Here is a 56015-nt window from a genome sequence, read left to right on the forward strand (position 1 = left end):
GAAGCAGGGTACAAAGGCTCAGGGATTGGCAACCTGGCTAGGCCAGTTGCAGCCAGTCAAAACAAACGCTCCATCTGCTCACGAGGGTTTTCGTATCCCGGGCGTATTCACTTTCCGAAGAGTCGGACAGCGTGTTGCGCCTTCGGGGTGAACTCGGACTGTGAACTCTGGCATAGCATAGGGCAACACGGATAAAGATTCATATGATTTTTTTCCAGTTCCGTCACACTAGAGGCTCGCTCTCCATGAATCCCCTTGCAGTCCCGTCCAGTACGAGACGAGCTGCCGTTCTGCGTCCGCGCAGGCTGGGAAATGGGTAAACAACAGCGGCGCTATTAGCTCATTCGGATGCCCACGGGCGAGGCTGCACTCAGCCTATGTCATATTTCCGCATTCTACTTCCCTTCCAACGTAGCGACGGGAGCGCGCAGGGTTCGAGAAAAAGTGAATGTGGAATACAAATCAAGTGCCTCTGCCCACGATCCGAGTGGCGTGACACGAGGGCGTGCTTTACGTGGGTGACGTACGGTACAACATGCAACAGATTAAACCCTACTCATGTCGCGGAAATATCTGCCGCCGATAGCATTCTGCAGACGTCCTTAGAGCCACCCACTTGACGAACATGCAATCGAAGCGCGGCCCAAAGCGAAATGGATTCACCCCTGCACTGTGACTAAATCCTGATCCCCCTGTGGTATATCATCTGATACGTTTCCCTGTGTTTTCTCGGTGGACGCAGTCCGGTGCCACGCGTCCCTATGATGTTCCCTCTGCAGATCAGGGGGACTCGGAAGTGGCAGACGGCCGAGAGACATAAGCGTTTCAACGGAGAGACGCAGAACTCTCCTTCAGGCTAGCTCTGGCTACCGCACTAGTGTGGAGATCGGCAATTAAACGCGTGCGCACGTGCGCTGTCTACAGCAGATGGCGGGACTTAGTAACACGGAGTGCGTATTTATACAATACGGTACAAATGTCACTGCGCACCGCATGTATAGATAGAGGACCTATTCCCGAAGGCGGATCCAATAACGAGTGTGTCTCTGTGCATGGACACCAGTCACCTACGATCAAGAGTGAATCAGTATATACGTCTCCAGAGGTTGGCGATACGCTCTCAGTATACCTCAGCACATGCGCCTCTCCCCTTGTGGTGTGTATTTGATTCATTTACAGTGCAGGAACGAAACAGCAGGACATCGGACTGGCGGGAAATGCCAACCGCGAAGTCGAATCAATGCCATGACCCTTTCGTGGTCGGAGCGCCCGTCGAGCGGTGAGCGCAGCTATCGAGATGCTGCCAGGCCTCAGGGCTGAATATCCAGCATTCTGTACATGAAAATATATTGAGTGTAGTCGCTTTGGCTGCTCATCCATTGGTGATCAAGCTCGCTCTTCTTTGCAGGCGTGTTGTCTTCTCTTGGTGGGAAATCGATTTGTGCCCTTCCGCGCGGTCGTATGTAGATCGCCGTCGCGATTTTCTCGCTCTGCAGCTGCGCTTTTAAGGAATCCGTGCCCACGTGGCCGCCCTGATCTGCATGCGCTAACTAACAATCGCCAAGATAGTATCCAGAGTTAGCGGCTTCTTTCGGTTTTTCTCTTCCCGCGGTCTGATATCTTCTTTCGCCGTATCCTGCGTGTTTATATTGCGACGACTTCTCTGTTTTCTCCCAAAAGCGCGCGACTCGCTGTCGGGCTTGACCCCCAGCTGCAGGTGTCGATGTGCGTTCGCTACAGTCTCACAGACCAGCTTTTTCGTTCTGCCCACGACTGCATTGTTTTCTTCCGTCTGCACGGCATTCACGGTCTTTGCGTTTTTTCCCACTTGGAGCGGCCGGTGGATTGTTAAAGGCATTGCAAGTCGTGTCAGACTCTTCTGCCACGCTGCATGCAGAGGCGGCGGGCACTCTTCAGTTCCTGGGAGTGTAGCCGCACGACAGTCCTTCTTCAGCCTCGAATTCGTTTCACGCGTGTCTGTCGGTCCTCTGCCCTTGCGTCTGCTGTACCGTCATCGCAGTTGTGTGCGACGCTGCCTTCAAAGCGCGGCTGATCGCGGTATTCGTCCTTGAGGCTCAGGGCTGCCCTACCAGCTGCAAGTTGCCTCCCACGCGACACGCAGCTTCGTCGCTTCTCGCGATTGATCCGTAGTCTACTTTCATGAGTCTGTCTCTACTATGGCCTTCGTGTCTCGTGCTTCGCGGCACCTTTTTTCTGGCGACAGAGGACTCGCAGGGGCTTCCGACTACTCTCCGCAGACCTAACTTTGTCCGCTCTTTCTCTCAGTTCAGCCCTCTGTGGCATGCTCGTTTGTATCGCAGGCTCCTCCGCTTCGTCTTGCTCTGTTTGGCCAGGCAAATTCTCCGCTCGCGGCGATGTTGCCGTCTTCCTTCACTTCCTCGTTTCTCTGCTGCGCGTGGGTCGCAGCAGCGTGGCGGCTCACCGTCTGAGGTAGTTTTCTCCTTCGATGTTCTCCCGCTACTGCCCTCTCAACCATGTTTCATCGTCTACTGACTTTCCTTCTTACTCGCCTTTTACATTCTCTCAACGTCGACTGCGAGCAGCTCACGGTTCGCTGGAGGTACAATGGGGTGTTGCTTCTTCGTTCTCTGGCTCTGCGGAATCGAGTTCTGTGTCAGCTTTTTGAGCTCAAGTCAGTCTATATACACTCGGTGCGTCTGCACATCCCCTGGACGTTTCTGTGGAGCAAGCAAAAGTCGATTTCAGTCCATCTCGACACCGTCCTCGGCCTGGTCGCCGCGAGACCCGGCTCGAGTCGCGGCGGCAGCGACAAAACGCAGACGGAGGCGAGCAGCGGGAGGGACTTGTGCCCAGCTGCGCAGCTGAGTAGCCAGAGCGCCGGAGACAGCGGCTGGGAAAAGCGGAGGAGGAAAAGGGCGGAGGAGCGAAAGGAACGAAAGCGCTCATTGCCTCCTTGCGCGGGGCTTGCTCACGATGACCACGGCGGCGACGTAGTCTCCCCTGATTCTCCATCTGGATCTTCTCATCACTTGCCTTACTCCTCGAGCTCGGCTGCTTCTACGAATGATGAGCACTTCGCTGTCTGGCGAGATACCGCTGGACACGACGAACCTACTCGAGGCTTGCGTGCCGCGGAAAGGTGGCTCGGGCCTGGCGGCTTGGTCTCCTCCCCACTTCCGGCCGCAGGCGATAGAGGGCCTTCTCTACAGTCTTCTCTTCCAGGGCCGCCTCTGTCGTCGTCTTCGTCTCCTTTTTCCTTATTCAAGTCTTCTCTGAGGCCACTGGGGGCTTTGTTTCAACGCGCACTTAACACGGTCCTACCTGCTTCTCTGTATCCGTTCTCGCCCGCTCTGCCTTCCTCGCTGCTGCTCCAAGTCCTCAAGCGCGTCTCGATTCACGTGACCAACGTGCACATTTGTTTCGAAGACGAATTCACTGCTCCTGCCTCGCCCTTCCAGTGCGGGCTCTCCCTCGCGGGGCTTCACTTCTCCTCTTCTCACCTCGCGCTTCCCGCCGCGTCTCCGCTGTCCCTCGCCTCCGCCCTTCCGCGCCGCGCTGCGGAGCACGCGCCAAAGGGCGGCCGAGGCTGCGACGTAGACCTGAAAGATGCGGGTGCGTCTCCTTCTGCGACCCAAGGGCAAAGCGGCGGAGGCTGCGACGTAGACCTGAAAGATGCAGGTGCGTCTCCTTCTGCGACCCCGGAGCAAAGCGGCGGAGGCTGCGACGGAGAGAGCGAGAGCAACTTTGAGTTGCACTCGTGTCTCTCTTCTGGGGAAGGGACCGGCGAGGAGGAGCCGTGGGATGGCCTGAAGGGCGCCTTTGCGGACTTCCTCTTTCCGCGTGACGTGACCGGCGCGTCCGCCTTGGGAGGGGAGGTGGAGGACCCGTTCGAGCGCTTCTCGTCAGCGAGTGAAGCTGGATCTTCTCGCTCGCCTCTGCTTTCCCCCTCGTCTCACCCGGCGCGCCTTTTGCCTCCGCCTGCAACTTCCGCGGCGCGGGCGTGCGGATGCCGGCAGCCTGCAGCACTGCATGGCGGCCCTGAGCTGGTCGCCACAGGCGGGCGGGGCCTGCGCGGCGGAGAGGAAGCCAGAGCGGAGGAGCGAGAAGAGGCTGCTTCTTCTGCATCGCCTTCTCCGTGCCCTCTTCCCACTTCCTCCCTGCCGGCGTCTTTCGGGACGGCGCGAGTAGGGGCGGAGAGGCCCGCGGGCCTGCCGCCCCCACTCGCGCCTCCTCTCCCGTCGCCCGCGCGCTTTGCGGCTGCAGCGACGCTGGAAGCTCCTCCTACAGAGGGCCAGGTGTCTCCGCCGTTGAGCGACGGGGCGGCAGCCGAGGCGCTCGATGACGCTGACGCGGGAGATCCCTTTGCGTCGCTCTACGGCGCAGGTCCAGGAGCACTTCTAGAGGAGTCGCTGCAGAGAGCTGCCTCCGACCCCGAGCTGAGCGTTGCACGCGTCTCGGGGGACGCCAGCGACCAGCGTGCAGAGCCTGAGACGCAAGAAGTCGAGACTTCCGCAACACAAGGTGAACGAGAGAGGGAGACAGTCAAACCCTGCGCTGACGAGGAACGAGGCGAAAAAAAAGAGGATGCTCAGGCGCAGAGCTACCGTGTATGCGTATCCGAGGCTGGGCGGGCGGCCGAGGGGGAAGGGGAGCTGTCCAGCGGAGAGACCCGCGCGGCGTGGCTATCGCTCGGCAGGGAGTCGAATTCTGCTCCACCCGTCTCTGGACCCGCGGGCCGCGGACCGCACTCGGTGCCCTCTCCCAGTTTGTCGTCTCGGTGCGTCCTCTTTTCGGCGGTGAAGCCCTCTGCGCCGTCCTCGGTGTCGTCTGCGCCGTCGTCTGCCTGTTCGCAGCCGGTGATGGGGAGCCGAGCGGAGAGTCCGACACGCTCGCGGGAAGCGGGCGCCGCCGTTTCCAGGGGGACTCGTTCCTTCTTCTCCGCATTTGCATCGCGAGAGAAAGAGTCAGACCTCATTCGGCTGAAACAGGTCGTGGAGGTCAACAGCCTGCGGGTCTACTGGAGAAGCAACGCGCGCGTTCTTCTATCTCGCACGGAAGACCTTCCGCTGCGTAGACTCCTCGAGCGAGCCTCGCCCTCCTCGCTCTCCTCATTCTCGTCGCGTGCCTCGCCTTCCTGTGCCTCGCCGCGGGGGGTGGCAGGCCCTCGCACGCCGGCGTCCGGTGGGGGGGTCGGAGACAGTGCAGAGCAAGTAACTGCGAGCGCCGAAGAACGAGAAGAAAGCAGCGACGCAGAAAGCGATGGAGGACAGCCAAGGCCGCCCCGAGACGACGCGATGGGAGCAGACGCCGAAGCAGCGTGGGACGTTTTGAAGCCTGCAACTCTGTCCGTTGTCACACTCACGACGATCCAGCGAAACGGTTCGTCTAAACTGTTCACCCAACACCCACGCGCCGTGTCTTCAGACTGCCATGTGCCCCGCGCTGGAACGTCGTCCGCTGCCTCATCTGCGTCCTTCACCGCCTCGCAAGGCTCTTCCGCTCCGCGCCCTCCCCCGTTTCTTCATCGGGCGATGGAGACAGAGATCAGGGCGCGTAGCGACCCTCGCCACGCCTTCGCATCTCCGCCGCGTGCCTCGTCGTCGCGCACTCACACGACGGGCGGCCTCGAGGGCCCCTGGGAGTTCCGCTCGCCTCCTCTCGGTCCGCTGGAAAGGCCGGGCAGTTCTGCGCTGTTTTCCTCCTCTCCGCCCTCGTCTTGGCCGTTCGCCGGCGCTGCGGTGCATGCGCCCCTGAGAGCTGCTTTTCCGTCGAATACAGAGGAGCCGCGCCCTGCGTCTGTGGGCAGAGAACGCGGGGAGGCAGTCCACGCCCCTCCCACGGCCTCGCATTTGGCGCCTGCCTCGATTTCATCGGCGCGCCTCTGCGCGCCTTCGTCTGCCGCTGCTTCGCAGTGTCTGTACAGCGTGTCGGCGGAAACGCGGGTCTTTTTGCCTGGGATTGATGTGGAGATCTCGCGTGAGCAGATTCTCGATTTGCTACATCTCCACGCTCGCGTTGCTTCCCAGTTGCGTGTGACGCATCCCCACGCGTCGCCTTCATCTCCTCCCTCTAGGTCGTCATCGTTTTCTTCCCTGTCGTTTTCGTCCCTCGCCTCTCCGCGGCTCACAGTCCAGCGCCCATCATTTCTGCCTGCTTCGCAGCTCGCAGAGCGTGGGAAGGAAGCTGTGCCCGCGACGGGTTTGCGCAGAAGCGACGTCCAGTCTCGCCAGCCGTCCCACTCTTCCTCGCGCTCCTCCTCTTCGTCTTCTCGTACCTCTGTGTCGGCGCACAGCGCCCATGCCCCCCTGCCGCCGCGGCCCCTGTACCTGCCTCCGCCCCTGCCTGCGCATGACAGAGCAAACTCGCGTTGGTCTTCTTTGCCTCCTTCGCCCTCCGCGAGCGCGTCACAAACTGCGCCTTCCGGCTCGGTCGCCGGCGTTGCCGCGTCTTCCTCCGCGACTTCGTTGTCGGTTCACTGCCATAGGCCCGCGGCGACCATGACCTCGGGCGCGCACCGGCGCCCGCACGAACACGCAGGGGGGGGAGAGCGTTTCGCGGCCGGCGCTTGCGAATCAAATCAGCCAGCGGTCGCAGAAGCCAAACAGAGCCTAGTCGCGCTGTCGTCTCTGCAAGTCAGTCTGCGAAACGAGGTCACCCGCGTGACGTTGCACTGGCGAGAGAGCGCCACAAGGCCCGAGGGAGTCGTGAGAGAGGGCGGCGCGTTGCAGCCAGAAGAAGGTGATTCCTGCGGCGACGAAGGTGGCCTCAGCTCACAGGGGAGCACGCCCTCGCGGACGGTTGGGTCCGGAACTCTTGATTGCGTGTCGGCCTCCAAGAAGCGGAGCCCAGGCCCCGCGAGTCTTCTTTTGCAGCACCTCTGCGTGGAGGCGCAGATCACGTCGTCTTCGTCTTTCTTCGCGTGTCCCTCGGCCGGCGAGGGAGTGCTGAGAGCAGGGACGCACAGACTAAGAAGGCGAGAAGAAGAGGATAGATCCTGGCGCTACCAGACAACGCCTAAATCCACCTACGAACATGCAATGCCCGCACACGTCAAGGAGACTGCAGCGCGTGTCAGGCATGCGCGTGAGCCAGCTGAGATGAGAAACGAACGTGCCGCCTCGCCTGTAGCCTCTCGGTCGTCGTCCCGTCACAGAGGCGACCGTGGTAGCCCTTGTTGGGCGTCTGGCGGGCAGCACGGAGCCAGCGAAAGGGCGGAAGTCGAGGAGCCATGCAGGCCAACAGGCAGCCACGCGACGCACACTGCCGGGTTACGTCTCCACACGTTCTCGCTTTCGTTTGCCTCGGTCGAAGTGCGCGACGAGGCATGCGGGATTCGATTCGTATGCACAGCGGCGGGGCCGAGACTGCGAAACCGCCTCGCCGCCGCGTCGCGGGCTCGCCTTCTAACGGAGGGAGAGGCCTGGCTTGGCTTCAGCGGAGAGAGGGACGGTGAGCCCTCGCAAGAGGCCCACAGGAGACATGTCTTTGCTCGCTACTTCGACGTTCTTCCATCTTGCATCACGGCACGGCACAGCAGCGGGACAGGCTTCATTCAACGCCAGGCGAGAGTCGAGGGCGCGGGACGAGACGAGACGCTTGCGTCACCTGATGCGGACTCAGAAGGGAGTGCAGACGACTGTAGCGATGAGGATGCCTCACGCAGCCGAGGTCGTTCGTCTCCTGCGAGCTCGGTCGTGGAATCCAGCTGTCCAGAATATCGGTCCCAGTGGGCTCTGCTTGAGGCGGAGAGACACCGCATGCTGACGGAGGCGAGCGAGGCCTGCGGAGTGCTTGTGCACTTTCACTCCCCTCTCAGCGGTGCAGGAGCGCCTGCGTTCTCCACTGGGGTTCCTTCAACTCTGCCGTCGATGTGCGATGAGGGCGGAGAGGCCCGCGGCACCGAGGAAGCCTCGGCGCTTGACTTGTCGCCGTCGCTGCGAGCGTCTGATTTTCTCAAAGGCGGCTTGTCTTTCTTGCATGCGGCTCACAGCCATCACGTCGACGGCGGCTCTCCGAGGGACTGCAGCCGTGCGGCTCTGCGATTCCCGCCTTTCTCTTCATCCTCCTCCCCCTCGGCTACGCCTCTCGCGAGAACCCGAGTGTGGGCGGGCATGGAAGGGCCACGTAGGGACACATTTTCGCAAGTCCTGCAGACGGAGGAGGATCGCCCGCAAGAGGAAGGACGCGGCCGGGACACCAGAAGCCGGCAGGAGTCTTCTGATAGGGGGCGAGCTCGAAGGGAGTTCCCACACGAGCGAGCTGCTTCTGCGCGCTCAGCAGCTGACCGGTCGGAGTGTCTCTCGCGCTCGAGTTCGTCCCTGTTTTCTGCGCCAGTCGCGCCTCCGTGCGGCTGCTGTCCACGGGTCTCCGCGAGCGCCTCGCGGTCGTCGTCCTCCTTCCTTTTCTCTGCTTCCCTGTCTGCGCCTTCGTCTCTCGTCTCTCCGCCGTCTCTCGCGTCTCCGCTGTTCGCCGCGTGCTCGCCTCCGCAGCCCGCTGAAGCTGTTACACACGAACTGTTTGCGCGGTGCGGCAGCCTCTCGGGCGTGGCGGACTGCCGGCGCATTGAGCAGCAACTCCCGTCTCTCTTGTCCTTCGTCTCTCGCCTTCGCGCTACCTCAGTGTCGCCGCTTGCGGACGACACCGCAAGCGAGGAAGGGTGTCAAGAGGACGAACCCACTCCGAGAGGACAGCGACACGATGAAGGCACAGGGGGCGTGGACGCAGACAAACCCAGAGGGCAGAACGCCTTTTCTTCTCTGTTATCTTTCGGTTCGGTGCAGGGGCCTCCGCACGCCGTGGCGCTCGACGCTGCAGTTGCTGGCAGCTCATTTTCGCTCCTTTCTCATCCTCTCGCCACCTCTCCGTACGCGGCCTGTTCGTCGTCTGCTTCCTTCCGATCTTGCCGCCTTCTCTCTTCGCGTACTCGACGTGGGCGAGCAGCGGGCCTGAGACGGAGCCGCAGCGACGCGCCCACAGCAGCCGAAACTGAAAGCAGAAGAAGCGGGGAGGCTGAGGGAGAACCCGCCCGAGGTGCGGCTGAAGGGGATGAAGGAGATTGCAGCGACACAGAGCTCTCGCACGCTTCAGGCATTCGCCTCTCTCTTGGGGGCTTGCGGCTTTCAGCCCTACTGCCGCTTCCCTTCTCTTGTGGATGTGGCGGCGCGAGCCGAGCCGACGTAGAGGCAAACGAGGCGCTTCGCGGTCTCCACAGGCAGGCGACGTGTCTTTCTGCCGAGGCGCCTTTGCGTTTCGCTTCGCCTCTTTTGTCTTCATTTCCGTCGTCTTCTGCCCTCGGCACGACCCACGAGGCCCGCGCAATCACACGCCCCTCGAGCAGCGGCGATGTGCATCCTCCAAGCCCAGGAACAGGGGAAGCAGGAAGGAGCGAGGCCGCCGCAGGCCTTCGGCACGCCCGAGCGGCCTCTTCGGCGCGACATGCGTCATGCTTCGAGAGCGAAGCTGAGTCGCATTTCACGAGGAAGGGACGGCAAGGCCCCACGCGCAGTTGCAGCAGAAGACGGAGCCTCAGCTGCCGCAGCGAGGGAACAGACAGCGAGCACCCAGAGGCGCGCTCTGTCCTGCTGCGCGAGCCGGGGGAGTCTCGGAGGGGCGGCGGGCTTGCGAGGCCTTTATCCAGCGGCCAGGCTGGCGAAGCGTGGCTCAGCGGCTCGTCTTTGACTTTGCACCTTGCTCGCGCTCGTGTGCATCTCGACCTAGACGACATCTCCCTCGCGGTCGCCGCGTCCCTGCCGCTTTTTGCGCGCGCCGTGGCGGAGGCTCAGGAACAGTTTCCGAGGAGACAAATGGCTCGAGCGGGCAGACACACGGCGCTGCCTTTCCGGCGTTTCGTTACCGCTCAGAGTGAAGCCACAGACGACGTGGAGCAAGACGTAGAGGAAGAACAAAGTGGCGATATCAGCGTGGCGCTGCGGCTCGCGAGCACCTGCAATACGCTCGGATGCGCCGCCGCCGCGTCGGCTCCCATCTGGAAACCCGTCGTCATGCCCATCTCCATCCGCGTTGCGTCGGCGTGTCTGCCCCCCAGAGGCTTCGCCTCCCTCTCAGCGGGAGCTGCGCGGAAGCCCAACGCATGCAGCGCTGCCGCGTCCCCTGCAGCGCCCTCCACCGCCCCGCCGCATGCCGCGGGCCGTTCCGCGGCGTCGCCGGAGGCCTCTCGGCTCGCCTCCCAGCCCTCTCGGGTGTTCACGTCTCCCTCACTGCCGTCTGGCGCTTCTGCATCGCGTGCAGGCTCACGGTGGGCGGTGGAGAGTCGCCGGAGGTCAGACATTTTCGCTGGCAACAGCTCGAGCGCCATTGCTGAAGCCGGCGACCGCCACGCAGAGAAGGGCGAGCTACGGCAGAAAGGTCACGGGGAGGAGGAAGCTTCAGAGGACGACGGAGGCCGAGCGACGCCTTTCAGAGCAGACGGAGGCGAGACAGCCGCGGCGCCCTGCCTCATCCAAGTGGAGACTTGGATCAGCCCAGTCGCACTGGTCTTGACGAAGGAAATGCTCGGAGTCACATCCGCCTTCGTCGCGGCTTCGTCGGCCTTTTCTGCGGCCGCCGTACCACGGCAGCCGCCCTTGGCGAGCCGAGCCGAGAGTGAACCGGGCGGAGGAGAGGCTGACGAAGACAGCCAGGAGACCCGCGAGGGAACACGGGAGCGCCGAGGACTGGCAAGAGCCCCTTGGCCTACTGGTGCCCGTGGAAGCGAGGGTGCATGCGGTTTCAACGAGAGAGAAAAGCGACAGATGAGCGGCAGACTGGAGCAAGAGGTTGGGCGGTCAGCCGCAGCAGAGAACGAGAACGAGGCAGGCCGCCGCGCTGGCCTATGTGCGTCTGCAGAAAACCGTCACGAGGGTCGGTCGGCGGCGCGCGGGAGACACGTAGGCGCGAGGGAGATTCCGAGGCCGCGAGTTGCGCAGCGCCCGCCGTCTGCGTCTGCCTCAGCAGTCGGAAGTCCCGGCGAAGAAGATCTTTCTTTCTTCTCGGACACTGAGATCTGGGCGCGTCCGAGCTCGCGGACTCGGTCTCAGGTAGCCGCGTCGACGCCGGTGTCGTCTTGGCTGTCCCCGCGAGCATCTGCGCGAGCCTTGTCGGCTTCCAGTTCGTCTGTGTGCGCGTCGGCGCAGTCGCCAGGTGGCCTCTTGATGGACCTCAACGTGACCTGTCTGCTTGCTGTCCGTCTAGAACAACTTTACATCCGCTACGAGCACGGATGCTCGGCAGAGAGTCGTTCGCACCGTTTCCCGGCGCCGTCTGTTTCCTGGTCGTCATCCTCTCTTCTCAAGTGTCATGCCTCGACTTCCAGTACCGCAGAGACTGAAAGCGAGAAGCTAAAGGGCGACGCCCCGCGCTGGGAATGCCGCAGCCAGCACGCGTCCGCAGAGGGTCTAAGCGACCAAGAACGCATTCGGCTCATGCACGGAGAGGCGTCCATGCTCCAACCTTTTCGACTGCTGCACTACGCTCTAGACATGCGAGGACTTGTCGCCCTTGTCCTCGTTTCTCCTCATCCTTTGTCCTCAGCCGGGTCTCCGCCTCGCCTTGCGCGCGGGCTCCATGGCCTGGGGACAGCAAGAAGTATCGAGATAGATCAATCGCTCTCGTTTTCGAGCTGCGCGGGTTCGCCGGAAGTCTCGCGCCTTCCGTCGCCTCACCAGCTGCGGTTCTGTGCAGCGAGCCACGCGGCAACGCAGAACGGCCAAGAGGCGCAGGGGGCGGAGGCTGAGTCAGATTGCGGAGAGGCGGCGAGCGGAGCTGGTGGGCTGCCGCGCGGGCCGGAGGAAGGCTGCCTGCTTCTCCGGGCCTGCCACGTCCATCTAGAAGGCCTCGATTTCCTTGAGCACGCGTGCGCTGGAGGCGCGGAGACCCCTGATGACGACGAGCCTGACGGAAGTGCGTCAGAGGACTGGGAGGCCGAGAGTGAGAAGGAGAGAGAACGAGACTGTCTTCTGCCGTCGCAGCACGGAAACGTGCTTGCGTTCGCGTGCCCGTCGGCGCTCAACCTGGCTGTCGCCGCTGCGCCGTTCCTCTCACGCGAAACCCAGGGCACGACAGACGAAACACGACGCGCCACGAGGAGCCACAGCCGTACAGAAGACGCTGAAGCGATTGCGGCGGTGAGCAGCGAGAGAGAAAAGAGCGTTGGTCGAGGGAACGGCTTCATCACATCCTCTCGCTCTTCGTCCCTGTCACGTCGCTCAGCACGTGGGGCTTCGTCCTCCTCTTCGTCCTCGCCGCCTTCTGCGTCCTCTGTGTCGTCGCCAGAGACACGAAGCGGCGGAGGCCAGGCGCCCGCCCCGCTTCTGCAGAGCCGCTTCTTTTCCTTCCCCACCCTCTCGCCGCAGCGCTCAGCCCCACCGTCTCCTCTCGCGCTGCCGCCTTCGCCGCCTCCTTCGCCGCCTCCTTCGCCGCCACCTTCGCCGCCTCCTTCGCCGCCACCTTCGCCGCCTCCTTCGCCGCCTCCTTCGCCGCCACCTTCGCCGCCTCCTTCGCCGCCACCTTCGCCGCCTCCTTCGCCGCCTCCTTCGCCGCCTCCTTCGCGGCCGCCGCTGTGGACGACCACCAGCCCTGTGCAGGCGGTCCTGCTCTCTTCTTCTTCAGCAGGACCGTCTCCACTGGCTGCCTCGGTGTGTGCGCCGCCCCGCGTGCGGCCCCGTGTTCCTTCGCTCTTTGGGCGGAGACAGGGCACTGCAGAGGCGACAGCGCAGGGCCTCACTGGCGGCGAGGGGCCTGAGCCGGCGCCCGAATCCGCGGCCGCAGCCGTCTGGTCTGTCTCATTCCTCAGCGCGCTGCCGCGGCTCCTTCCCGTCCCTCCTGCCGTCGTCTCCGGTCAAATGTCACGGGAGGCTCCCGCGGGCGAAGCGCTGCGTGAGAGCAGCGGAGGAACGGGCGCCGCGTCGGCTGCGGGTTCCGCGAATGTCCTCTCGTATCTCTGCCCGGCGCTGCAATCCGCGGAGTGGCTGGAGCATGACGAACAAAGCGAGGATCCCGAATCGAAGAGCGAGCCTGCGGCGTGCTCTCTGTCGTCTGCCTTCTTGTCGCGTTCTTCGTGGACGCGGGCAGCTGCGGCTTCCTCCGTCGCGCCTGCGACCACTTTCGTCGTGTTCCAGTATTGCCTCTCTCTGCGCGCAGCAGAGGAGGCGGAGACGGAGTTCCATTGCCGCGGGAGCTGCGAGTCGGCAGCTGCGCCGCGCTCTCGGCGCTGCGCCTCCTCCTCGTCCTCGCTCTCTTCACTTCCGCAGGAAGCCGCCGACGCAGGCCGCGGCAGAACCGAGGACAAGCCCCTAAACGCATCGGGTGTTGCAGGTCGATACGCCAGCGCCAGGCGCGCGGACGGGTCCGCGCGAGACAGTTTTGCGTGGTGGGCTCGGGTGCAGGTTCGCGCGGCGAATCTCGACGCCGCGGTCTCCGACTCCGGCCTCAAGCGCCTTCTCTCTGTCGCCGCCGCACTCAAGGACGCGCTCGACAGACAAGCCGAGAGGCTGCGTCAGATGCAGTCGGGAACCAACGCGGACCGGCTCAGCTTGGCGCCTCCGCTGCGGACTGCCGGCGCCGCTCCAGGGTCTTCGCTTTCCTCGCCTGCGCTGCTCCGCCTGTTTCCTTCGCCCAACCCAGGCCCGCGCCGCATCCGTGTGCAGACTGAGGAAGTCAGAGGGAGAAGGAGTGACGAGGACGAGACATGCCAATCAGGCCCCTGCATGCGGCTCTCACCCGCAGACGCAAGCGGAGGAGACGGCTGCGTCTCTGTGGAGGTCTCTTTGGCTTCCCTCCGCTGCCACTGCATTCGCGACGAACCCTCTGACAACAGCCGCAAGAGCCAGGGGCTGGCGCTTTCCCTCGCGCCGAAAAGGGCGCTCGGGAGGCCAGCCGCCGCTTCTTCGTCGCATTTTTCAGGACTCCGCGCTCTCTCCCCCCTGTCCGCCTCCGGTGCCTCTGACGAAGCCGCCTTGCCCAACGGGGGACAGACCAGCGAGCCAGAAACCGAGCGAGGTAGGCGCCGCAGTCGGCAGCCGGCGGCGGTTGCCGGGAGAGGCTCAGACCAGCCTGGCGCGTGGTGCGAGCGACAAGACGAAGATGCCTTCGAACGGCGGAGAACCCGGAAGGGAACAGGGAGAGAGCGACGCGCTAGACAGCTGAGAGAGGAAAGCGTTCACCTCCAGCGCACGCCCAGCCGCACGACGGGCTCGAGAGAGGAGGGATGCGGCGACACGTCGCACCGGAGACGCGCTACAGCCGCGAGCCCCCCTGGATGCAGCATCGGTCGCGACTATTTTCGCACGCTTCCTTCTCCTTTCTTCTCCATGGCTGCGTCGAATCTGACGCTCCTTTGCGGCACACGCCTCTGCTGCGCTCCGCTGCGGACTTGGCGCGTTGCGCGGCGGGAGACGCGGCATTCGTCAAACAGAGCGCGAGTCAACAAGGTGTCAGCGGCTGGCGACGAATGGGGAGAGGATCACGAGACGCGTCTGAGCGAGGAGAGAAGGCAGGGAGAGAAAAACGCCAATAGGGAATCCGCGGCGTGGCACATAGCGGACTGGTTTCTCCTCGGCGCAGGGGTCGAATCGATACATGCGGTCGAGAGTCCCAAACTCGTGTCGCGGCCGCCACGCCCCTCTCGTGCTCACTCCAGCGCGCGCCGGAGGGCCTGGGGGCGTCCGGTGGCCTCGCCAGCCTCTGCTCTCGCGCCAGCCCGCAGCCGAAGGGCGCAGCCAGAAGGAGTGGGCGCGCGGGACGTGTCTTGCGAAAGGACAGAAGTACTCGTATCGAGGGCGTTTGAGGAAGGAGAAGACGAGCTCAGCTGCGACCACAGGCCCCGCCCCGGATACGGCGTGTGGCTCGCACTCGTCGGCGCGCATCAGACGGCAGACGGCGATGAGGCTGACGCACAGGCGCCTGCCGGACGCGCAGTCGGTGGCGGCGAGCACGCAGTAGACTTGGAGCATGCAGGAACTGAGCGAGACGGAGGAGAGAGCCGCAGCCATCCCCATCTGCTGCACCGCAGCCACTCTGCTCGCGCACAGTCTGAGGGGCTCTCTGCAGCCCCGTCCTCTCGGAACTCGTCGCCTCGAGCCAGCAGCGGCTCCGGCGGGCGGGGGGATTATTCGCCGTCCCTTCCTGGGTCGTCGGCGTCTCGTCTGCAGCCCCACGGAGGCAGTCGGGCGAAGCGCGGCGGGGCGATTCGGCGCGCACGGTGCGAGGTCCGCCTGGGACAAGTCAGCGCGAGACTCGGCGTCTCCTTCATTTTGCGGACGAGTAAGTCGACCGAAACAGCTGAAAGAAGGAGGCAGTGGGCGTTACGCGCGACGCGCTCAAGGAGCTTGATCGGCACGCGAATCCCGTTTGGGCAACACGAAGCAGGTGGCATAGGCATGGTCGCCACACAAGGCCAAGCGGTGCACAGAGGGTGTAGCTGAGTTTGAATCACAGGCAGTGTAGTAGAAAGACCTATCTGTATATATATATATATATATATATATATATATATATATATATATATATATATATATATATATATATATATATATAGGCAGTATTTCTGAAGGACTTAAGTCCGGATGACTGAGCCTCCGAGCCAGTCGCTGTTCTCTCTTACGTCTTCCACACCGTTTTCGTGGATTAGATTCGACGCCTCTATCCTGCACACTTTAGGTTTGTCTCGCGCTCTGCTATGTCGGCGTTTGAGTTTCCAAGGAGCTCTTCTAGAGATACGGAGTCGCTTCGCTGTGAGTGTCGTCGCTGTGGCTCACACGGTGAGCGAGTGTCTGGCGTGCCTCCGGTTGTTTCACGTTTTTGGAGGGTCATTCCTTCGTTGTTTTCGCGAGCCGCCTGAGTCCACCGGCACCTTTCACAGCGTTTCGTTTTCTTTTGGTTTCCTCTTGTTGCAGTGTGGTGGTTGTACAAACTCAGCATGGGCGTGCGCCGAGTCGCCGCGCTGTTTCCCTCGGCGACCGCAGCCGAGCGCCGCAGGGCCGCAGACGCCGACGCAGAGCCCAAGAGACTCAGAGCCGCGGGCGCGTCGAGGGAGACAGGGAACGGCTCACTGGTGGAGCGGATGGAACGGAGACACGCCCCAGGCTATCCCGCGGCCGAGAGGGGGAGACACGGTGACTGGGCATGGGAGAGAGAGTCAACAGGACATCAAAGGAGCGCAAGCATTCAAGACGTACTTGAGGCGCGAGACAAAGTGGTGCGCCCCTCGTGGAGAAGGGGACCCGCGTGCGCGTCGCCGTCGCTTTCTTCGTCGGGGGAAAGCAGCAGACACGTCGCAACAACGTCTCGACGCGTCCGTTGCCCTGCCTCCTTAGACTCCTCCTCTTCGCTCTCGCGTTCTCTCTCTCTGTCGTCGTCTCCCTCCTCGCCAGAACCTGTCTCGCCGCAGAGAGCGGCGGCCGCGGTCCGGTGCAGTGCCGCAGAAGAGAATGCGTGGAGGGATTCACGGCGGTCGTTCTCCTCGACTCCCTCCTCGCCGTCGCCGCCCTCCGCTTCGTGGTCTTGGTCGTCGCCTCCGTCGTCACCCGCTCTATTCTCGCGAGCCTCATCGCTTTCCTCCGCGGGCCGCAGGAGCGCGGAGTCGTCTCCGTTTGGCGCGCGATCTCCGAAGCTGTTGCAGGACGCCCTTCGTCTGTCCTCAGGAGTATTGGCGTCCTCTGTGGCGTCGCCTGCGTGTGCCGGTGCGCCCGTCGCCGCTCCCGTCTCTGAAGGGAACGCCGTCCGCCTTTCATCTCCCCTGTTTTCCTCCTTCCCTGTCGTCGAAGGCGTGTGCATGCACACGGGTCGGCTGTTCCTTTCTTTCGGCGCCGACCTGGTCGCTGCGCCGTCTGTCGAGCTGCGATCCTCACACGCTTTCCTGGCAGTCCCGCTACCCTCGCCCGGCGGAGCCCACGACGTGGCGGGACTCTACGCAGCGCGACGCCGTGAGCCAAACGCAGCGGCGAGGCAGACCGATCCGCGCTCGGCGTCCTCCATGTCGCACTCGCGGCTTCACGAAGGAGAGCGACGCTGGGGCGGAAGGGCAAGTTGGCACCGCGCAGGCGCCGGGCGCCCCAGCACGGAGAGCACGCAGCTGCCTCCCACTTTCTCCTCGCTTCTCCCGCCCTCGGAAATCGTGAAACTCTCCGCCAGCGGCCCACTTTTTCACGACAAGCCGATGCGCCAGCACACAGCGAAGGCTACTTGTCCCGCGTTCGCCTCTGCTTTTCGTAAGTCGAGTGAGGCTTCCTCGTTCTTCCGCTCGCCGGCGCCTCGGCGCGCCCCTGCGGACGGGGACGCGGGCGCGTGCTCACGGGCGAGCGCGCCTCAGAGAGAGACGCAAGGCTTCCAACGCGGGCGGCAGACGTGCGGCGGCCGCGAGGCGGAGGGGGAGCGTCCCACAGGGGCCGGGGAGGAGGGCGCAGCGCCGCAGGGCAAGACGCGGCCGCCTGCTCCCCCGCTTAGCCTCTGGGCATCCGGTGGAGACTTAAAGACCGGGACGTGCATCTCCGTTTTTTCGAGGTCGCGGGCGGTGGGTAGCGACAGGGAGGGTCAGGCGCGCGGCGAAGGAGGATCGTCGGCGTCTCCGAATGGCGGCCTGAAGCGAGGCGAGACAAGTAGGGCCTGCGCCCTGCCCACGTCCGTTCTCCCGACTCTCCTGGTGCTCCAGCCGGTCTCCGTGTCTCTCCACTATCCACTGGCAGCTTCGACGTCGTCCGGCACCTCGCCGGCTGGGTCGCGACCGTCCCCTTCGTGCAGTCGCTTCGCTTGTCGCGTGGCGGAATACTGCGCCAGCGACTCTGGGATGGAGAGCGAGCCGCTGGTGTTTTCAGATTGCGTGCAAATTGTCATCCCGCCTGTTCCGCCTTCGGGGGAGGCCGCTGGAGGAGACAAAGCAGAGAGACGCCTGCTCCAGAGAGCAGAGAGAGGCCTGCTTTCGTATTCGGACGCCTTCGCCGGTGCGGCAGCGCCGCCGCCGCGCGATGAGAGCTCCTCGGAACCTTCTCTGGGTGGTGACAAGCAAGGGGACGCTACACGTCTTGCCCAGGGGAAACGAAGGCCGTGCTTGCACTTTCGCTTTCTCGCTATGTCGCCGCCCTCACGTCCGCCACCTTCTGAGCGTCGCTGCGTCTCGTCTCACGGCAGCCCTGGCGATGCGCGGAAAGGCCGCAGCCTCGAAGGCTCGTCGTGCGAAGGGGTCGCTGCACAGGAATGCCGAGGTCGGCGGCGGGCGTTTGAGGGCAGTCGACCGAGTCGCCTGACCAGGCGCGCGCCGCGTGACGTCTCTTCGCTTTCGTCTGTCCACGGGTTTTCTGCTCGCGCTTCATCACGGTCTTGCTCTCCTTGCGTCACGCGATCTGCCCCGGCTCTGTCCTCTGGACCTCTTTCGTCTGCGGCGCCGACCCGATTCCCCTTCTCATGTGTCGGCACGCATCCCTTGGTTTCTCCCGGCGTGGCCTTGCTTTTTTCTTCTCCGCCGTCCTCGTCTCTATCCTGGCGAGCGAGCATCGCCCCGCGGCCGTGCCGAGGCAGCGGTCTGTCTGCGTCCGTCTCTGGGAAGGGCCTCGACTGGCTGGCGACGTGGGTCGCTGCATGCCTCCAAACCGCTCTCCAGACCGCAAAGATAATCGCTGGTATGCCTAAATACACGCTTCTAAAAGGGCAGCAATCACGTATCGTGTAGCGTCAGTCTTCCACTAAGCGCTGCACAGGCGTCACGTTGTTGGCAGGGACGTTCACGGAGCGCTGCCGGTGCAAGCGCCGGCATGCTAAGATGTATACATATATATGCATATATATTATACATATGCATATATATATATATATATAAAGTCGGCGGAGATACGGTTTCTTAGCACCACGTATTACTTTTGTTTCCACTGCAAATGCGTACGCGCACGTATGTCATCTGCACCCACCACTACACGCGCAGTCGGTCGGTCGGTCGGTTTTGGTTGCCTGGTTCAGGCCCGCCTCCGTCGCCTTCGTCTTCCACGGAGGACTTGTCTGCCTCGTCGTATCGCACGTCGGTCGTTTCTTCGTCCTCGACTCGCAGGGCAAAGGCCGCCTCTCCCGCGCCGTCGGCTGCCTCGCCGCCGTCGCTCTCGGAATCGAGTCTCCAGAAGTCGCCGGGGAAGCAGTTGCAGGAGAAGCTTCAGCGCTGGTGGAACGAGCCCTCGCCCTTCGACCTCCGCGTGTCCATCCAGCGGCCTGCCGTTCACGCCGTCGGGGGCGAAGAGGCCTTCGAGCGGGAGCTGCTCAGCCTGCAGGCGCGGCGCGACGACGCGACAACGGGAAGCGATTGCGGCACGCTGACGAGCAGCGAGGAAGACGACAAAGGCGGTGAACGCGGACTCGGAGGCAGCGAGGATGCTGGCGGACCCCGCGAGGCCGGAGGAGGCGCATCCGGTGAAGAGGGCGTTGAGACGAGAGCGTCAGAGCTCGCCGGAAGAATGCCAGACGACTGTGAAGGCGCCGACGAAGGCGACAGCCTGCAGGCGATAGAGAGGCGCAGCGAACGACGAGGAAGTGGGGGGGCGAGCCCGACTGAGGGACCAAACGAAAGGAGAGGAGAGGGATGTGTCAGTCGGAGGCGGGGGACGACGAAGCGGCACGAGCGTCGTTCGCTCTCTGTCTCGCACGCATCTCTCGTTATGAATGGAAGTAGCATGTGCCCGTACCCGTTCGTCTCTGTCGTGGCGACCCACTTCGACGTATTTGTGGGCTACACGAAGGCGTTCGTTTCTTCTCTTCAGTTCAAATGCAGAGGCCCTCGCGTCTTCGCGGGTGCGCGGCCCTCGGCGCGGAGCCAACTGCGCTCGCTTCTCGCCTCTGTGGAGGCGCAAGAAGAGGACGAGGGCGATCTTACTCAGGGAACGGCAGAAGGCGAGGAGCCAGAAGGACACATGAGGGAGAACGGCGGACGACGGTCAGAAAAGGGCCTGTCGTTTGGAGTACGTGCGCGAAGGGACGATGATGAAGAAGAGCAAAGCGTAGACAGAGCCTTTACAGCGAGACACGACGGGAGCAGGACGCACGGAGGTCGCGGCAGGGGGGCCGCCTGCGTCGGAAGGCGACCGTCGTCCGCTTCTTCGGTTGCGCCTCCCTTTGTCTTCATTTACCAGATCTTCTGCGGCTCGCCAGAGAGCGCATTCGACGTAGATGCTGCGGCCCTCGTGTTTCCGCTCAGTTTCCCGGCGCTGCCGTCCCTGTCGGTGAGCGATTTGAGCCGACGCGCGTTACCTTCATCTGCCTTTTCGATGTCCTCTGCCTCGCCGGTCCCAGAAGAGAAGGACACCCTTATGTTTTGTCTCTCGGTTGTTGAGCTGCCGGCGTCGTCACCGGCGCCAATCGGCCGCCCGGGCTCGACCGGGTCGTCCTTGGCGCCTCCCTATGAGGCCGCATCGAGGCACGGACGCGCTTCCGGCGATGGCGAGGAAGCGCGCCCCGGCAAGCGCTGCGATTCGTATTCTCTTCGGGAGCGCCGCGGCTGGAGGGATGGGCTAATGGACGGCATGCGGGGCGGAGACGCAAGCAGGATGTCGCCGTCTCGCCGCGTTCCTTCTTCGCCTGTCTGCGTTGATGCCGATCCAGCTGAGCTGCTCGTCCGAGAGAGGAGCTACAAACCGCGCGGCAACGCATCCGCCTCTGCGTCTGTGTATCCGCTGGACGAGGCGTCGGCCTTTCGACCTTCTGGCATCGCGTCCTCTGTGCCTCCCGTGGATTCCTCGCCTGCCGCGCCGCACGCCTTCGACGCTACGGTGCTTGCAGTGACCCCTGAGGCGTCGCTGGCGCTGCCCCTGTTCCTTCTCTCGGATGCCCAGTCGCTCGCCCGCTCTTTCGCGGCGGCCCTCGCGAGCTGCGGGGAGAAGCTGGAGCGCGTGCAGAGCCAAATCGCTGCCGCGGATCCCACCGCGAGCGACGACGCGTCGCCTCTGGCAAGCAGTGGCGGCGGGTCGCCCCGCGCTTCGATCCTGTTGGCTTCCGCAGGCCCGCCGTGTTCTCCGTCCTCGTTCGCGGTGTCTGCATCGCCTCCTTCTCGCGCTGCCTCCGGCGCAGCGGAGCGTCTAGCCAGTAGCCTCGCGTGCGCGTCTGAGGAGGACAAGGCGGAAGGAGAAGCCCATCGTTCGCGGCGCCCACTAGGCGAAAGCGGCCTCCGTCGCGAGGGGAGGGAGAGAACTGCGGAGGCGCGGAGACGGGGCGAGGCCTTGTGGAGCGCCGGGGCAAGTCACGCCCCCAGAGGAGGCGCGGGCGCCTGCCGCACTTTGGCTCACGAAGCGACAACTAAGGAACGCGCGTTTGACCCAGCACAAAACGACCATGGAGTCCTGGCGCATACGGTCGCCTCGTCGCCCTCGTGTTCTGCGGCGCAGCTGCCTCTCTTCATCTCCTACTCGCCTCTCTCCCTCCGTCACCATGTGGCTATCTGGAGCGAGCAGCACGGGATAGTGGACGGCGGCAGTTCCGCTTCTTCCGCTGGGCCTCCTCGGCGGGTGCCTGCGGCTCCATACGTGCAATCGGCGGCTGGCAGCGGCGCGATGGAGAGGGACAATTCCCTGCAGCACAAGTCTTCGAGACGGCACGCTGAACGAACAGACGTGTCCACGCCAGGCGCCTCACCCAAGCCTCCGGAGACCTCCTGTCGGCTTGCCTGTTCCCTTAAAGTGAACTCGCTCTCTGTGTGGGTCTCCGACGCGCCTATCGCCGCTTTGACAGCGCACGCGAGCGTACCGAACGAACATGCAGGTGGCGCGAGTAGCACGTCAAGGACGGAGTTTCGAAGTGACGCAGAAACTGAGGACGAGGAGGCAACGCTCTGGAAGAGGCTGATCAGAAGGCAAATCGCTTGCGTGACAAAAGACGCGTTTGGTGGGTCTTCTCACTCCTGGCAGCGGCAGACGGCGTGCCCGGACTGGGTTGCTTCTTCGGTGGCCTCGCCGGTATGTTTGTCAGGTTTCGCGTCGTCGGCATCGGAATCCTCTCACGAGAGAGGTCGCAAGAGGCTTCCTTTCATCCACGAGGCAACGGGCGAAAGGGCATCCCGCAGGAGACTCCCCGCCGTGCGCGAGAAGGCAGGGCGCTCCTCGCCAGAGGCTCCCTCCCGGCGGCCGCACCATGCGCCCTCTTTCTCGTCGTCGTGTTCCTACTTCTCGTCAGCCTCGTCGTCAGGCTTCGGTACCCGCTGTACCGAACGGCGGGGCGTCGTCTCCACTCTCTCCGACGCCTCGTGCTCCTCTTGGTCGTCTGCTTCGGCGCACCCCAAGGCGGCTTCACGACCGGCGCGCATGCGGCGAGGCGCGGCGCCCAGGTCTCACCAGACCTCTGGCGCCTCTTGGTCTCGCTCGTCGTCATCCACGAGTGCGTCCTCTGGTGCCGTGAGGGCCGACTGGCGAGCCTGGGAGGGGGGTGCCTGTTCCTCCGCCGCGATCCCACCTCCCTTCCGTCAAGCCCGGAGTCGGTGCCTACTGCTAACGACGGAGTTGAGTGCCCAGGTCACGAGTGAGAACTTGTATGCCCGCAGCGACGCACCTCTCCCCCTCGAAGGCCAGGGCTCGACCGAGGGCGAACCGTCACGCCCGCTCTCCATCGCTTGCGCGGCGTGTTCGCCTTCTCAGGCTTCGTCTTCGTCCCTGGCGGTTTCGTCGTCGCACCTGGCGGTGCTCGCATCCTCCAGGATGCCGGGTGGCAACGCGTCGCCAGCGTCGACGGCGAGACGGGGGGGGGACAGCAGCAGCCGGAGCCTGTCGATGAGCTCGCCCCAGCTGAGCGAGGCGGGCGACGTCAACGCTCAACGCGGGCACCACAGCGGGCGGGAGGGGACCAAGTCCGCAGAGACGCTAGCCTGGTTTCGCGCCCTGCGCGGCTCTTTGGCGGCAGGAGGGGGTTTTGAGCGAGCCCCCGCGCCAGAAGGCGACGAGGAAGGCGAGACGCGCACGCAACCCGATCCTCCGAGCTCGTCCGCAGCGGCTGTGTCGTCAGCGGCGCCTGCTGCCCCCGTCTTTGGATGCGACGAGACTCGAGGCTTCGCTCGTGGACCAGATGCGGCCGCTGGCAGACACCAGCCTTCCGCAGCTGTCTGGGGATCGGTGCGAGACACGCAGAGAGCGGCGGACAAGGCAGGACAGTTTGGTCGCGGGAGCGCTCGGGCGGGGACGAAACCGGCCGGAGGCGCTGACGGCCTCGAGGCTGCTCTGCTGCTGGCTACTCCGCCTCCGTTCTCAGTGAACATCAGTCTGTCCTCATCTACGGCGCTGGTGGGAGATCTGGCTCTTCTGCCGGCGTGTGTCCTGCTGCCTTTGTCGGGAAGCCAGCGGCGAGAGAGCACTCGGAGGCAGGCGTGGCACGGAGAGGAGGACTCACGCAGAGCAGACGGCTGCGCAGCTCTTTCCGGCGTCCCCTCCGCCGCAGGCTGCAGGCCTCAGGCTCTCCCGCCTCCTCCGCGTGGAGTGATTGTGCTAGTCTCCTGGCCAGCGGTGCACGACTGTCGTCTCTTTCGGCTGCCGCAACTGTCCCTTGCTAGTCCGCCGACCCCCGCGTCTTCTTCCTCAGGCTCGCCTGCTGGTGCGGCGTCGCCGCCGTCCTGCGCAGTCGTCCATTTCCTCTCTCCTGCCGCCGGGCACGGTTCGCTGGAGCTCTCGACTTGCCCTCCGCCGCTCCGACCGGAGCGACGGGGTAGCCGCGCCACGCCAACCCACGCGCCGCACAGCCACAGCAGGGGCGAACTGGACGCTCGCGCCCACAGCCGCGTCTCGTCGGGCGAGTGTCTGTCCGACGGGGAGCCAGCGGGTCGCCGCCGAGAGCGAAGGCGCCAGAGAGCCCGGCGGGAAGACTCGGCGGCGCGACCTGCGCTGGGAGACAGCGACGGCGCGCGTGAGCAGAACCGAGCGGACATAGGAAGGTCGGAGATGGGAGACGGGCTTCGCCAGAAACGGATGCGGGCCTCTCCCAGCACACGTGTCGAGAGGTGCGTGCTGCGCAGACGAGAGGAGCGAATTCCTCGAACATCTGCGTCCTCTCAGGACGAATCAGTAGGGGGACGGAGTGAACACAGCGCAGGGCGAGACAGTCAAAACGATGTTGGCGCTGTCGCCCTCACGCTGATCAGGCAGAGCGACCTGTCGCTTCGTCCGCTGCTGGAGCAACCGATCGAGTTCTCTCTCCGATTTTCGCTGTCGCACGCGCCCGCGACATCTCCGGCCTCGGCATGTTTGCCTTCCTGTCCCTCCGGACGCTGCGCGGCGAGCAGAGGCCCTGCCGACGAAAATCGCCGTCTGTTGTCTTGTCGTGCCTTCCTCTTCTGCTCCCCATGCCGCCTCCTTCTGTCAGCTGCGGACGTGCTCCTTCTCCGAGCCTTTGGGGAGGACATACAGCTTCTGCTGCGGAAGGCGGAGGAAGAATCCGACCAGCGAGAGCTCCTCGCCGCGCTTTTCAGGCGAGTGGCGCATTCGCTCCCTCGGGGTGAGAAGCGCGAATGGGACGAGCAGACAGATGCTGGAGAGGACGACTTGGGGGAGGATGACGCGGAGGCCGACGAGACACCTCCGCAGGGCCACACAGACGATGAAGAGAGAGATGACGTTCATGAGAGCCGCATGGGGGGGAGCGTTGACTGGAAGATAAGCTTTGAGGGAGAAGGTCTCGAGGTGACGCTAGCTCGGTGGCCTTTTCTGACGCCCCTGGCGAGCGGTGGATGGGATCGGGTGAATTGCTTCTTCGTTCGAGGAGCGGAGGACGCGAAGCAGACGACCGCCGCGAGCCTGACTCTGAAGCAGGTACGCGCGTGCTCAGCTGTTGTATTCCCATCTCTGTTGCTTCGTCTTCCTCCCGTGGGGTTAGCTTGTTTCCCCGTCTGGCTCTGCATGCCTGGCAACCGAGCAAGTCGCCCACCTCTTCGTCTCACCATTAAACTCTCGTCTGTATTCGCTTCGCAGCTAGTGGACTGGCGTCCGGCGTTAGAGTGTGGCGGCAGTCTTCGTTCGGAGATCTGCCCGCGTCGGGATCGATGTCATCTCGCGCTTAGGCGATCCTTCTTTGACTGGCCGCTCTCCTATGAGGCGTCGTCTGCTAGCCTACCGCGTTATTGCGCGCATATATATATATATATATATATATATATATATATATATATATATATATGTATATAATGCCGGAGGCATGTGCAGGCAGGGTGTGTTTCCTGAGTTTTTGTTGCGCGCAGGTCTTTCTTTCGCTGGCGCAGACGCCCATGTCATCGGGCGCTAGCGGCTCCGGTCAGGTTCAGCCTTTCGTGTCCCCCTTCGCCGTTAACCTGTCTTTTTCGCATTCCTCTTCGTCGCCGCCGCTGGTGGAGCTTTCGGTTCCGACTGCCGTCAGCATTGACCTCACCCCCTCTCTGCTGCCACTCTTGCTCCTCCTTCCCGACGACTTTTTCTCCTTCGTTCCTTCGCAAGCCGCTACGGCGGCCCTCTCCCCGACCCCTGCGGAAGCCTCATCGTCGGCCTCTCCGTCCTCTTCCGCGCCTCGTGCTGAGCGCGTGGCGGCGAGCTCTCTTTTGCCCTTGTTCGTCTATAAGCCGCTCGAGGGCCTCGACGAGCAACTCGAGGCTCCGCTGCGTGCGTCCGGGGCGGGCGCGGCGGCAGCTGCGTCGTCTTCGCCTTTCCTCTCGCACGCGTCCTCTGCATGCCCGAGTCGGTTCGGCTCGTGGAGGCCTGGAGGCGCTGGAGCCGACCTGTCGGCGTTCCCCCTGCGCCGCAGTTCATCCTCTCTGAGCCAGCAGGCGCGGCGGCGCGAGGACGAGAAGGGGCGGGACAAGGCAGGGCAGGTCGTCCAGTACGGCGCGGCTGGGGGCCGCGAGCTAGACTTTCGGCCTCATCATCCGCCGTCCTTCTTCTCGGCGCTCTACCCGGCGTCTTCGCTGTCGTCGCGGCGCGCAGCTCCACTGTCGAGGCACCTGGGCGCCAAGCCGTGCGCCACCGCCCCTCCGTTCCTCTCCTTCCTCGCACCGTCGCCGCACCTTCGACATGCTGCGCGACTCGACGCTTCGCGGCCGCTTCTCGGCTGGCTGCGCGGGGCGGCCGCGTCTCCCTCGTCCTTCTTCGCGTCGGCGTTTCCACCTGCCGCCGCTCCACACTTGCTGTCAGACAAGCGACCTCTGGCGCTGTCCCGCGAGCGGAGCCGCACAGACGGAGGCGGCAGCGACGCGGACGACGGCCTTCGCAGGCCTGACGCGCGTGCCTCGCCTGCGCCGCCGTCCGTGCACTGGGGGGGGTCGCGGAGAGAGAGTGAGGACGGTTCAGGTGAGACGCTGCGGGCACAAGACGGCGGGCAGCTGGAGAGGAACGAGAGAGCGCAGTGGGAAGACGAAGAAGTCGCTGGGCTCAGAAACCGCGGCAACTGCGAACTCCCCGTCCTCGCCTGCTACGATATACGCCAAGTGCCGGGATACTCGCTCCCGGCTTACAGAGAGGTAACTCGACGAAGACAGACAGGAAGGTGAACAGCCTCGCGGTTTACGGTTTAGGGTTTACCCGTCTGCGTACCGGAAACGTGTTTTCAGTCGCTGGGATCGTCTTTTGCTGTGAGGACGTGCGGTGCTTCTGTTAGCGGCACCGCACCCGGAGCAACGCCAGTTCACAGACACCAGTTTGTTCTGTGTCTCTCCCGTTTGGTCAGATCACGAGTTTACGTCTGGCAGATTTTCCTTTCACTCGCTTCCCCGCTCTCACACCGCTGAAGTTTGTGTCATTCCCCGTGTCTTTACTCCATCTGTGCCTGCCCGCTGGCCTTGAGGCGTCAGTAGTTTGCCGAAGTCTTCGCAAAGTGCGTCGTCCGCAGAGCTGCCAACGTGATTCTCTTTTGCCTCAAGCTTTCCGCGGATGCGGCTCATCCTGTTGAGGCTGTTGGCCTGCGAGGGCCGCGTCGGATCCAGGCGGCACACGGGCTTTCTCGTCTGCCTTTTGCAGTCGCCTATTCCGTCCGACGCTTTGCATCGTTCTTCCTGCAGGACACGTGCTGGCTGCGAAACACGAGCTGCCACGTCCTTCTTTACCGCGCCGTGGCCGCTTCGCCGCACATCTCGAGCTCTGGCCAGGAAGGCGTGCTGCCTCCGGGTGCGGAGGTCCTCTTGCACCACTACCTGTCTCTGGCCTCGCTGACGCTCTCGCGCGCGGACGATCCGGCTTATATTCGAGAACTTTCGCTGTCGGCGCTGCGGCAGGGCGGCGGGCGCGCGTGCTTCCGCGTGACCGCCGGCCGCGGGCGCAGCGCCGGGGGCGAGCGGCGCTGGAGGCGGTTCGTCGGAGGCGAGGCGGAGAGACAGGAGACACAGGAGCGTCAGGCGCGGCAAAGGTTCAGAGAAGAACGTGACCATGAAAGGCGAGCTCTCTTGAGAGAAAGGAAGTCGACGCGAAGGCTAGGAACCCCGGCGGCGACCGACGAGGCGAGAGACGCGTTTGCTAGAAGAGCGCTCGCGCGCACAGAGTCCGGCGGACGGGGAGAACGGTCCCCGCGTGGGCACCGACGAAAGCGCGAGGTCGAGGAGGAACGCCACAGGAGAAAAGGCAGAAGCGGGGACGAAGACTTGACGGCGATGGAAACGACCGAAAGAGGCACGCGCGTCCTCATTCTGGGGTGCCCCCTGAGAATATGCAGTCAGCTCAACCTCCCAATCGAGGTCATCTTCCTTGCAGAAACGGATGCCACAGCGGTACGTATACCATCCCATATCAGTACAAGAGTAGAGATATTCACAGGCGTCTATATAAAGCAGGGCGCGACACCTGTAGGCGTGTGTTGAGGTTGTATTCCGATTGTGCTTTATGTGCATGTCTGCGTAATAATGATGGTCTTCGCCGTTGTTGTAAAGCGGTCTGGTTATGCGCTAGTATTTGTGTTTGGCCGTGCCCCCATATTTATCAACCGGCTGAAGTCTCTGCTTGGCGGACGCCGAGCTCAACATCGTAGAGCCTGCATGGTCTACGCCCGGGTGGGTTCGCTGCCTTCGAGAGTTTGTCTGTCTGTAGCCCTGTATTGAGGTGCCGTCCTTTTCTCTGTTGCGGACGCCCACTGTTGTTCTGCTTCCCGGCTTTGTATTTGCATGCGTCTTCCTCCCTTCCTCCGTCTCCCGCCTGTTGGAAGCTTGCTGCGCTCATAGGCTGCGTTCTCTTTGGCTCCTGTTTTCCAGGACTGGCTGTGCAAGCTGATGCCCCACGAGTGTCAGTCTGTCCCGCTGAACGCGGCGGCGTCGAGCGTGAGCCTGATCGTCCGCATGCAGAGCGAGACGGGGCCAGTGTGGACGGGCTCTTGGAACTTCCGCGAGGCAACGGCTTCGCGGAAAACGCCTTCCGCCGACAGACGGAAGCTGGGCACCTGCGAGATCCTCACGGCCTGCGTCTCCTCGAAGCGAACCTTCGTGTGCGGCGTGCGATGCGACCGCGTGGACCGAGGCGCTGCCTTGCTCGTCACGCTCTTCGAGCCCGTCACCCTCGTGAACTACCTCCCCAAGTAGGCGCGCGGAAGCAGCGCCACAACGAAAGTCCCTCTCGGTCTCTGGGGTGACACCCGGGAGGGGAGGTCAAAAAGACGGCGCGTAGCAACTGTTGAGGCGAAAAGGGAGAGAAGAGGCGCCCGCCGTCGCTTAGGCAAAGGCCCTCAGCTGAAGGGCGGGGGGACAGAGACGCTCTCACACCGGCAGGTACCCCTTACGCCCCCCCCCTCCCCCCCCACCCCACGCGAGTGGGCTCGAATAGGAATAGATGCGCAGAGTCTGCGCATCTATGGTTCTGACTGCCCCACACCTCGGATGCTTCACAGCGGTCTAGTTTCTAATTCGCCAGTCCTTTCGATGGACGTTTTTCTTGTGTGCAGCCCGATTTCGTTCTGCGTAGTTCAAGACTATCCGCGGCGCGTGTCGGAAGAGACGTTGCCCGGCGCCTCCAAGAAGGGGTCGACGCTGTTCGACTGGAACAAGCCTTTGGCGCTCAGGCTCCGCTGCCCTGGTGGCCTCTGGAGCACTGCGCTCAGCGTGTCGCTCCCGCCCTCGTCGGTCTTCAACGCGGCCAACTCCGAGAGGGACGACGCGAAGAGCCGCCGCAAGCGTAGAGCGCGACAGCGGCGAGAGCGCGGGGGCCGCAGGAGGAGCACTGAGGGCGACGCCAAGGAAGGAAGTCGAAGAAAGCGGCACGCGGTAAGAGAGGGGAGAGCGGGAAGACGCCAGGCGGCCTTCAAGGGAGCTCTGGAAAGAGACAGGGCTGAGATGCGCACACTGTCGGCTCGAGACAGCGAGGGTTCGGGGGGGGAAGTGGGGGAACGGTACATGTGTAAGTAGAAGGATAGGTAGGTCAGCGCGCAGATTTGGGCACTTGCCAAAAAGTGAAGAAACGTGGGGCGGGCAGGAAGACACAGGCTGACAGCAAAAGCGAGCGCCAGGTCGCCAGAGGCCTACTGAGAATCCGAGACGTTCACAGGCGCGCGAGGCATTGGAAGGGCGCAGCATATCTGGCTGTGTGACACACGCGAGATGCAGCACACGAAAGCAGGATCACAGGGTCTGATAAGTTTACTCTTACCTTCTCTTGCTGTCGCAGGCTCTGCTGCAAGGCCCGCCGTTCTTCGCGCCTTCATCGGCGTCGTATTCCTACTCGTCTCGCAGCTCGTCGCCGTCGCGTCCTTCTCCGTCTGCTTCGCGGTCTTCCTCACTTCTTGCGTCGCCTCCTTCGCCTGTCCATGGCGTCCGCTGCGGCTCTCCATCGCCGCACCTATCGGCAACTTGGAGCTCCCTGTCGCCTTCTTCCCGTCCGTCGTGGGGGGTGTCCCTTCTTCGAGTTCCGCAGTCGACTCCGCGTCGCCCTTCTGCGTCTTCGCATGTGTCATCATCTCGTGTTTCGCCTCACTCGCTTCGCAAAAGCCGGACGGAGTCTCGCTCCTCTTCGGCCTCTTCGTCGTCGTTGTGGGAACGCCGAAGAGACGTCTTTTGCGACGAGAGCGAGCGCGGGGCCGAATGGGACTGGCCTGCGACCCGACGCGGTGTCTCGCTGGACTGGAGCCGCGACGGCAGGGAGAAGACCGCTGCCTCGGTCTCCCCTGCCTTCCGGCTTGAGGCGACAGCCCCGAAGCGTGGTACTCGAGAAGAAGAGGATGAGAAAGGGAGCACATCGGGCACAGACGAAGAGGAAGACGAAGACAGCGACGCAGGTCTATTGACGCCTTCGCGCAGTTCGCGCGAGCGCCGCAGACGGTGGAAGCAGGAGCACGTGGTGACGTTGCTGTGGCGGGAGAAAGACCGACCTTCTCTGGAGATCCTCGTCACCGCCGAGTATGACGGGTGTGCACTCGTCCTCAGCTGTCGCTCCCGTTTCTGGTTCATCAACTTCACTTCGCTCCCTCTCGAGTACTGCCCTGTGCTTCACACGCCTTCTGTGGCGGACAGTGTCTACGGGGATTCTGTCGCGCTCGCGCCCTCGCCTTCGTTCTCCTCTGTCGCCTTCACGGACCAGAGGCTCGCGGCGACCTTCCAGAGAATTGAGCGTCTCTTTCTGCTCAATAGTGTCTCTGGCCTGCCGGGAGGGCCCTCGCCTCCTCCCCGTCCCCTTTACCAGGCCGGCGGGCGCGACGGAGGGGAGCGGAGACAGTCGAGCGCGCGACAGGGGAAGGATGCCAGACGCGGCTCGGAGGCAGTAGTTGGAGAGCGACAAGCGACGCATAAGAGACGTAAACGTGGGTCGTCGGACTCGTCCTGCTCTGCCTCGTCACCCTCGCCATGCGTTTCGACCTCGTGCTCCTCTTCGTCGGACGCTGAAGGCGCCACGAAGCGAAGGACGAGAGGTGAAGGAAGCGCCACGGGGAAGCGCAGAGCGCGGGGCGAAGGCACGCAACCTTCGTCCCCTGGTGCGATCGCCTTTCCGCGCTTCCACTCTTTCTCTCACACAGGCTTTCTCCTGAAGACTGGGACGCGCGCTGGCTACACGCGCGAGTTCACCATTCTCTGCGCGAAGCGTCGCAAGCGCGCCGGGTTGTGGGGACCTGTCTGGGGCTCAGGCGCCCCGCCGCCCGGGCTCGAGGAGACGCGGTCGCGCGACCGCACGCCGCCGCGAGGAGACAGGGGGGGCACTGTCTCCGACGGAGACGCCGAAGAGCGGCGCAGACGTGAGCGGCGCAAGAGGCGCGCGCGGCAAAGACATCAGGGGGACCCGGAGGGCGCGGGACGTCGTCATGAGTCTCCCGTCCCTGGCGTGGGCGATGGGGAGAGTGACATCGAGATGGAAAGAGGGCGATCCAGAAGAAAACCAGACGACGCGGAGGCGCTTTCGTCCGATGACGAGAAAGAAGTCGTCGCACGCGCTGCGGTGGACGTGGCGCTCGCCCCTGGCGTCGATATCGTGTACTCCTGCAAACGCCTGGGACCCGAGTATGGATCGCCTGTAGTCGTGACTTTCACGCCGAAGGAGGTAAGAAGCAATCGACGCAGGCGCCACGGATGCTCCTTAGGGCAAGGCGTATCGTGTGTGTTGCCTCGTTTGGCCATAAGTGCTCGCCGTCGCTCTCGGTTGACTGTCCCCGCGCATGCTTCCGACGCAGAGCGACTTGCTTCGTCTTCTCTCTACATGCTTCTGCCGAGAAACCAATTGCAGGCGGGGTGCGCGTTTGTGGTTGGATATGGCTTACGTGCGGTGCAGGTTGTCGTCAATCGCTGTCCGTTCCCGATTGAATACAAGCAGCTGCGTGCGCCTTCGTCGGACATTGCGGTCCTGCAGCCCGGGCAAGCGAAGCAGCTCGTCTGGCCCGTGGCTCTCCAGCCGCATCTGCTCTGTGTGAGGCGGACCCTCAGCCTCCCGCACCCTGCTTTCTTTCTGGCGGCGGATCTTTTGTCTCCTCTTGGCTGCGGCTCTCTCGGCTCTCTCTTCAGCTCCTCCTTCTTTTCTTCGTTCCCCACATCCTCTCCCTGTTCTTCATGTCGCCGCGCGGTCAATTCGAGCCGAGGGATCTCAGGTTTGCCCAACGCCTCGTGTTCCTGCGGGACACACACGGTTGGGGCGGAAGGAAGAAGAACAGTCAGGAGGCAGGACGACCCGACCGGTGGCACGTTTGGGGATGACTTCTGTTCTACCGGGGGAGCGCATCCGCGTGTGTTCTCTGCTGTTCGTCTCGGCGCAAACGAGGAGGCCAAAGGCGGTTTTTCGTCGGATCTCGAGAGGCGCATGTTCACTGAGCGCTGCTTGACAATCCTCTGCACAGTGCAGGGCTACCGGAGCCTGTGGTCTGTGCCGCTAGACGTCTCCGCGTGTCTCGACGAGCAGCTCCTCGTCTACTGCAAGCCCCCAGGGAAAGCGGCGGAGCCGCCCTCTGCCTTCTCGCTTTTCAGAAACCGTGCGCCGGTCTTTTCTCGCCTCTCGCGGTCGCGCGTGCCGTCGCCGTCTCCGCCCGTGCCGACTGCGCACGTGGAAGCTCCGGGGTCAACCGTGGCCCGGCCGGCGAGCCCAGAGCGGAGGCGAGACGGAAGGGTGGAGAGTGAGGATCGAACCTTGGAGGCTGACGCGCGGGAATTTGAGAGTCGTTCAGAGGACGCGAGATCAGCCGGCCGTCGTGTCCCGCGGACTCCTCGGGGTGATGCGGCGGGTTCTACAGATACCACGCACACGGCCGGAAGGCACGCAGAGCCTGTTGCTCGTTCGCCTGCGCCGGTGTTGTCTTTCGTGCCTTCGGTATCGTCGCTTCTGACTCTTCGTCAGCATGTGGATCTTGTGCGGGTCCGCGTAGTGGAGCGAGATGGCGTGCGGTTTGTCATTCTCTCCTCGCCGTTCTCTTTTCCGTCGCGGAGGCGCCCTGGCTCGGATGTCCTTCCTCTTCTGCATCCCCTGCTTAACCGCGTTCCGTCGCTCTCTCTGCAGCGCTTTGCTGACCTGCTGCGCCGTCGCCTCCTGCCTCACCTGCGTCCTTCGTTGCCTTCGCTCCTTCCTCCCTTTTCGTTTTCGCCGCCGGGTTTCAACGGGCCGCAGGGACCGGGAGACAAAGAGACGGGCGAGAGGGCACGGAGGGCGAGAGACGCGGCGGCGCAGGCACAAGGGCGAACGGCCGGGGCGCTGGCAGGCCCGAGGTGGCGCGGCCGACACGACGAAGGAGAGCAGGAACTAGAGGGGTCGCTGTCGACGCGTCTGGAAGACGAAGACAAAAACTGCAGACGCCTGAGCCAGGCGCGTGTTGAGGAGGAAGCAGCGGCAACGCAGCTCGTTGCCTGGGATCGCGAAGAGGCAAGCCGCGAGCTCAGTGCCTGCCAGAGCGACGCGGAAGATGCCGAAACGTGCTCACCGAGGTTCGTGGTGACGAACAAATTAATTCTGCCTGTGTTCTTGAATCAAAAAGGAAGGTGTCACGGCCCTGTCGAACTCCCCGCGTGGTCCTCTTCCACCTTCGCCCTCGACGTTCCCTCAGGCAGCAAGACGCTTCAACTGGCTGTGAAGAAGACCTTCTGCGCATACATCCCGCAGCCCTCGGCTGCCGGCGTGTCCTCCGGCGAGAGAAGGAAAGTCCGAAGCGGGATCGCAACCGAGCGAGGCAGCGGGAGACAGAGAGAGCGACGCCGAAGGAGCGAAGGGGAGACGCTGTCGCGGGGTCAGGCGGAGCGAACCAACGAGCAAGGGAGCGGTATGCGCCGAGGCGACAAACGGCGCAGGCAGCAAACAGCCGCAGCGGAGGAGACGGTTGACCGCAACGAGGTTCGCGATAGAAGACCTGCGCGAGAAGACGAAATGGAGGAGGGGCGCGGAAAGCAGCGACAGGATGGCGGGACTTCGGAATTGCCTGTAAACACGCTCTCTGACGACCACATGCCACTAACGAGGCGCTCAGCCTCTTCCTCCCTTTCCTCAGATTCGCCCAGGGGCACGGGCGCAGTAGGCGGTGTGGAGCTCGCAGCCGCAAGACAAGCGGTCGGTAGAGAAGGCAGCGACCAGAGGGACTCATCGAGAGGAGATGGGAGCGGCTGCGCAGATGAGACGGAGACAGCGGAGCGAGATTTGGAGCCGCCCCTGTCTCTTGATCCGAGGTCTCCGAGCGCGGAAGAGAGCGCTGGGTCTCTCCCACCGGCGGAAGGCACCACGCAGCAAAAAGTGGAAAGCGGTCAAGAACTGAAATGCTCAGAGTCAACTCAAGGCGGCGGCGCGATGTTGCCGGGAGAGCGGGAAGGACGCGAAGCACCTTCTGGAGCAGATGTCGAGGGCCTGGGGTGCTCCTCCTTGTGCACAGACGGCAGCTTTTCGCTCGGATGGTTTCCGGCGAAGACCAGCCAGCAGCGAAGCGACGACGCACACATCGAAGACACGGCTTCTACCGCTGAACAGCGAGCAGAGTCAGACGAGGAGGAGGAAGACGACGCCGCGGACGAGGACGTAGAGCGGGACGAAGAACTCGGGCAGTGGCAGTCACTCTATGAAGCTGTCGAGGAAGAAGAAGCGACTCACGTCCTTGATATCGATCTCGGCACAGAAGCCACGTTGCCCTTCACATTCACGTTCTGCTTCCTCGCGGCCAATCTGCAGGCACGGACAAAGCGACGCCACGAAGAAGACGAGAAAAACCGAACCGAAAGGCTCGAAAAGGAGCGGGCGGAGAAGCGAAGCGGAACGGAGGCAGCAGCACGAGAAGCGGGGATGTCTCACGCCGTGTGTGAGTCTTCAGTCTCCTCCCTCCAGGTCTCTGCCATGTCTTCCTCAGCGGACGCGCCTCCCGCCCCACGCAGAACGCCTAGCGTATCGCTTCTAGTGCCTGACCACTCGCCTCTCGCTCGCAATCTCGAGGTCGCGATGTCTCAGCGAGATTCCTCCAGCTCCTCTGCCTCGAACTGCGAGGCTCTCTCAGGCGACGCCGATGACGACGAGGAGAGCGACGGAGATCTCACGACTAACGAGCTTCACGCCGACGCGGTGCCAGCTGCTCAGGACGTGCGGAAAGGAGCGAACGGAGGCGCGGAGGCAGTGGCACCCTCGCCTAGCAGCCAAGAAGCGCACCCGAAAACAGACGCGTGCGCCAGCGCCGATGACGACGCGCAGCGGCCGCTGTCGCCCGTCGCGTACGGCCTCGGCTCTCTTCTGCGTTCTCCAGAGGCAGACAAAAGCAGTGCGAAGGCAAGCGAGAGAAAAGCTGAGAAAGAGAACGCCCATGTGCGCCGAGACGAGGGAGTCTCCGCTATGGCTGAGGCGACGGTTTCCACAGAGGAACGGCCAAGCGATTCAGAGACGGGTTCGTCTTCTTCTCCGTCGCGCTCCGCTGTGGAGCCTTCTGAACGCTCTTCTCCCTCGTCGCCCTCCCCTGCCTCCTCCTCTTCGTCAGCCTCGCCCCTGTCTCGCGCGGAGGGGTTCCTCTCTCGGGCTTGCTCGGTGCTTCGTTTGCTGCCTGCGTCGCGGCACCTGCTGCTTTCTCGCTCGTCCTCCTGGCAGCTCTTTTCGTACGTCGGCGCCATTCGCGTGCGCCGCAGAGGCGTCACGGTTTTCCTCTCAGTCTCTGGTCGCATTTTCCCGCGGCAGCCGTTCAGTCCGCAGGCCTTCCTTCCCTCGGTCGACACCTTGGAGGTCGCTTTTCCTCATCTGGCCGCGGCCTCTCGCGCTCTCTTCAGAGGCGAACGCGAGAGGCACCGCGGCGCCGCAGACGCGTCCAAGCCCGGCAAAGAGTGCCGCCCGCGCGACGCGGAGATCCAGAAAAGCGACGGTGTCTTTTCTCGCCTGCGAGAGGCGCTCCACGGCGAAGGGACGGAAGCGAGAGAGAAAGGAGGCCGCGCGGGAGACGCGCGACTCCAGCCGAGAGCGCACAAGGAGGAGCGGCAGTCGTCAAGCGGGAGACAGAGACGGCGCAAGAGGGCTGCTTTGCCTGAGTCGTCTGGTGTTTTCTTTCTCGCGCCGCAAGGGAGTCCGCTGACCCTGGGACCCGAGTATCGGCGCTTTCTGTGGCTGTCGATTCTGCAGCGAGAAGAAGAGCGAGCCCAGCGGTTCGAGCAGTCTTTGTCTCCTGGCGGCGTCTGCTCCTTCGCCCTGACGAGTCGGCCTCCGAGGCGGGACGCAGACGACGGACTGTGTTCTCCTCGCGCCGACAGGTCAAGTAAACAGGAGCAAGGCACTTCGCCCCTTCTTGCCCTTTTCCAGACCGCTGCAATCTCCATTCACTTCAAGGCCATCATCTTCACGCTCTCGCTTCGTCCCTCTCTCCCTCCTCATGTCCGCAGCTCACCCGCCTCGTTCCCCTGCGCGCCATCCCCCCCCCCCCTGCCTTCGCCTCGTGCGCTGCGTGGGGACGTGGGCCGCGCGGGCTTCGCGGCCTCGCCGGCGGGGAGTGCGACGCGCGGCGTCGCCTCTCCTCTCCCTCTTGCGGCTCTTCCCCCCTCGTCCTTTTTCGCGCCGTCGCCCGCGTCTGGCTGCCCGCCTGCGAGCGTCGAGCACGCACGCGGCGCCGACGAGCAGGTCTCGCCCGCTCGCCTCGGCGGCGGCGGCGCGGTCTCTGCGACGCGCGCGACAGACGGCGAGCCCTTGGCTGCGGCCTCGCGCGTGTCCAGCGACGGGGGCGGGCGGCACGGCTCCGCGCCGCCGGCTGCGCATGTCGTCGTTGTGACTGCGGCGGCGCAGCTGCAGCCGCCAGTGCAAATCGTCCTCACGGGCCTCGGCCTCTACGCGCAGGCCGTGACAGACACGGAGGGCGAGGAGACAGGCTCAGCAGGTGTGTCGCCTCTCCACGTTTGTGTGGCAGCTGCGGAGGCTGGTGGCGCGCACAGAGGGGTGTGCAGGACCCGACGGCCGGTCGCTCGCCACGGGCGCTATGTTATACCGAGCGTGTTTCCTGGGAACATGTATTCTCCACATTTCGAAGGTAGAATACTGAGGTGGAGAGGCAATACTCGTCACTTCTTTGAGCTTTTTGCATTCTGGGCTGCGTACGTCCTACAAAAGGCGATACCGTAGTTTTCTGAGAACCGCAGCTTTCTGGTGGCTTTGAGTTTTTCAATTTGGATTCTTCAACCGCTGGAATTCTCAACTGGCGTCTTTGCGTACTGGCACTCTCCCTACAGATTCCGGGCACTCGATCGCGCCGCCTCGTCGTCAGGGTCCCCATCCAAAGCATCGGCAGCCACTCTCGCGCTCCTCGTCTTCGTGGCTTCAGAACTCCTCCGACGTGTCTCTTGGATCTGCCTCTAGTCGCCCGCCCGTGGGAGGACGGGCTCCGAACGATAAACCTCCTTGGCCACGTCCGCCGTCCTCAGCTTCGTCCGCTGTCCGTCGCGCGGCGCTGGAGCAAGGCGCGAAGGGAGAGAACACGCCTAACGAGGAGGCGCCAGCGAGCCGCGTGGTGAGTTTGGGCCGCGGCGAAAGGCGAGAAGACACGGCGACTCCGCTCTCTTCGTTTTTAGAGTGGGGATGCGTGCCCCTGTCTGCAGCCTCAAGGCGCCGGGCGCTCGCGCTTCTTGCGCCTCCTGCCTCCTCCGCTGCTCAGTCTCAGTCGCGGAAGCCTCGCGTCATTCGTCGCTTCCACCTGACGTTGGCGTCCCTCGATGTTTTCTGCCGCTCGTCGCCGTCCGCGACGCTGCTCTCGTCCTCCGCGTCTCTTCACCACGTCCTTCGGCCCTCTGCTTCCTCCGCTGCTTCCCCCGCTGCAAGCAGAGACGCGCGACGGCCGCACCGCGAGCGTCAGGCCGATGCGAAGCAGAGCGAGCGACTCCGCGTTTCTCGGCGAGGCTTCGAGAAGGCAGGCAGCGCGAGAGAAGGCGAGAGGGCGACGCACAAGGACGAGTGCTCGCCGAGGGAGAAAGACGAAGGCCGAGGGACGTGCTCCTGGACTGCAAGGTGGCTCTGGGGAGGAGGCGGAGACGAGCCGGCGCCCCGGGAGACAGCGGCGAGCGCGCAGGCGGACTCAGCGAACACGGCGACGCCCAGTGGGGCAAGAAGTCTGTTTTCTCCACTCAGCTGGGCCGCATGCAGGGCGGCGGCCGAGGGGACTTCGTCGCGGTCACCTCCGCCCGACGGGCGGCGACGGCGAGACGAAGGAGAGGAGCCGCGGGCCGCGCGGGTGCAGCCAACGGCGTCGACAGGAACTGGCGCGCGGTCGCGGCGAGGCAGCGCCAGCCATCCAGGGCGCCGCCCAACGTCGCCACCCGAGCCCGCAGGCGTGCTGCACGTGCTCGTCGATATCGACCTGGCGGCGAGCAGGAGCGGCTTCGCGGGCGAAGAGCAGCACGAGGCAGGCAGTGCGTCGGACGAGGAGGAATTCACGCTGAACTGTGAGCGCGACGCGATGTCTGCTGTCTTCTTTTTCACCGCTTCCTCCCCGTCTCCAGTCGAGGCCGGCAGTCAGGACCCCCTGCCCGCGGTCGCCTTGCCTCGGCACACGTGCGTGGCCTGGCGAAGAAACAGGCACGCGGGCGCCTCGCCCAAGCCTCCCGCCAGATGCTCCTTCGATCGCTTGTCTCTACTCGTGCCTCCCGCAAACGCGCCGGCCTCGGGACTTTCGTGGAAGGAGTACGTCCTTCCTCTGCTTCGTGCTCGTCCGAGCACGGCAGTCCGAAGGCGCGAATCCGAATCGCCGCGCGAAGCTGATGGCGCTGCCGCCCCCTCTCTCTCTCCGCATGCGCGCCTGTCGCGTCTCCTTCCACCCTTGATTTCCAGCGCGAGTCTCTCTCGCCTGCCCCCAGAGGCGCGGTCGCTGGGCGCGAGGCTCCGCGACGCCCTGCGCGTGAAGCGCAGCGCTCGTGGGCCGGTGAGCCGGCGCTGTCGAGAAGAGAGGTGGCTGAGCATCCGTCACTGCGTTCTGTCTCTGTCTCCGCTGACGATGCGTCTCGACTTCAACCTCCTTTTCTCCGTCCTCGAGCCACTGGGCTCGGCGTTTGTGCGTCGCTACTCGCGGTTCGTTCAGCAGGAGTCAGAGCGGCGCTCGCGGGCACTCCACGTTGCGTCGGCGACGAGGGAGGATTCCTGGGCACGAGCGTCACGAGGAGAGCGAGGCAGCCCTGCGAAAGCAGCTGGTTTCGAAGACGGACGGCCCCGAAGACGACGAGAACTCGAGGCCGAAGAGGCGACGTACGACTCAACTACGCGACGGCGCAGAGTCGGCTCGTCCAGGGCGGCGATAGCGAGACGAGCCGAGGGAGATGCAGCGACGCATATGTGTGTCCCTCTCTCCGTATCTTCAGCGTCGTCCTTAGCTCGTGGTGCTGTAGGGGATGCGTCCACGGCTCTGCTTTTCGACTTGAGCAGCTTTCCCGACTGGTGCATTCTCCCGCTGCCGACGGAAGCGGATCTCGCGCAGGCGGTGCACTTCTCCATTGGCCTCCTCTGGGTGAAGGAGATCTCTGTGAACCTCTCCGTGATGCGGCTCTTCCGCGTCGTCACCTTCAACGAGGCTGAGTTTCGGTGGACGCCCCTCCAGCTGCGCTCAGCGTGGATCGACTTGCGAGGCGTCCTCGAGATCTTCGCCGCCCACTACCAGCGCCAACTGCAGCAGCAGTGGTACCAGATGCTTCTCTCCTTCGACCTCGTGGGCCGTCCTATCTCGCGACTGCGGAAGTTCTGGAATTCGGTAGGAGTCATTCCTGGGCTACGCCAGAGTCGCAGACGAGAAGGAAGGCGTCCGGGATTCGGACGCGAAGGAGGAACGCCTCGTGAGAAGGAGTCTTCAGAGGACTTCTTTTCCTACACGCATCTTGAAAGACTTTGTTTCCTACGCACGGCCCTTGTTAAGCGGGTAGTTCCCCGTGTCTCTTCCAGGCGTCAGAGCAGGTCTCTGCGTCTCGACGCGTTTTTGAGACTCGCGCCTTCGTCTGGAGCGTCGGTCACAGCGCGTGTTGAGGGTATTCTCTATGGCTACGTGTGTGAACCCTTTCTGTTTTTGCAGCTTTTCCGCGGCGTCCTGCGCCTGGCGCCGGTGGACTTAAGTTACCCGTTCTCAGGCGTTGACGAGGGGGTGTATCCGTACACAAGCTTCAACATTCAGAAGCTTCTCGCGCTCGTTTACTACACGTTTTCGTTCCAGCTATCCCGCTTCCGGAACCAGCCCCCGCCGCTGCCGCCTCCGATCCTGAAGGCTCTTGCTCCTCCCCTGCCGCTGCCGTCGTCCTCTGCGCTGATCGCCCCGCTCTCGCCGTCGCTGTCGCCCACCTCGTCGTCTCTGCTTGCCCCCGCAGACGCCTCCTCGCCTTCCCTGTCTCTCCTGCCTCCGTCGCTGTCCCCCTCGTCCTCGCTAGCCCGCCTTCTTCCTTCGTTCTCTTCTTCGTCCCGCCCCGAAGTTGCAGGAGGAGAGCGCGAAAGGCGGCCTGCGTTGAGAGACCCCAGGGGCGATGAAGACGAAAGAGGCCAGCAGACGTGGGAGGCAAAAGTCGCAGGCGCGTCAGCGGAAGACGGGCAGCGACGCAATGCAGATGATGACACCAGCGACCCCAGTGAGGCGGAACTTGATGGGCGAGCTGCTACTGAGGCGAACGGAAACCTTTGGAGAGACGCGAACGGCGTCTTGAGATCCAGGTCGAATGAGCTGGCGTTCGCCTCATCCGAGGGGCGAGACAGGCATGCCGCTACAGCGGCTTCGTCGCACGCCTCGTCTGTCTCGTCTTCTGTGAGCTTTGTGTTTTCGCCTCCACCGTTCTTGCACTCTTCTTCCTCCCTCCCCTCTGACGTCTTGCATCCCTCCGACCGCAGTAGCGGGGTCCGGACGGTTGCGGCGAGTCCGGCGGGGGATGCTCCAGTACCATCCTCCTCTCTGCCTTCTTTTTCGGCCTCGTACTTTTCTTCTCGGTTGCCTTCGTCTTCGTCATCGCACTCTGCGTCCTCTACCTTCTACCCGTCTCATGTTCTTGTATCGTATCCGCCAGGCCCACTCTCTGCAGGTCCCGCAGACGAGCGTGCCCTTCCCCCTGCCACTGTGGTCTCCACGCTGTCGCCGCTGCTGTCGCCTTCGGGGCCTTTTTTCTCTTCGCTCTCTTCTCACCTCTCGTCCTCGCCTCAGGGCAGTCCCGTGGCGTCTCAGCCCGAGGGGGCGGACGGCGATCGATCCTTTTCTTTGCATGTCCATCAAAGTACCAGCGAAGAAAACGGATGGCGCGGCGGCGGTCTCTCCGCATTCGCGAAACGGCTTTCAAAGGGAGGTGCGTCGCAGGAGTCTAGAGCGTCCAACGCTGCGCGACCGCAGCCCGACGATTTCCGCTCTCCGGCGTCTTCGCCTCCGTATTCTCAGGGCCTTGATCCAGTTCCCGTGGCGCCACTGGGGACGCTCGCCAACGGGAGCACGGACGTCTGCGAGAGACGTAAAGAGACAGCGAAGGAGAGACGGAGGCAAGGGGAGGACGACGAGCCAGGTGAAGAAAGAGAGGCCAACCTACGGAAGACAAGGAGGCACCAGAGGCTGTGGCTCAATTCCACTGAAGCGAAAGACAAGAACAGAGACGGGGTCAGCGTCGCGTATGCCTTTCATCCGGTATCTGCGTCGCGGGCGCATGCATTTTCTGTCTCGTCACCGTCTGGCTACTACTCTCCTGGGACGGCGACGCCAGCGCGACGCCCTCACGGGACCGCCGACGCGGAGCGACGACGCGAACGCGAAATTGAAAAATCGCGGGTGAGGCACTCGAACGCGGCCCCAGACGAAACGGCGAGAGGCCGCGCGGGTGCGTCGCGTGCCGCCGAGGTCCGAGACGGGCGTGGTGCAGAAGCGAACGCCGCGGACGAAGCCTGGAGGGGAGGCGGTAAGGCCGCTCGAGGCGCCAGCCCCCGAAGAGGAGTCCGAGATAGTCTCCGCATATCCGCAGCGGAGCTGGCGCACGCGGATGACGCTGAGGCACGCTCGAGACGCCGAGGGCGAACGGGCGAAGACGCCGCGCTTTCCCCCGCGCGTCACGCCGATCGCAGCAAGCCCCGGAGAAAGACAGGCGAGAGAGGCTACCGAGGCCGAGGGTCCACGGAGAGAGCAGAGACGAAACTCGGGAGTAGGGCCTCTGCCCTGGAACGCGGCGCGTTTGTCCTCGCACGCGAAGACTCCATGGTGTCGCTGCCGCCCGAGGAATCCGAGGCTAGCAACGAAGAACTGCAGTTGCCCCTGAGTCGCTTGTCTTCGTTGGCAGAGGCGCGGAATGCGCCTCTCTCAGGTTCTTTGTTCGGCGAGGATCGCGAGGCAGCTGCGCCGGCCTGGAGTCTGCCAGACAAGCGACATTTCGTCGCCTCGTCTGGGCATTCTGCGTCGTCTGCTTCCGCCGGAGCACGTCCTGTTGCTAGAAAGCCGCCCCGCGAAGAAACCACAGGCCACGACAGCGACGCCGACGTGCCGAGGGTATTTGAAGGCACCGTTTTCTCTGCTCCATCTGCGGCGTCTCTCGCGCCCTTCCCTCGCGTCCCCTCACGCCCGGAAGCTCCTGCGAGGCCCGCCGAAGGCCGGCGCTCAGGCGACGAGGGCGTTCAGAAAGACGCGGAGGAGAGAGAAAGCAAAGGAGCGCGACTGCCGCAGCCAGGCGCGCAGACGAGCGCCTCCTTCCGCCAGGGCCTGGAGAGCCCGCCGGCAGTGCGTCGGCGGCCGTCGGACGACTTCACGAGGGGGGACCGGGCAACGTGTGAAGATAAAAGGGAAGCCACAGTCGGCGCCGAATGCAGAGAAGCAAGCGAGCTCGGTTTCGGGGCTTCGCAGAAGAACGCGAGACACACCCGTGAGACAGGAGCGCCGGCGTCCGCTCGCATGTCGCCTCTTGTTTCCCAGGAGGAGGACTCCCAGCTGCTGGACGCCGAGCTCGCCTCCTGCTCGCGTAGTTGGCCGCCTCCGTCGCTCGGCTCTGCAGAGTCGCTGGGCTGGCTGGTGGTGCCGGCGCCGCCTCCACGCTGCACAGGTCTGTCGCTCTCGCCGCGCTCGCTCGCGCCCGTGGGCGGGGCTCTTTCGGCAGGCGCGCTTCCGCGAAGGTCTCTCGTGAGAGGCGGAGAGAACCAGAGGGCGGACACCGAAACACGAGGGCAGGAGGCAAGGCGGCAGAGGCGAGAGGGAGCGACGACGCGACCGCGAGCGGAGGCGAGAGCTGAGAGCGAGAAGGCCAGCAAACAGAGACTACTCGACAAGGCGAAGCCAGATACGAGCGAAAGGCGAGACGCCAAGAGGCTAAGCGAAGAAGAGACGGAAGACAGTTCCTGGCATCTATCCTTCTATCCCTCAGTTGCTCAAGTCCCGCAGGACTTACTCGGGTGGGAGGCGAGGCCTCCAGTCCCCCGAGGAGTCCGCCGTCTGTCGAGCGACGAGTGAGGGGAAGCCAACCGCCGGAAGAGCGGATTCGCCTGTCGTCCGCCGCTCCGAGATGCGCTGACCAGCAAGAAACGTCAAACTGGTCCCAAAGGGAGAAGGCTTCCTAAGGGAAAATGAAAGAGGCGGCTGTGTAGTGTACATGATGGTCGCGTTTCGGATGTGCACGCTGTGTGGATAAGTCCCCTCTCGAGAACGTGAGAGAAGACATACTCCACTCGTGTGTTGTAGCAAAATGCGTGAGGAAAGGCCAAGCGTTCTGCGCTCGCCAGAGCTTTGAGAAGAGACCCCGAGCGCGCAGGGGCCCGCGTCTGCTAGGCAGTCATTTCATGGTAGTTTCGCAACTTTATGGTCTAGCGTTGTCTTCCGTCCTCCTCCCTTTTGCGGTGGGCGCGCGTAGCTCTGAGTCTTTCCCTTTCGCTTCGATCTTTGGAATTCCACAAACACCATCCAGCGCGCGTGCATAGCTTCTCCCGACGAACAAAGCGAGGGAGTCATCGGTCCCGCCCCGCTCTCCCTGGGTGGGGGACGCGCGAAGCAGTGCCGTTCAGCAGCCGCGATAAAGGGTAGTTCACACTGTCTCGCAGAAAGTGGCGAGAATCTGGAAGGTGCGCATCGACTCGCGCACCGCACCGAGACGTGCGCCGAGGCAGTAGACCGGCCTGAGCACTCTACGAGTCCTCTTCATCGAGGCGATAAAAAACGAGACTCGAGTCTTTAGCTGCCCCACAGTGTTCGCGGCGCGCAAATTTTCAAGAGGCGCACTCGCACGCTCTAGTCATTTTCTAGCGCAGATAAAAATGCGCATGCGCCAGGTCGGCGAGCGCGGTGCCGCGTCGACGATGCGGAGGCAGCTCAACAGTTCCTGTTTTTTCACCCGCCCGAGGAGCGAGTGAAACCGTCGCTGCTCTCTGACGGTCTTTCGTTGGGGGGCAGGCCTGCCTGCCCGGCGTCAAAATAAAAAGCTTTGACTCTTGTCTGAAGGAGTGATGACGTGTAAAGTATCGAGACAAGCGGCGCTGTAATCCTGTCCTCATCTAGCGCAGCCCACAGGCTATATACATATATATATTGTAATATAGATAATATAAAATATGTATATATATGTACGATGTGGCTAGTGGCTAGTGTCCATTCGCTCTTTGGCGTGCGGTCTCCGTTCTTCCGGAAGCATTGAAGCAAGTCGTGTCGGCAGTTGAAGCTTCAAAATTCACAGCGCCTCGTCACACCAAGGGAGGAGCCAGTAAACGAAGATGCACGTCGACCCGCGCAAAAAACGGCAAGGAAACAAATCCAGAAAAGGCAGCTGCGGTGTCTGCGAACGCTCGCAGCTGAGAAGACATCCTCCTTCCCTCTGGGCTACTACGCGCCCATACCCCCACATCCACCCCCCCCCCCCCCCGCCCTGTGTAGACGCCTCGACTGCGGCAGACTGCATCGCATCTTGAATGGCCTTGTTGTTCTGAAGTTCCGCGCATTCCTTCACCCGCCCATCCCCCCTCTCCTTTCCTTCTGTGTCTCGTTCCCTCCCCGTCAGTTCCCTGCCTCTTCATGTGCCCTGTTCATCAGTGCTTCCGCGTCTCTTTCTTCGCTTCCGTCGTCCTTGCCAAGGCCTGTCTGCGTGCATCGTCGCCTCTCCTTCTGTCTTCCCTCCGTCCGTCTTCCTTCCGCCAGGCGTGACTTGCGTGCCTGTCTCTTCGTTTCTCGCGTTCTGGAGTCTATTTTAGCCTCCCCTGTTCGCGAGTGAGTGGTTCATCCGCGGAAGCAGTTCCCTGTTTCTTCGCTCGGCCTCTGCCGTCCCCTCTGGTTAGAGCCTGTGTTTGTCTGCCGACCTTCGTCGCCGACACTCCAGCGCAGCCTCGAGCCGCTCCACATCTTGCTCAGTATTGCCCAGGCACTGAGTCGTCGCCTCCACTGCCTCGGTCTGCGCAGAGAGAATCTCAACGAGCGCATCTTCTTGCTCTTTGTCAAGCAGAGAGTTGCCCTCTTGCTCGCTTTCAGAGGGAGCCGGGGCGCCCGTCGCGACCGCATTCGTGCGTTGGAGAGTCGAAAGCCACACCCGCAGCAAGTCGATCCGTCGCTGCCACGCTTCCCACGGGAAGTCCTCCTAAAAACACACAATTCCACAAAAACAGAAACGCAGAGATGCACATAATGCACAGACGTGACCACGCGACACGAAAGAGAACAAAAGCCGCGGACAGACACGAAACGAGGGACGCCGTCCCAGGCCAGCAGAGAGGGCTACATGAGTATGTATACACATATATATACATATGCATGCATACATATACATACATACATCTGTATATATAGATGTATAAAGGCAAGGATATACGTAGCGTGACAGCATAATGGATGCGACGCACGGATACACAGGTATCACTAAGTGGGTGCATAGGCTCGCTTGATGCGCCATCGAGACGACAGACGATACTACAAGCGCAAGGCAACACACGACGAGCTTCTGCTGACATACAGGCCTGCAGAATATCTGCGCGCCTGCACATATAGAGAGAGAGGTGTGTGGGTACAGTAGGCACTCTTGTGGACGAAGCAACGAAGATTCTTTCAGTTCCTCGATTTCCGTCAATATCCTGCAGGGGTCTCAGCACAGAAGAAAGCTTCCATTTGGGCGCGTCAGAGGACACGCGGCGGGAAGGGAAGGCGGCGATACACGGCAACGAGCAGCAGAGGTTCCATTTTTCTGACATCACTCGAATACCTGCCACCTAACAGCTCCTTGATCTTTCTGCCTCACCTCGAGAGATGCGAGAATTTGCGCGTTGGCCGCCTCGCTCCGCGGGTTCTTCTCCGCGACGCCGCGGCTTACAGCTACGTCTGTGAGCCACAGAAGAGACAAGCGGACAGCAGATCCTCACGATGAATCGACAGCTAGATCCAGTTCTACGCGTTTGCAGAATTCGCCGAGAGGCAGTAGGCGCTACGAATTTGCAGCGCCCCAGCTAACATCACTTTCTACGTCGGAACGCCCAAAAGAGGCAGTTTTTCTCCAGCTATAGTTATTTAACTACTGCTTGGATATCCGCGATCCAGAACTGTATAACTCAAATCGAATAAACAAAGACATTATAGTTCCTAGAATACTGAAGATGACTCCGGTTATGAGATACAGACAACCAAGTTCTTTATGATTGCAGTACACCACCACCCCACTGGACTGCTTAAGACAGCTAAAAGTGTTGGATTTCAATATCACGGTAATCATGTTTGCTTGGAAGCTGGAAGACGGAATCGTTATTAAGCGCCAGGTAGTCCTGGACACTGAATCCATGAGCGTGAACATTGGATGTCACCATGGTTATAGTTACGGTACATATATAAAATCTACAGTACGATTTGAGATTTGTTACGTGACGAGCGGTGTGTTTAAGACTAGTTTACATGCGCACCCACAGTTCAACCCTGTATTATAAAATCCAGTATTTGGTAATGGACTTTTCATCTTAACTGGTATACATTTTAGCCATGTTATTGTTGGAGTCCCGCGGGATGTTTCGTACAAAGATTTGTGAAGCCGGGAGATGCGCCTCTCACATCGGGTCTTCCGCGCTTACTTTCGACTAAATTGACGACTTTGATGAACTCGTGGCTGAGCGACGTGTGCCGCTGCCGGACGAGGTCCAACTGCAACCCACACGAAGGACAGAAAAACAACGAGACAAGAATCTCTCTTCTCGCTCGTCGTTGTATACGCGACCATAGCTGCTTCTCCTTTGCTCTCTCTCTCTGTCTGTCTCTCCACCGCATTTTCTGTGCCTCTCGTCTTTTTCCCGCTCTTTCCGTCCAGTTCTCCCGCTGCAGCGTCGGCTCGCTCTCTGTGTCGCGCGCCTCCTGACACTCGCGATCTCTGCGTGTCTTGCTCTCGCTCTCCTTTGTTTTTTCCTCTCCGCTGCTCGCTCTGTGAATTCGCTGTCGGCCTACCTTTTCACACATCTGCTGGTTCCTCGCCATGAGTTTCTCAGTGTCTTTGGCGACGGTGCCGAGCGTCTCGGCGAGCAGCTCGGTGGCCTGGGCGGCCATTTTGACTCGCTCAGCGAGCTCCTTTACGCCGCGAATGGGGATGATTTGGCAGCTTTGAGGGTCGGCGTTCTTCGTCGAGGCTTTCCTCCACTTGGACAGGAGTGTGGAGCCTTCGGCGGGGTTCTGAAGCGCGAATGCCTGCAGCTGGTTCTCCAGGAGCGCATTCTTGCGGCTCGCCGCATGCGTGGGGTCGAACTGGTACAGGAAATTCACCATAGACAAGTTGTCGTCAGATAGCAGCGTCTCAGCCTGCTGCGTGCGCATGCCGAGCACCTGCACGTACTGCTGCTGGTGCAGAGGCAGCGAGGAGAGCGACGAAGCCGCGGGCGCAGCCAAGGCGGGTGCAGAGGCCGCGGCGGCTGGGGAGGAAGCAAAGAGCCCGCCGGCCGGGGCGGGAGAAGAAGTCGCGGGCGCCTGCGTTGACGGGAAAAGCGAAGAAGAAGTGGAAGAAGAGAACAAGCCCGTGCCCAGGCCGGTCGAAGAAGAGGAGCCAAAGAGGCCCCCCGTCGTCGCCTGCGCCTGCGGCTTCGCCCCAAACAGAGACATTGTATGGATGACAGAGAATAGACCGAAACCAGCTAGCCTCTTCCTCTCCCCTAAAGGGGGGGAAACGCGCGAGGACTGAACCGGAAGACGAAGTTCGGGGGGTGGAAATCGGCTAAATACTGACGCTTCTCGTGTTTCTCTGAAAGACGGGGGAATGAGAAGCCCCCGCCTAGTCGAATACCCAGTTTTTCTGTGACTGTCAGGCGCGTCCGGCCAGAGAGAAAGGCGATGCAAGCTTCCCCTACCAGCCTGTCTCACAACGCGTGATGTAAATGCCTTCAGGGACGAATGGTGACGTTGACAGAAGAGGTGTGAGCGTGCTCCGAGAGACCTAGATGCGGAAACGTTGCAGAAAAAACAAGATTTGTCGATGCGTGCGCCTACCGGTACGTGCCGCACAGGGGCAAAAACCGTCAGCCGAGGCTGGTGAAACAGAACGGGAAAAGTGTAAAAAACGGAACAAAAGGCCGACCAACAGAGTGACGCAGTGGTCGAAGAAAAGATACTAGTGCCGGGAGGCGGCAGAGGTCAAGAATGCCAAACAGAGGAACGAGCCAAGACCAACGAAGTCGCGAACGAAGAGACACCACACCGTCATCCTTCTCCATCTGGTCTGTTTTCTCTCAGCCTGAGAGAGAAAAGAAATATAAGCTTTCCAACGGTTTCTTCGTCTGCAAGAAATCGTGTGCATGCGTATATAGGCGACGCATACTTGCTCGGCTGAAACCACGAAAAGAAGCACGCGTGTGTAGTTCTGATAATGATATTCTACCTTTCTTCTTCGAAAGTGGTACATCTTTTTGCATCAGTGTATCTCTTTCGGGGAGAAGAACACGGTAGTCGCTGTCATCTCCCCCATTTCTCTTTTCTCCATGTCTGAGCATATCTCGCGTCGGTCTTGGGTTTCTCATACGCGACTGTTCATAGTGTACGGCCGGCGGACAGCCCGGACGACCGCGAGCGTTTTTCGTGACTTTATTTTCCTTGTCGATGTTCTTGTTTAGTCGTCTCTTCTCGCAGCCAAAATCTGCAGTCGTCCTCTGTGTTTCATTCCAGTTCCTGGATGTACAAAATACCGAACTTGTCCGTGAGGTGTTTTTCGACGAAGCTGTTTTCGCAGTTGCATGGATCTTGGCCAAGCTCTCCTGCCTCTCCTTCCACTACGCTGCTCTGTTTTCCTTTCTCTCTGTGGTTGAAAGACCTCGATTTCGTTTTTCTGTGTGCTTTTGTGGCTGCGGCAGTTGTTCTTCCTGCCGGGTCCGCTTTTGGGGAGGAACAGATTCGTGCTTTCTTCGAGCTTGTCGCCTCCTCGTGTGTATTTCCCTTTCTGGGCCCTGGGTTCCTTGTCGCTCCGTCAGACTCTGTTTGTCGCGGCCCTCGTCCTGTCTCTTCTTCAGCCCTTTTCACTCGGGTTCGGCTCTTCAGGAGCTCTGTCTCGTTTGTCCGCCCCCCCGTTCGCGAGCCGCATGCGAACACTACAAAATGGGGGTTCTGCGTGCTCTCTACAGCCGTGTCTCTCAGCGCGTCTGGAGCGCCCTGCATTTCCGCGTCGGCAGCAGAGGACAAGTCCGAACAAACAAAGGATTCAAGCCGACAAACTTTCCTCACTTTGGAGCTGCGCTCTTCTTCGCGCGGTCAGGAAGCGGCCAGGGGAAAGGGAGACGGCTTCCGCGCCCGCCTGAGCGCCAATGAGTGATGGTGAAGTCTTAGCGGCGGTAGAAATTAATCGAGGCTTTGGCAGCAGCATTTGCACCGTACAGTCTCCCATTTGGAGCCGCCTTGGAAGTGGTGCCCTTCGTTCTTCTTCTCGTAGTGTTGAGATATCTGGTTTCAGTGGCTTTCGTCTCTCTATGACTGTCCTCTTCGTGTCGGCGTCGTCGGCGGAATGTTCCTGGTGTCATTTCTGGAATGTGCTAGAGAAAGTGCTCTCACAACTGTAGGCAGAGGAGCTTTCCCCTGCGGAAGCGTGTCCCTCTGCACACACAGATATTTCTGTGTAAAGTCTCCGTGCTGTCCTGACAGAGGGATCTCCGTGTGCGGAAGCGTTCTTCCCTTCTCACGTCGTGTTTGTAAATGCAGAGTGGTACCCTGTGTGTGCTGAGAATCTGAGTTTTCTGTGGAGAGAATCCATGGGAAGAAGTCTCGTGTTCTGTCACGGGCGTCGGCGTTCAGGCACTCGAAGGGACTCACGCGAGACACTGTGGAAAAATTCGTCAGGCTCAACGTGTCCGAGGCGCAGAAGCAGGAAATGAAGAGTTGGCGCGGTAAGCCTTTCTTCTCTGTTTTCCGATATACGGTTGTGTTCCGCCTTAGTGCTGCGTCGACCGTTTATTGCACGCGAGCCAAAAGCACCCTGGCTTTTTCTCCTCCTCGCCGCTCCGAGGGACAAGCGGCTGGCTAGTGGCAGCGCGCGGCGCGGTCAGCTCTCAGGTAGTGCGGCGCCGCGTATTCTCTCGTCGTTTTGCATCCGAGAGGGAAGGGGGTCTGCTGGACTCGCTATTTGGGAGCGTGGGACTGTAGAGTTCACCGCCTCCGGAATAGGTCGACGGGCTGTAGTTGCGTGGCTTCCGAGACCACGCCATTCTGAGTCCTTTTTGTGGTGTCCGCAGGGGGGCTGGTGAACTCGATTGAGAAGGGGACGTGTATTCCGTCGCGGGAAGTGCAGAGTCGCCTTGAGCAAGTCGTCGGCGTTCCCCTCACGCGCAGGAAGAAGGCGGGAAGCCGGAGGCTGTAAAAAGTGTGTCGACTCGAGAACGATATCCGAAAGGGCAAAGAGAATGCACAGAATTCCATCTGTTGTGCTTCTCTGTCTAGCGGCGCGGAGCAACGGAGTGCCTTGCTCCCTCTGTCTTATCCTATCACGGGACTTCGCGAATGAGCAGCTCACGGCGCGTTCGCTGAGGGTCTGGTTCCAGCCGAATCGAGGCAGCACAAGTGGAGACGATGTTTTGTGAGTTTTTTCTTTGATATGAAGGGGAAAGGGAGCAATGACCACACTTTCTTCCAACTCAGGAGTAACTCCGTCATTCGTGAAGAGTGTGTTTCCGGTGGTGGCTGAATGTCGTTTTGTTGATGTAAGATACTTCCGAAAAGACCTCGGAGCTCTCTGACAGAGAGCCACCGGGGTCGGGTTACTTGTGCCTCAAGAAAAATTACCTTAATATGAGGTGACGTGGTCGGTTTACCAGAGAAGTCAGGGGTTTCGGGGAGCATGAGGTTCGCAGGAACCGGTAAAGAGCTGGCGAGTACTGGTAAGTGGACGAGTCGTTCACAAGAGTCCTCGGCACTTCCACGGGTGCTGCTAGCCTTTAATTATTATGTGACTTAGTGGGCCTGTTCTCGGTTAGCTTTTCAGGAGCAGAACCCGCTTCCAAACCGCGAACACTCGAGAAAGGCATTTTGAGTGTAGACGCGCTGCCAGCGATATTCACTTTTTAGCGTGCGATACAAAGCAAAACTGAAGCGGTCAACCAACCCCTCGCTGGCTCGCCGAGGATGTAGACACTCACGAGACCAGAACACGTTTTCCATATCTCCCTGGTTTGCGACAGGGCCGCTGGAAGGCGTGTGCGTTCGTGACTGATGTCTACGCTACGTGCGTTTGGAAACTGCCTGAGCCAGCGATCCGCAAGACTCAGTTGGCTCGTGCTGATTGTTGGTGAGCACAAGCCTCTCGAGGTGGTGCCCTGCTCGCGAGAGGTTGAGGCCGGACGGCTAGCCGAAGTCGCGATTATTCGGCTGCCGTTAGAGCAGAAGCGTAGTTGCCCTGACCCTGGACTCCCTGGGCGAGCGGGTGAACGAACAGTCGTCGTACCGACAACGCGTAGGCCTCAGGAGCTCGTACAGGTGTTGACAACGTCAGTGCCTTCGTCAGCCTCACTCCGTACAACAAGTGTATACTGCTTATCAGTCACGGGAGCAGTTCTGCTGTAAACTATTTATTTCCGTACTCCCAGCTCCTCATATCTGGAAACGTCGTACGAAAAACTAGTGCGGCACGTCTAACTCTACCCGTTGTGTAGTCTCGCCTCTTGATCTGGAGTCAACTCTCTGGCGACGCCTGTATCTTCGTCAGGCCACGTGACACCGTATTCGCCACCTCCGAAAACCGTCTGTGGGGCCGTCTCGCATCCTCGGTCGCCTGTCCGGAGTCAGCCAGTGCGGTCTGTCCTCTGACGAAATCAAAGACTGTCCGGTTGCAATTCCGAAGCGAATGCGAACTGGCTGGAAAACAAAATTGTTTTTCCTAATTTTTGACAGTGTTTGAATGGGGTGTTCTTTTATTGGATCCAACAGAGAAACAGTTTGCGAGAGACATCTCATTCACCGACCGCACGCCCTGAAGTGGGCACACATTTCACGTGAGAAGAAGAAGTGGCGTCAAACTCCTCCATCTCCCCGGAAATCGCAGAGATGCCGTGTTCCTGAAGACCCTCACCGCCTCTATCTCCCTGTCTTTTCCTCATTACGAACAAAAGAGTAAGCGTCGTGTGCGGCTCACGGGAGCTTCAGACATACTGGCAAACGCCTTACTCGTCGTCTCCACCCTCGGCGTTGCCGCCCTTGAGGGAGCGTCTCTTTACACGACCGGGGCGGCCGCCTCCGAACGGAGAAGTAATGGCGTAGTCGACGTGCTTCTCGGAGTCAACGCGAACCATGAAAGAGGGGATATCGACGATGTGCTTACCCACGCGGATGTGACGCTGACGGATGAGGACGCGGGCATGGTGAATAGACTTCGCGAGACCAAGCTTGAAAACCTTGGTCTGAAGGCGTCTCTCCAGAAACTTGGCAACAGTAAGCCCCAGAACATAATCGAGCTTCTGCTCAGACTCTCCCAACAATCCCAAACGAACCATACGACGCAACAGAGCTGGTCCTGTAAACAAATAGCAACCGCAAAAACAAAACTTGCTTCGCTTGGTTCACCCTTGCGCTCTAAAAACGATGAACACGCCGCGCGTCCCCAATGTTCGTGCAGACACACGCAAGGTCACTGTCAGCTTCAGTATACGCAAGATGAAACAGAATAGATTTTATCGGATGCAGCATCAGAGGAATGACCTTGACACATCAACAAATGCTCTCCACAGAACCACGACAAGTTTGAATTCCTGACAAAATGACAAGAAACTCATGAACCGGCTCATATATCACTAGCTTGCCTCAAATCCATGATGGCGAGAAAAATGGAAACACTATCGCAGCCACGTATACCTATACATATTAAAGGTGATGCTTATTGAGAACCATCACCTACAGCATACGCTACGCGACATAGGCAGAAGCAGTTGACCTAAAGCATACCTTGGAAAAGTCTCCGAGGATCCTTCTCTTCAAGAGTGAGCAACTCTCTGGCTGCCGAGCGAATCTTAGCAAGGGCGTACTGCACCCGCCACACCTCGCGCTTGTTCTTCAGACCATACTCGCCCAGGAGTTTCATTTCCTGGTCCAAGCGCTCCTGGAGGTCCACAGACAGCAATGTCAACACAGGAAAGCACTGAGAAGACGCCAAGGAGCGGGAGCATCGCGCCTTTTGTACAGAACAGTCAACGGCGAACGGCGCGACAAGCACGAGGAGATCCCCTCCCAGGCTGGCCTGTGGAACAAACATGGTGACGCGGTGCTTCAAAAAACAGGGCGACTAACTGCGGCAGCAGTACTACAGCAAGATGTGACGAGGGCGGTGCGCATGCCCGCATGGGCGGAAGCAAACGCCACGTCGAAACAAATCTGAAACGACCGTTGTAGTGCAGCTAGGCACAGTCTGACGAGAAAATCCTCCAGGCAGCAGTCTTCAGCAAACATGACGAACAACAGGGGCCTGCCACGATGCCCGCAAGATAATCCCCCTCCGCCTACCCCCCCCTTCCCCCGACCCCCCCCCCCCTACACCACGCTGCAGCGGGAACCTCCCTGTGGACTCAGATCTCATTGGTCGCGAGATCTACAACTAGGAAGCTCCCATGATTCAACACTACAAGAAGAATCTTCTCATGATTGAGGGAGTGCGTGTCGCGTGACGATCACATGCAATTCCTCCTAAAATCCACGCTCAACGCGAAGCATGAGGGGATCCAAGTGCTCCCAAGGGTGCGGCTCATCTGTCAAGATGCTCTTTTAGAGCGAGAAAATCACGAGAAAAAATGCAAGAACTACCAGCCCGAACCAACAACTGAAGAAGGATCCAACCCCACAGGGGAAAACTTCAATAGTCTGGCAGAAAGGCAAGAAATTCGCGGCCAGAACCAGCGTTGTGCCTGTTTACCTTCTCGAAGGGGCGCTTGGGACTGCGAGCAGTCTTGCTGTACGTGCGGTAGGACTTCGTCATGATGCCGAGAGAGGTCCACAAAAGAGAGAAATATGCCCCTTCCGAAAAAAAGAAGTCCGCACCACCGCACAAACAAATCGTTTTCTCCGATTCGTGCTACCGCAGGGGTTTACTTGGTGTCTCTCATCTGGGCGCGTTCCGGTATGGCGTTCATGGTCGCATGCTATCGGCATAAAGCAGGAAATGGTTCTGGAGGTTCCCCCCTCACTATTGAGGGGGCTTCCTTTTCGACCCCATTTGACGGTGGGCGACTTCGATTATACGACGACAGTGTGGTTCTGTGAAAGTAGGACACGATGTACTTGTTTGTGCAAAAACTCTTGCTACACTTCGAAAATCGCCGTGAACGCGCTTGCACCACCGAATCGCTGTCCAGCGTGCAAAAGCCAACAATTTTTTTCGAGCATGCCCATGTTGCGTCCGAGATAGTGGGGATTACTTTACCGAAGGCGGCGATAGAATCAAAACGTTCAGCAAATCGAAGCCGTAGCACAAGGGTGCGCGTCGCTGCAAGTAGTTCGTGTAAGCGAAAGTGTGTGTGTGTGTGGAGGTTGCTCTTTCTGCAGAGGACTTCACAGCTCAGAATAGGTGTAGCAGTGTAGACAAAGCCGTCAGTGCCTGCTTGAATTTCCTTCCCGAACCTCGAGCGACGACGCTACCGGGTGTGTGCCTTGGTATGAACGATGCGTGACCACGATGCTGCACCGAGACTCCCACTGTATCAAATTTGCGTCGTGCATAGACAGTCATCCGTTACGTAGAGCATGCCAGCTCCCGGCTTCCAACTACGCTAATTTGCAGTGACACTCACCCCAGCCGTGTGGACCTCCCGCTGAAGACGGCAAGCCTTCGTATCAAGGCTACTGGAAGCTGGTAGACAGTGTGTATTGAGTTTGATCGCGCAAACTCAGGTCCAGACGTGAGACTCTGAACAGGGGTACGGAAGCAACTGAAGTAACGAATGCTCAGCACACCAGAGCCTGCCCGTACAGGTGCACAGAAATCTCTCATTAGTTTGGTCACGGCTGGAACCGGCCACTATTGATGGGATACGGGTAGCGAAACGCAAAGGCACCGGACCAATTGGTCGTCTGTTGTGGCACTCGAGTGCCTTGTGCCGAGGCACACAATTTTTCCTGGTCACCGTGGAACTAGTTGAAAGTAGCTGAGCTTCTGGTGCTGTTCAGGCCTTTGCTTATGTCTCCCACTGGTGTTCGATGTCTTCCAAGTTAAGCGTGGCGGTCTGCCCACAGTCGCGCGGCAGGAGCACGGTCAGTGCCCTTAGAAAACATGGGTGCACTTCTCCCACCGTATGATTCAGTGGCACGGTCGGTGATAAACTCAAGCCAACCATCGCTCTTAAATATCTTAATTAACAGCGGTCCAAGAAAGGCTGCCGTCGGAGGCGAGCCTAGCTGACGAACGCTGAGCCAAAAGCACGACCTATTCACCAACGGTATCCAGACGTTGCACACTGCAACAGTTGTCAACAAGAGGCAGCTCAGTAGAAGGAACTGCTTTGCGTACCAATGGTAAACCATCCAGCACAGTGCTGTGGTCGTACCTGACCTCTTATAGCGCTTTCTTAAGATCCTTTAGAGGTGGGCTTGGAGCCTTTCGAAAAGAGGGGGAAAAGGAGGGGGAACGGGGCAGAGGCGTTTGATATTTCCGGTAGTGCACGAACACGTTGCGTCTGTCCAATCTTTAGCTTCACTTTGATGCCTAACAGGTCTTCGGTGTTGGGATAAAGCTGTCTTCTAGTGCATCTCCAAACTGGAGTCGTAGGAAGGCCGCACTCCAATGTGCTTTTGTGACCTTTTGTGAAAGATGGCGGCGGGGAGAGAGACACTCGGCTGCCCTGTCTGGTACCCTCCCCCTCCCTCGTCATGAGTCCGTCCGTGACTCTCTGCAATATTTTCTCAAAGTC

At 61.5% G+C, this 56015-nt stretch overlaps 4 protein-coding genes across 4 annotated transcripts; 2 read left to right on the forward strand and 2 right to left on the reverse strand.

Annotated features, from left to right (window-relative positions):
- Nucleotides 1-2495: 2495 nt before the first annotated feature.
- Nucleotides 2496-43170, forward strand: BESB_004950 (uncharacterized protein; the record flags this gene model as incomplete). The annotated part of the gene is made up of 10 exons (XM_029359250.1): nucleotides 2496-15240; nucleotides 15873-18590; nucleotides 18925-24728; nucleotides 25154-26401; nucleotides 26939-27175; nucleotides 27212-27640; nucleotides 28118-28437; nucleotides 28801-29119; nucleotides 29520-36630; nucleotides 36980-43170. 10 exons carry the CDS (start codon nucleotides 2496-2498, stop codon nucleotides 43168-43170), a joined length of 37122 nt encoding a protein of 12373 aa, XP_029222163.1.
- A 1804-nt stretch (nucleotides 43171-44974) lies between these two features.
- BESB_004960 (uncharacterized protein) lies at nucleotides 44975-47757 on the reverse strand (the record flags this gene model as incomplete). The annotated part of the gene is made up of 4 exons (XM_029359251.1): nucleotides 44975-45274; nucleotides 45929-46008; nucleotides 46746-46815; nucleotides 47113-47757. 4 exons carry the CDS (start codon nucleotides 47755-47757, stop codon nucleotides 44975-44977), a joined length of 1095 nt encoding a protein of 364 aa, XP_029222164.1.
- A 1482-nt stretch (nucleotides 47758-49239) lies between these two features.
- BESB_004970 (uncharacterized protein) lies at nucleotides 49240-50491 on the forward strand (the record flags this gene model as incomplete). The annotated part of the gene is made up of 3 exons (XM_029359252.1): nucleotides 49240-49391; nucleotides 49930-50021; nucleotides 50367-50491. The coding sequence occupies 3 exons, from the start codon at nucleotides 49240-49242 to the stop codon at nucleotides 50489-50491; spliced, it is 369 nt and encodes a 122-aa protein (XP_029222165.1).
- Nucleotides 50492-52286: 1795 nt separating this feature from the next.
- On the reverse strand, nucleotides 52287-54088 carry BESB_004980 (ribosomal protein RPS9; the record flags this gene model as incomplete). Its single annotated transcript, XM_029359253.1, has 3 exons — nucleotides 52287-52636; nucleotides 53065-53218; nucleotides 54026-54088. The coding sequence occupies 3 exons, from the start codon at nucleotides 54086-54088 to the stop codon at nucleotides 52287-52289; spliced, it is 567 nt and encodes a 188-aa protein (XP_029222166.1).
- Between the last annotated feature and the right edge of the window lie 1927 nt (nucleotides 54089-56015).

This window comes from Besnoitia besnoiti, chromosome I (assembly GCF_002563875.1).
Source record: "Besnoitia besnoiti strain Bb-Ger1 chromosome I, whole genome shotgun sequence".
Lineage (NCBI taxonomy): Eukaryota > Apicomplexa > Conoidasida > Eucoccidiorida > Sarcocystidae > Besnoitia > Besnoitia besnoiti.